Consider the following 72,089-nt stretch of genomic DNA (forward strand, 5'->3'; position numbering starts at 1 on the left):
GAGACTTGAGTGTGTGGAAGACAGGCTGGTGGTGGTGTACCACAGGAACTTTAGATGCAGTGACATAGAAAGATAGAGCAGCCAGTACAGGGTTAATAAACAGGGGGGATTTATTGTAACAGGGTCAATCTCCACGCAGGGAGTAACAGGGGAAATATGGGGACAACAAGGTGAGTAGAAGGTTACAGGCTATAACCGACAATCCACAGTTTGGTTAGATGTAGCAGAGTCAAAACGGTTGTAATCGGCAGTTTTAAACTTAGCTGACTCTTGTTCCCCGCAAGGCAGTTGCCGGCTGATGACGGTGTTGTTTTCTTCTGGCTTCCCCGCCTAAACAATGCTTCGTCCTCTGGCGGCAGCGAGCGGTTTCCGGTTTGACCCACTGAGCCCCTAGTCCATAACACTGCTCCTCACTTGCTGGGCTCCACGTCTTCTGGCAGCAGCGGGCGGTCTCCGGTTTGACCTGCTGAGCCCCTAGTCCATTACACTGCACCTCACTTGCTCGGCTCCATGGACCCTGAGTCTCTTCTCCCTCTAGTTGGGCTTGACCCCAACTCACAACTCCCTGCTTTCCCGCGCAAACCTCCTTTTTCTCCCTCTTCCTAGACATGCCCCCAGCTCCCCGGTCACCTGACCCCTGAGCTCTGGCTCTGGACACGCCCCCAGATTCCCAGTCACCTGACTCCTGTGCTCGCAGTCTGTCTCCCCCCTGCAACCAGAGGCACGGCCCCGGCAGTTCCGGATCCCTTGTTCTGAAAGTTCTTACACTCTGGTCTTCCCCCTTACACTCCCGCTCTCCTTTAACTCGCTATTCCACGAGCAAGAGTTCCTTCACCTAACATTCACATTCTTGGACTTCCTGGATGATACGTTGCCATATAAATTGATCTTGTTCGTAACGGTGAGGAGGCACTCCTGCTGTTGTCCGTTCTGACCGGCATAACTCAGTTTGACCGATGGGGGTGCAGGATCATTCGGATTCCCACTCTCCACCTGCCCGGTGGCTTTAACTGATGGTGTTCCCTCATCGCCTGCACTGGGGACTGCAGGTAATTGAGTGCTGGGGCTCGGAGGTAGAATCAACAATTCTTCTTCATCCACATCGTGGCTTGGGGCAACTGTGACAGGACCCACTCTAGAAGCAGGTGATCCTTCTTCATCCTCGTCATCTTTAGACAGACAGGGCCGCAGCATACTACGATGAACCACTCTGGTATTGGCTTCTTCAGCCCCCTTGGGTTGAACTTCATACACAAGTCCGTTCCCACCGCGTACTCAATTTGCCCCGGGGCCTCCTGTATCTAACCAACAACCGCTCCCTGGGCCTCAGAGCTGTCCCTCGGAGAGGCAATGTCTCATGATGTTTGAGCTCCTGAAACTCTTGTTGTACCAACCGTTGTAGGGTCTGCAGTCGATGCCGGTGTTCCCGGACCAAGGAAGACTGTGTCTAGTCCTCCTCGGGGTCCAGCTCTAATCTCTCACCCCTTTCGCATGAACAGTAAGGTATAAGGAGTGAACCCCGTCGTACTATTCACTCAGTTGTTGTAGACCCACACCAGCTCGGCCACAAACTCAGGCCATCATACCTTCCGATCTTCCTCCAACGTGCGGAGCATTTGGATCAGTGTCTGATTAAAGCGTTCACAGGCCCCATTTCCTTGAGGGTGGTAAGGAGTAGTCCCTGACTTCTCATTCCTGTACTACCAGTGCAGCTCTTCCATCACCCGGCCCCGGAAGCAGGCGCCTTAATCGGAATGGATCCTCTTTGGTAGCCGTACACCTGAATGAAGTCTCGGCAGATGGCCTGTGCAGCTGATTCGGTGGTCGGGTCTCTGGTCGGGGTAACCACCGCAAACTTTGTGAAGTGGTCTGTCATTACCAGGCAATGTTCATACCCGAGATGCGCCAGTCCAACAGTCAAATAGTCGATCATCAGCACCTCCAAGGGGGCAGAAGTCACAATGGTTTGTATGGGGACCCGCTGATCCGGGGGCTTAACCAGCTCACAGCTCCGACATCTTCGACAAATGTCTTCTATTGTTACTCGCAGTCGGGGGTGATACACCAGCCTCTGCAACCACTGAAATGTCTTCTCTGGTCCGAAGTGAGCCCCTCGTTCATGAGCCTCCTTAGCCACTACTCCGACCAACTTCTCTGGGATCACCATTTGCCAAGTGATCCCGAACTCTCACAGTAGCTGTACCTGTCGGTACAGCAGTCCGTCTCGCAAACAAAGTCGCTCCCATTGTCCCAGCATTTTCAGTGCCCCTGGGGACAGGGTACTCCTCTACTCTCGACTGGGGACCTGTCTCAAAACCACCCATTGACATAATTGGGCAACTTCTCTGTCAGTCTGTTGAAGTCGTCTCTTGGCTTCTCTAGCATTTGTTCTTCCGATGTCTCTCCGATCTTTCCCTGTGCCGCGACCAGCAGTCCCACGAATCATCGGAAGCTAGGGACCTCATCCACCTGCAAATCTTCATCGCAGTCATGATCAGGCCATTCATAAGTCACTCTGGAGAGGACGTCGGCATGAGTATTCTCTGCCTTAGACCGGTAGGCGATCTTATATCGGTACCTGGCCATGCGGGCCACCCATTGCTGCTCCAGGGCCCCCAATTTTGCTTTCTCCAGGTGAACCAGCGGGTTGTTATCTGTTCTCACCAGTACTTCGGACCTGGACAAATACTCTGCGAACTTTTCGGTCATTGCCCAAACTAGAGCAAGCAACTCTAATTTGAAAGAGCTATAGTTGTCTGGGTTCCTCTCATAGTCATGAAGGGATCGACTGGCATATGCAATCACGTGCTCTTTCTCCTCCTGTACTTAGGATAACACGGCTCCCAGACGATCTAGGCTCCCATCAGTGTGGAGTATGAATGGTTGGGAGAAATCCGCATAGGCAAGTATTGGGGCCTCGGTCAGGGCCACTTTTAGGGCACAGAAGGCCTCTTCCTGGCTGCTTCCCCATCGAAACACCTGATTCTTGTAGCCCGCTGGCACTCCATTAAGTAGCTCCAGCAATAGGCTGGCTATGTGGGTGAAGTTCTTCACGAATCTTCAGTAGTACCAGGCAAGTCCCAGGTAGGCCTGAACGTCCTTCACTGTCTTCAGGGTAGGCCACTCCTGTACGGCGGCCACCTTTTTCGGGGTGGGCCTGACTCCTTCACCGGACACAGTATGACCGAGATATTCGATCTGTTTGCGGAACAGGTGGTACTTCTAGGGCTTCACCTTTAGACCATGACTCTGTAGGCGACTCAGTACTTGCTCCAGTCGCTGGAGGTGCTCCTCGAAGGTGGCGGCATAGACAATTATGTCGTCAAGATAAATCAGTGTCGTCTCAAAGTTCAAATCGCCCAGACACCTCTCCATCAGACGCTGGAACGTCACAGGGGCATTAGTCAGGCCAAAGGGAATCCGATTGAACTTGAACAGTCCCATGAGTAATATGAACGCCGTCTTCGCACGGTCATGTTCGGCCACGGGCACTTGCCAATACCCGCTGGCCAGATCTAAGGAGGTTAAGTATCTTGCCTTCCCTAAGGCTGACAGGGAGTCTTCGATTTGGGATAGTGGTTAAGAGTCTCATACTGTACAGGCATTCAGTCGTCTATAGTCCACACAGAACCGCAGGGTCCCATCTTTCTTCTAGACCAGGACAATTGGGGCTTCCCATGGACTCTGACTCTCCCGCATCACACCATTCTGTAACATATGGGCTAGCATCTCCTTAACCTCTTTATACATCTGGGGCGGTATCTGCCGGTATCTCTCCCGCACTGGGGCAGTGCTCCCAGTGGGAATCTCGTGGGTAATGGCTTCGGTGCAACCAAAATCATCCTCATGGCGAGAAAAGACTTCCTGGTACAGCTCCAGTACCTCCTAAATCTGCTGCACCTGTCGAGGTGAAAGTCCCGTCAATTCAGCCCGCATTTGTTCTAGGATTCTTCGTCCCCCCTTCACACTAGCATGGTGGGATTCCAGCGGCAAGGTGACCGCCAGAGTCCAGGGGTCTCCTCGTACAGCGGACAGCTGTACCACATCAGGTCGCACCAATTTCTCTGGCATTCCCAGAATCTGGGCTATTTCCACCCTGGGAGGGAGTGTGAGAACACCTTTGCCCAGATTAACACACCGCACTATAACATTGCCACCTTGGACGGTGGCCAGTCTCTAAGCCACCAGGAGTCCGGAGGGTAGTTTGTCCATCAATGTTGGTTCTATCTGAACTTCGACCCCCTCAAGAGGTGTGCAGGCCCGAGCGGGTAACGTGAGTACAGTTTGTCCTGGTGGTAAGGTGAGAGCCGTAGCTGCTGGTACTATTATTTTCCCCAGGACCTTCCCTTCACTCTACATCTCCTGAGCATGGGTGGCTCGGATTAATTGTTGAAAAACCCTCCTTTGGGGGGCTCGTGGGTCCCACCGGTCTGGAGGAATCTCCTTCGGCTCACTAATCAGGATTTGCCCTATCTCTTTCAGCACATTCATTCCGAGGGTCACCGGGGGTCCACTTCCGGTTCCCCCTGCGACCAAAACGACCCCTTTTTTTTCCCACAACTTTTCCACACACTCGGATATTTATCCATACCACCCCTGCGGCCGGGATGGGTAATTGATTAGCTGCCATGAGTTAAATTACTGGTCCCCATTCAGGCCGCGCTATCTCTGGAAATCGCTGTTGAAAGTAGGCTTCTGTCATCGTAGTCACCTGGGATCCCATGTCAATCAGGCAGTGAACAGCCCGACCGCTTATTTCGGCCCAGACAGTTTGGCTGGTGGAAAGTAGGTCCTTGGTACTTCCTCTTTTTCTTTCCCCTTCCTTAGGCTCCGGGTTGTGTCCCCCAAACATGGAGCCCATTAGTTTAACGGCTCCTGCAACAGGGGCCGCCCTCGGCTAGCACAGCCCCTGGTGTAATATCCTGCACCTCCACAATTCCAGCAGGTTGTGTCTCTGTCTGTGTAGGGCTGCCCCACTCCTCTACGGAATTATCCTGCAGGGTGGGGCCTGAATTGAATTCTGTCCCTAACTGTGGCAATCGATCCGGTTATCTCTGGTGTCGGTGCAGGGGTCTTCTTCAGGCTGGACCATTCACACCACATCTCCTGTATCTCCTTTTGCATCTCTCGAGCCCATTCCGGTTCAGCTGCAGGCGGGGTGGGTACCTCTTTACTCCGGACCATCCCTGCGAAGTCACCCACATCTCCTGCTCTCTCACACGTGCCTCCACCTCCACTTCTAGGAAAGTCATATGTGGGTTAGCGCGCAAGCGCTCCCGCAAGACCTGCTTCAGTTGCACAGCCCTGAGTCCTGCCACAAATTGATCCCTTAATTTCATGTCAGGGGGGCCCATTCCCAAATTCCCCATGTTATCTTTTCTAGTGATATAGGCATGCACCCTCTGTAATGCATTAACATACTGCATCACAGTCTCCCTCTCCTGCTGCACTTGGTGAAACAGCCGTATCCTCAGCTCTCCTACATTGGTGGGATCCCCATGCATCTCCTCAAATATCCACACCACTTTTTCTACAGTATCCCGGTCAAGAGGGCAGTACATCACAGAGTGCCGGGCCTCGCCGTCCAGGGCCAGTAAGGCTATTTTGGCTTGCATTGCTGGAGTCATCGGATGCATACGTAACATACTCCTAACTCTCTCAACCCAGTCCCACAGCATGATATTGTCCCTGGTGAACTTTGGGAGATTGCTGAGCATGGCCCCCAGAGGCAAGCAAGATCTAGGGGCTCCCAGGATGGACTGATCTGCAGTGTCTGTGTCTAAAGACTGCATACTGCTGACTACGCCAAATGTAACACAGGTACTTTAGATGCAGTGACACAGAAACACAAAACAGCCAGTACAGGGTTAATAAACAGTGGGGGATTTACTGTAACAGGGTCAATCTCCATGCAGGGAGGGGATAACAAGGGGAGTAGAAGGTTACAGGCAATAACCAACAATCCACAGTTTGGCTAGATGTCTGTTACGCTCACGAACGGACTGACTGGCGTGAGCTTGATTAGTGATCCCACTGGACCATGAACCGAGGAGTGCCTGGAGGGCATAACTAAGTATCAACCTGGTCCAACCAAGGTCACACAGCAGCTCAGTCGACTCCGTGAAACAGGGAAAAACCGAGCAGAGAGACCAGGTGCTGGCGTGCAAACAGGTGGGCACAGGCAGGCACGGCTGACATGCAGAGAGGCGGGTACTGGCAGGTAGGATCATAGGCAGGATAGGGACCAGCACAGACTGGGACACAGGAACGGAGCCTCAGGTGCGGTAGACAAGCAGAGCGGAGCAAAACCCGCAGGCGCGGTAGGCAAGCAGGGCGGAGCAAAATCCGCAGGTGCGGTAGACAAGCAGAGCAAGGTAAAACCCGCAAGTGCGGTAGACAAGCGGAGCAGAGCAAAAACCCGCAAGTGCGGTAGATAAGCGGAGCAGAGCAAAACCCGCAGGTGCGGTGAATAAGAAGAGAAGAGCAAAGCCGCATTTGCGGTAAACAAGCAGAGCAAAGCAAAACCCACAGTTGCGGTGAACAAGCAGAGCAGAGCACAACCGCAGGTGCGGTAAACAAGCAGAGCGGGGCAAAACCCGCAGATGCGATGAACAAGCAGAGCAGAGCAAAACCTCAGGTGCGGTGAACAAGCAGAGCAGAGCAAAACTGCAGGTGTGGTAGACAAGCAGAGCAGAGCAAAACCCGCAGATGCGGTGAACAAGCAAAGCAGAGCAAAACCCGCAGATGCAATGAACAAGCAGAGCAGAGCAAAACCACAGGTGCGGTGAACAAGCAGAGCAAAGCAAAACCCGCAGATGCAGTGAACAAGCAGAGAAGAGTAAAACCGCAGGTGCGGTGAACAAGCAGAGCAGAGCAAAACCGCAGGTGCGGTAGACAAGCAGAGCAGAGCAAAACCCGCAGATGCGGTGAACAAGCAGAGAAAAGCAAAACCCGCAGATCCGGTGAACAAGCAGAGCAAAGCAAAACCCGCAGATGCAGTGAACAAGCAGAGCAGAGCAAAACCACAGGTGCGGTGAACAAGCAGAGCAAAGCAAAACCCGCAGATGCGGTGAACAAGCAGAGCAAAGCAAAACCGCAGGTGAGGTAAACAAGCAGAGCAAAGCAAAACCCACAGATACGGTAGACAGGACAGGGCTCTGTTCACATGGAACAGACTGGAAAACACAAGATGATAGCTGGAACACAGGAGTTAGATAAGGATGCAGGGAAGCAGAATGAGCAGAACCAGATGCACACAAGGTACTTGCAGTAGCGAGAGGACACAAAACTCACAAACAGGAGTACAGAGACAACGAGTTGGAGTTAGGTGCAGGTTCAGATACTGCAGGAAAAGGGGAAGGTACAGACATAGAGACAAACAGGTAACGGACTAGGACACTGTTCAGACAGGATCTGAACCAGGAACAAGATACAGGAATGAGCCTGGGAACTCAGCTCCATGGGTGGCGGAAACTGACTAGAAGTCACATGTACAGGTAACAGGCCTGGGTATACAGCCCCCAGGGTGGCAGAAACAGACTAGATACAGGACAGGACCTGGCAACTAAGTTGCAAGAAACACACAGATGGAAAGTGTTGCTCAGGCACCTCCTACTGGGTGGAGGGGGTTTAAGTATCCAGTGACTCAGAGCAATAGGCTGGGGACGCATTAGGACTGCGCACAATGTAGCTTTAAGAATCAAGAAGTAACAGTGCCGCCGCCCTAAGCCAGCAGACAAGAGACATACAAACAGCAGGTAGTGGAGCAAAGTGTGCAGCCTGGCCTGATAGGTAAGATTGCAGTCTTGCATGGTGAGAGGTGGTAAGCCATTCAAGCACGCCGCCATGGATGTTACAATGTAGCAAACGGTTGTAATCGGCAGTTTTACACTTAGCTGACTCTTGTTTCCCACAAGGCAGTTGCCGGCTGATTCCGGTGTAGTTTTCTTCTGGCTTCCCCGCCTAAACAATGCTCTGTCTTCTGGGCGGTCTCCGGTTTGACCAACTGAGCCCCTAGTCCATAACACTGCACCTCACTTGCCCGGCTCCACTGACCCTGCGTCTCTTCTCCCTCTAGTTGGGCTTGACCCCAACTCACAACTCCCTGCTTTCCAGCGCAAACCTCCTTTTTCTCCCTCTTCCTATACAAGCCCCCAGCTCCCCGGTCACCTGACCCCTGAGCTCTGGCTCTGGACACGCCCCCAGCTTCCCGGACACCTGACTCCTGTTCTTGCAATCTGTATTCCTGCTGCAACCAGAGGCACGGCCCCGGCAGTTCCGGATCCCTTATTCTGAAAGTACTTACACCCCGGTATTCCCCCTTACAGTGGTGGTAGCAAAGTGCCTGAAAGCATTATCCGCTATCCAACAAACAACCTTTTGACGCTGCTCTGGGTTCAATAGTGGTGTGCTGCGGTCCCCTAGGAATTGGGACAGAAAGGTTGAGCGAGAAAATATGGGTGTTTATTGTGGCACAATTTCAGCTTGCCCACAGCCTCTGCCTCTGCATACACCATCACCATCACGTCCAGTTCCCCGTCCCTTGCCATGAGCGCAATTATATGTGATCCATGCGACGGACAAACAACAATTTTAAATAGCTGGATTTTTAGCGCTGTAATGTGGAAAGTACCTGGCTGTATTCTGCAGTGCCAACAAGCAAATGGCACAGAACAACGGTGTTCTCTGGATTGCTTTTTAAGAAAATAATGAGGATTAAGATCCAAAAAAAATTATTCCTGGCCCCTGAGACCTTGGCCTATTTCTAGAAATATCTAACAGCAGCAGCAGACAAAACTGGAATGGAGACTCTTGTGCTATGTGCACTGCAGTCTGCTATATAACCTGCCTGCCTGCCTGCCTATATACACTGCCTGCCTGATATCTCTGCAGATGGAGTAGTCCACAGAAGGACTGTTTGTTGAGATGAATATATGCCTCTAATATAGTTTGATACACCTACACTAACTAGAAACAAGCAAATCTCTCCCTAGCTAAGCAGCACCTCTCCCTACACTGTCTGATTCCGGAGTGACTGTGACGAGCATGGCGGCGCCAGGACTGATATAGACCTGATGATGCTGTGCAGCCAGCCAATCATTGTAATGCCACAACTAACATGGCTAAGTAATTACAGTGAGGGGTAGTGAGGGGTAGGCAATTCCTGCATGTTCATTGGCTCTGTAAAGAGCGCCAAACATGCAGGGAGGGGACCTGAGCTCCTGCCGAGCAACCCCGAAAATACTCGGCGAATGCCGATAATATCGAGAGTTCAGTTGTCCATACCCCAGTCATTGGAACGCAAGCGCAAATACGCAGCCAACACCCACAGGCCACACTACTAAATTCCCACATTTTATGACTGCTTGCACTGAAAATGTTGCCTTTTAGACTCGTGAAGACGGATTTAATCCGCAACCTGATGGCGGCGGCAGTCCCTCGGTACTCGGTCCCTACCACTAGTTCTCCTGGTGTGCCGTCCCCGCATTACACAAGCACATGTCCCAAAACATTAGCCATGCCCTCAACAATGCGGTTACCAGGAAAGTCCACCTAAGCACGGACACGTGGACAAGTGCTTGTGGGCAAGGATGGTACATCTCACTGAGGGCACACTGGGTTAACATAGTGGAAGCCGGAACCCAGTCAGATCTTGGGATGGAACACGTCCTCCCGATGCCAAGGATTGCGGGCCCTAGGTCAATTAGGGTTGCCCCCATAGTCTACAGCTCCTGCACTTTATCCTCCTCAGCCTCCTCTTCCTCTTCAGCCTCCATCTCCAAAATGACCACATCAGTCACAAGCTGGAAGCACTGCAGCACTACCTTGGCCATGCGGCAACAGACTGTGCTGAAACTAATATGCTTAGGTGACAAATCGCACATTGCTGAAAAGTTGTGGACAGCTCTGAAAGAGCAGGCAGATCTGCGGCTCACACTGCTGAAGCTACAGTCAGGCATGGTCATGTTTGACAATGGCCGGAACCTTGTGGTGGCTCTGAGATGAGGCGAACACACACAGGTACCATGCCTTGCCCATGTGCTTAACCTCGTGGTTCAGCTGTTTCTCAAATCCTACCTGGAGCTGCCGAATCTGCTTGTTAAAGTACGCCGCCTGTGTGCCCATTTTAGAAAGTCAGCTACAGCTTCTGCCGCCCTTGCCATGTTTCAGCAGCGTTTGCAGCTTTCGGCTCACAGACTGGTGTGTGATGTCCCCATGCGTTGTAACTCTACACTGCAGATGTTGAGAAGTATTTGTTAGTAGAAGAGGGTAGTTGTTGGGTACCAGCATCAACAAGTCCGTCGATATTCAGTTCAGACTCCACACTTAAGACCTCAGGAGTGGACATGGATGTCAGAGATATGTACCATCCTCCACAACTTTGAGGACTTCACCAAGATGATGAGCAGCAATGACACCATAATCAGCGTCACTATCCGGCTTCTCTGTCTTCTGAAATTCTCTCTGCTCACAATCAAAAGGATGCATTGCAGGCGGAGCACGATGAGATGGAGCAAGGAACCATACAGAGTGAATTTTCTCAGCCCATCCCATCACACAAGCCATGAGGCGTGGGGTACTCTCACAAGGAGTGCAAAGTCTGGGAAGATGCTGAGGGAGTACCTTGCCGACCGTGCCAACATACTTCGTGATTCCTGTGTGCCTTATGATTATTGGGTATCCAAGCTGGATACTTGGAATGAACTGGCTCTCTAAGCCTTGAAGGTCCAGGCCTGCCCTGCCGCCACCATTTTATCAGAGCGGGTTTTTAGTGCCGCTGGTGGAATTATAACTGATGAGCGCATCCGCCTGTCAACTGAAAATGCTGACAGGCTAACTCTTATAAAAATGAACAAAGGATGAATTGGGCCAGACATCTCAACACCACCAAATGATAGCAGCGTATCATAAACTCAAATCCAGTGCCTTGTTTTGTGAGGTGTATTCCTGTGCACCTCTTCAAACTCACACATGGGCATATGCTTCCTGATTTTGGCTATTTGCTCTTGTCTTCCTCCTTCTCCTTATCCTCATCCTCCACCACCATATCACCAGGGTGACCGTGGTCCGTGATGCAACTCCCACATAATTTTTTTAAAGGGTGTTTATGATGGCTGTAAAATAATTTTTTATACCGATTGTTCATGTATACCCACCAGGGGGAAATGTTTGTCAGCCCATACACTTATTACATGGGCAATACAAGTATAAAAAAAGTTGATTAAAATGGCGGTGGATGAGGGACTTGTGAATTGGATAATTGACTACCTGTCGGATAGGCCACAGTTTGTTAGGTGGGGGACGGCTACATCAGATAGTGTACTGAGCAGTGTCGGAGCCCCGCAGGGAACAGTGCTGTCGCCATTCCTCTTTACATTGTACACAGCTGACTTTCAGTATAAATCAGACCGTTGTCACCTCCAGAAGTACTCGGATGACTCTGTGATAGTTGGCGGTATTGGGAAGGACCGGGATGAAGAGGAATATAGAAGGGTGGTTGCGGACTTTGTAGTATGGTGCCAGGCTAACCATCTAGAACTAAATGTTAAGAAAACCAGGGAGTTGGTGATGAGCTATGGAAGGTGCAAGAAGGTATGCCTACCTGTTACCATTGACGGTCAGGATGTGGAGATGGTGGACAGTTTCAAATATTTGGGGGTTTACCTGGATAGCAAGCTAGACTGGAAATGCCACATGGAGAAGGTCTACAAGAAGGGGATGAGTAGATTGTACTTCCTAAGGAAGTTAAGGTCTTTTAATGTGTGTGGCAAAATGCTTGAGGTGTTCTACCAATCCATTGTGGCTAGTGCCACCTTTGCGGCAATAATTTGCTGGGGTAACAGTGTGCGTGTTGCTGACGCCAACAAGCTCAACAAACTTATAAAGAAGGCTAGCGCGACGGTGGGCCTACAGCTTGGGACCTTTGAAGAGGTGGTAGAGGATAGGATTAAGAAGAAGTGCAGAGCTATAATGGGCAACAACACACACCCGCTTTATGAACTGTTTGCGGAACAGAAGAGCACATTCAGCAATCGCCTAATACAACTAAGGTGTAAAAAGGAAAAATACAGGAGATCGTTTGTTCCAACAGCTATGGGGGTGTTTAACAAATCATTCCAAATGTTATGTTATCATATATGTCATGTTCGAGATCTGTGTTCTGCTGCTGTGATACCGCAGTTTCCTCCGGGATAAATAAAGTATATCTTATCTTATCTTATCTTATAAGAGACCCGCTCCTTTCTAATGGGAACATTTTTTATGATGCCCTCCTCCATGTCTATTCCAAGGGGCATTGGAGTGCCTCCCAATTTTTGTCAGCCCTTGCATCCACTGCATAGGCAAACACAATGGGAGACCCACTTCCAAATAATGGGAACATTTTTTTTCAGGAGGCCCTCCTCTACGTCTCTTCCAAGGGGCATCGGAGTGCCTCTGAATTTTTGGCAACCCTTGCATTCATGGCATGAGGAAACATAATGTGAGATCCACTTCCTAATAATGGGAACATTGTTTTCAGGAGGCCCCCTGACCTCCCTGTCTCTTCCAAGGGGCATTGGAGTACCTCCAAATTTTTGGTATCATTTGCATTCACTGCATAGGCAAACACAATGGAATACCCACTTCCTAATAATGGAAACATTGTTTTCAGGAGGCCCTTTGATCTACCCATCTGTTCCAAGGGGCATTGGAGTACCTCCAAATTTTTGTCAACCCTTGCATTCACTGCATAGGCAAACAAATTGGGAGACCCACTTCCTAATAATGGGAACATTCTTTTCAGGAGGCCCTCCTCTAAGTCTCTTCAAAGGGGTTTTGGGGAGCGTCCAAATTTTGAGCAGCCCTGCCACTCACTGCATACACAATAACAGTATAGGAGATAAACTCTTAAGTAATGGGAACAATAAAACATAGCCGGCTGATGGCTCTCTAAGAATAGTGAGGGCCGACGACTGGCCCTTTAAGAATAGTAAAAGCCGCCTGATGGCCCTATAAAAATAGGCTTTGTGACTTTCAGAGTGGCTCCTTCATAAATGAAACACGATGTGATATCTCACACACCACATGGCCAGGTAAGGTTGTAAAATGTTAGAATCATAGAATCATAGAATGGTAGAGTTGGAAGGGACCTCCTGGGTCATCTGGTCCAACCCCCTGCTCAAAGCAGGATTCACTAGATCATCTCAGACAGATGTCTGTCCAGCCTCTGTTTGAAGAGGTTGGACAGACTGTTAAAATGACATTTCCCGGTGAATGCATTTGTCACGGTTGAAAGCAATGCAAAAGTGCAAAAAAGCATCAAAAGCGCTAAATGTGAACATAGCCCAAGGTGTGGAGGAGTATTTTTTGGGAGGTTATTTATTTTGCTTTATATACAAGTCATTACCCTAGAAAGGATTTTCCTTAACATATTTCCCAGGAAAATCGATTTTGGTTTTGTTTTTGTATGTTTTATTTTGAGTCCATAAAAGTGGTGTAATACCTCTGACAACGTTGTTGACAGAAGTGACCTGGGTGTCAGAAATGCTTCAAGGGGTCTGCCCTATGCTTTTCCCATGTCATTTGAGCACTTTTCCCATCCATTTGGGCAATTTTAGGCCCTCTGCAGACCACCGGGGGGGGCCGCCCGAAAAAAGCGTGAGTTTCCCATAGACTTAAATTGGACTCGATGCTCGGATGGAGCACCCAAGTATTCCAATGTGCTTGAATTGAACATCGAGCACCCGAGCATTTTAGTGCTCGCCCATCACTAATAATAGTGCATTAGAAGCCTATAGACAGGGGTTTTAGCCTTACAATCCTTGCTGCAGAAACCTAAAACAAGCAGTCCTTAAAAAGGCTACATCTATTCTGTTCTATTACCTATTAATACTGCTCTTAGCTGCATTTAGTGTAGGGATAATTGCTAGAAAAGGGCTAGTTTTGCATTAGAGATATCTGGTCAAGGGTTATTGCCTTGCTGCTGCAACCTAAAACCAAAACATCTTATCAGGCCCTATTATCTATTCTATTCTAGTACTTACTATCACCACTCTTAGCTGCAAACCTAATATAATATGCGCAAGGTGTGCACTAAGGGAAGAGGAAGTGGACATGTTGCTGCACACAGTCCGAAGCTGAGGCCCAGGTGAAACTGTGCCTGCTACGGAAGCACAAGAAACATACTCATCCATGAGATCTAGCTTCCTGCCCCACTTTGCAAGAGGGTGCGGGACAGCCACTCTTGAAACAGTGTGAACAGGTGGTCAGTTGGATGGCAGAAAATGCTTTCATTCTGTTTCTCAGCACCACCCTGTCTTCCACATGGTCCACCCTGACTAGCCAAGAGTCTGGACTACATAATCCTCTCCCTGATCCTCCTTCCTCCCACCATGGCGAGTTCCATGAGACGAGTGATCCCACACTTGGAAAGTCCGATGAGCTCTTCACATTTCCATTTATTGCTTCTTCTGGCCTCTCACTCTGCACAATTCAAGAGGGAAATGAGTAGCTTGCGCATAGTGATGCCCAAATATTTGCTCACCCACTGTAAAAGACGTTGGCAGGGAACTGCAATTACTGTCTCGAGATGTGGATGATGATGAGACACAGTTGCCAACAAGTCATGTTGTTAAGTCAACAAGTCAGGAGGAGGACCAGAGTGCAGAAATGAAAGACGAGGTGGTTGATGCTGAAGTTCCTGACCCAACCTGGGGAGGTGCCATGCAGAATAAGGCCAGCAGTGTAGAGGGGGGTGGATCTTCAGAACCGCAATAGGCAGGCAGAGACAGATGGGTGACTAGAGGGAAAAGGCGGCAATAATTCCCCAGAGCACTCACACATGGCAAGGTCCTAGGCTGAGGAAGAGAAGGAGGAATATGAGATGGTTGCCTGCACTACAGAGGGTACTAGTGACACCAGCTTCATCCCATTCTGGGGAAATCTTGCCTGTTGGGAGTCTGCACACATGACTGACTTTATGTTCTGCTGCCTTTTCCGTGACCCTCACATTATTCGCATTTTGGCCAACACTGATTATTGGTTGTTCCCCATTCTCAGCCCATGTTAATCTCATCTTCCTGCTGCAGAGAGGATGAGTAAAATGGTGCAATATCAGAAAGCCCTAGTTGAACAATTAATACAAAAATTCACAACTGACAACACTGGTGGCAGAGGTCATAGTTCCTTGGACAACCAAGGAGGAGAGACAAGAGAGACACATACCAGGTCCAACAGAGTCAGGGGAAGACTATCAAAGGTCTGGGACAGTTTCATTTGTTTTTCCCATCACCCAGGCCCTAATGCGAGGGGTACTCTTACAAGGAGGGAAACATTTGGGAAGATGGTGAAAGAGTACCTAGCTGACTGTACCAGACTGCTCAGTGATTCCTCTGCACCGTATAACTATTGGGTAGCCAAGCTGGACCCCAGGCATGAACTGTCCCTCTATACCTTGGAGGTGCTGGCCTGCCCTGCTGCTATCGTTTTTTCAACTGAAAATGCTGACAGGCTGACTCCTCAAAATGGCCTGGATTTTACCAGACTTCTCAACCCCATCGGATGACAGCTGCAGAATATAAAGCCAATTCTATTGTTCCTTATTTATTTACTTTATATCCATGCACCCCTTCTGACCCAAACAAGGGTACATGGTTCTTGTTTTCTTCTTTTTTGTGTCCTCCTCCACCATATCTTTAGGTTAATGATGTCACCCTCGCTCTTCATTTTTGCAAGGTGTGTATGATGCACTACTACATAATTTTTGCAGAATGTGTATGAGGCCTACCTCTACAATTCTCTTACATATAAGGTGGGGAAAATAAGTATATCATGCACTGCCAATTTTGCAAGCTTTCGCACCTACAAAGAATTGAGAGGTCTGTAATTTTTATGGTAGGTACATTTTAACTGTGAGAGACGGAATCTAAAATTGAAGCCAGAAAATCACATTGTATGATTTTAAATAATTTAATAGCATTTTATTGCATGGAATAAGAATTTGATCACCTACCAACCTGCAAGAATTCTCGCTTTCACAGACCTGCATATTGCATCATTCCCAAGAAGACTCATGGTTGTACTAGCTCAAAAGGGTGCTTTTACTCAATACTGAACAAAGGGTCTGAATACATATGACCATGTGATATTTCAGTTTTTCTTTTTTAATAAATTTGCAAAAATGTCTACATTTCATGTTTTTTTCAGTCAAGATGGGGAGCAGAGTGTACTTTAATGAGAAAAAAATTAACTTTTTAGAATTTACCAAATGGCTGCAATGAAACAAAGAGTGAAAATTTTAAAGGGGTCTGAATACTTTCCGTACCCACTGTATGCGCTGCAGTCTGCCACATACCCTGCCTGCCTGCCTAACTCCTGCTATCACCACTGAATATATGCAGCTGTATTAGTCCTCAGAAGGACTGTAAGTTCCGATGGATATGTAGATATGCTGTAGAATACCTATACTAACTATAAACAAGCAAATCTCTCCCTGACTCAGCAGCAGTTCTCCCTACTCTGCCTGTTTCTGGGGTAGACTGTGACGAGCCTAGCATCACCAGGTCTTAAATAGACCAGATGATGCTGTGCGGCCAGCCAATCACTGTAATGCCCTCAATCAGCATGGCTACGGTATTACAGTGCATGGCACGCAATCCCCCCATGTTCATTGGTTCTCTAAATGGCGCCAAATATGCATCGTGGGGACCCGAGCTCCAGGGTCTCCTTCGTGTGTGTCTAGCACTAGGGCTCCCAGACCAGCAGGCCTGCACATACTTTCAGTCAATTACATGTGTTACTATCCTAAATTTTTATAGCAATAGTAGTCTATGAAACTTATATTTGTGCCACCTGAGTGTGGCTGATTGGAAAAGCAGTTTGTGCTGTTACATGCGGTATCAAGGCTCCCAACACAGCAGGCCTTCACTGATCCCTCACCCACCTCATCTTAATTTGAAGTTAAATTCAAAGCTGTAAATGCTGGCCAAGACCCTAATACCTTATGCGTGGCCCATGACTGACTGCTGCTGAGCCATTATAAAATGTGTACTGTAAGTCAATTTATGTCTCTTTTCCTGGTGTCTGCCTCTAATTTGAGCTGCTTTGGCACCTTTTGGGACCCTTTGAAGATGTTGTTTATGCGTTTTGTTTTGCCTCTCATTGAATCCAATGGGGTTCGGATATGTTCGAAGAACTGTTCGACGAACTGTTCAGCGAACACCGGAAAGTTCGATGACCTGAAACAAATCGGTTCATTCATCTCTACTTATGAGATCATCAAGGTAAGGAGATAATAATTAACCCTGCAGCTTTTCACCTGAAACTTCCTCCATCTTTTAAGATACCCAATGTGTTTCATAAGTCTCTCCTCAAGTCATAAAATTTCCCTGTTTAACTCCTCCTCCTGTTGTAGTTAAAGGAAATTTGGAGTATGTGGTGCAGAGAATCTTGGATTCTCACATGGTGAGGGGGTCTGTGCAATATCTGGTGCACTGGAGGGGTTATGATCAAGAAGAGAGATACTGAGTTCTGGCGGGTAATGTAAATGCCAAAAATATTATCACAAAGTTTCATCTTCTGTAACTGAATAAACCTTATTCTATGGGATCAAAGGCCCCTCTTAAAAGGGGGGGTACTGTCACATCTTCACCAGGACCTGCTCTTGTGATGACTGCTTCTGTTACCAGGCGCGCCATATTCATTCTGCGGTTGACTCTGGAACCAGGAGCTCTGGATGTCACAGGCTCTGTCCAGGCACATAGAGTACAGACCAAAAGTTTGGACACATATTCTCATTTAAAGATTTTTCTGTATTTTCATGACTTTGAATATTGTACATTCAGATTGTAGGCATCAAAACTATGAATTAACACATGTGGAATTATATACTTAACAAAAAAAGTGTGAAACAACTGAAAATATGTCTTATATTCTAGGTTCTTCAAAGTAGACACCTTTTGCTTTGATGACTGCTTTGCACACTCTTGGCATTCTCTTGATGAGCTTGCCAAGATATTTGCTAGATATGTTAAATACCATTGTAGAGTGTTTGCCTGTCAACATTGGGGGATGAGCTATGGATACTCGAGCCCTGTGGATGAATGTCATCATCCCTTATCTTTGACCTGTGGATGCGTTCGTGAAAGGACAATTATGCACTACTTAAGTGGCATATGCTTCTATATCAGAGAGATTTTACAAATAGACAGCAAAGATAGATTCTTCAAGACAGCAACCAGGACACATGGCTCCATCAAGAGGAATACAGATCTGCTCCATTGTCTATCACTGAACTCTCAGAGACATTATGAAGAAATCCAGATAGGGACAATCAGTTCACTTGGCCACATACCTCACTGCTCTATTTCCAGCAGGCCAGTGGAAGGGTGAGACTCAGTAACTTGCACCATTTTGTGTATTTGCTTGGACTGTTCTATATGTTTATTGTCGGTATGGTAGTTCAATAAAGTATTGCCACATTGTTTTACCCTCACCCTGTATTGTCTGAGTAGTATTACACCCATGGAAGACCCCATATCCACAGTATGTTAGTATGCTTGAACTTATGGCCAGATTCAGACAGCAGTACTAAAACTTGGTCCATTCCCATCTGCAAATTGCGCACGTGACTGGCTCCATGTGAAGCTCTATGTGTATGTCCACAGGAGCTGTCTGTGATTGACAGACACACTGGTTACTATTCGGATCGGGATGTTGTTGAGAATGAGGCAGCAAACTTACCAAAAATACTGCCATCTGAATTGAACCTAAGCCATTTCATCAGACTTTGGTAGCTATGAATGCAGAGTTAGAATCCTGAAAGTTGTCATAGAATTAGTGAAAGATTTCCACTCAAAGTGTGAATTCAATTAGTTAGTGTAGATATTCAGTTCAAAATAACCATCAAAAATAGGCAAAACATGTGTTATGCTATCTATTTACAGTAGAGTACAATAAGAAAACCAGCAGAATGAATAGCACACTGCATGCAAAGTAGACAAGACCCTAATATACAAGTAGGTTGAACTACAATATAGTTAACAATTTAATACGAGAATGATGACCATCTGTGAAAAAAATGAACACCAACTTTTCCATGTCTTCTCCTGACGCTTGAGGAAATTATTAAATGGTGCTATTACTTTAAATCCATTTTTGTGCATTTACAGTACAGACCAAAAGTTTGGACACACCTCATTTAAAGATTTTTCTGTATTTTCATTACTATGAAAATTATACATTCACACTGAAGGTATCAAAACTATGAATTAACACACGTGGAATTATATACTTAACAAAAAAGTGTGAAACAACTGAAAATATGTCTTATATTATAGGTTCTTCAAAGTAGCCACCTTTTGCTTTGATGACTGCTTTGCACACTCTTGGCATTCTCTTGATGAGCTCATAGTTTTGATGCCTTGAGTGTGAATGTACAATTTTCAAAGTCCTGAAAATACAGAAAAATCTTTAAATGAGAAGGTGTGTCCAAACTTTTGGTCTGTACTGTATATATCAACAGTATCTATTTAGTGGTGATATTATAGTCATACAATCTCAGCATTAAAGCTTGAATTTCTATGAGGGTTTTGTCTGACCATGTAATAAAGTTAACAACAATTTGGGAAGGTACTGTATATGCAAATGAATTGACTTAATGAATACATAATGTAATCTTGTTGCAGGTTGAAAATAGACAGGAATACAAAGATTCATCCTTTAGGTTAGTATGCTAAGTTATGGAACGTCAATCAACCATTTCTTTCACAGGAAGGAATATATTTCAATTAAAAGGTCTTTAGTGTCAGTTTTGTAAATGAGATATTAAATTGAGGTTTTAATTTTAGCTATTTACATTTCCTATTCGACAGACTGGTTTTCGAAGGGATTAACTATTATGGAGAGACATTAAAAAGTAAGTATGAAAGTATAGAAAAGATAAATTACCTACTATGCTAGTAAAAATTCAAAATCTGATTGTTTTTGACATGCTGCTATTTAATGGTAAAATGTAACAAAATCAGATGTAAAAGAAGTGGTGCACTTTGGTGTTCCAATAATTGTGACATACCACATGACCACTATGACGTGCATGAGTTGTGTGGACTTAGTGCCTGATGGTACTCCCCACCTAGTATCTCAATTTCAATGGTGTCTGTATCCTCGGGATGCAAATACATTTGTATAAAAGGACGTAAAAGGGAGGCGTCAGCTTGTAAGCACTGCACGCGTTCTGTTGTCAAAGCTACTGTGGTCGATCTTAAAGGAAAACAAGCTGAAAACAAAAGAAATGTTTTAACATCTCAAGAATGGCTGAAAATTGTAAAAAGCAGTAAATTGCAGAACTACTTTTATTTACAAGCAATATCCAATTTTACTTATTTGTAAGGATGGGAATAACTTTTTAAATAAACATTTTTGGCATTCTAAAGTAAAAAGAATCTGTCACCCCCTGAGACCTATGAGACCTCTTGCTTTGTAATAGTTTTTTATTAAATTAGATTTGGCAAGCTTTGTGTCCAGGGGACGTGAAGAAATCCCTGCCTGTAACATGTAGTTTCCTGCCTGATCCCGCTCCTGTGCAACTTACCCTGTTGAGAAGGCGCAGGCCGTCTGTGTAGCCTTGTGGAGGAAGAAACTTGTGCGCAGGCGTTGGTTAGTACCTCTGCTTTTCCGGCGCCTGCACACAAGTTTCCTGCTGCACAAGTCTTCCACAGGAAGAAGAGCGCCTTCCGTACAGGGTAAATTGCGCAGGCGCAGGATCTGGCCGGGAATTGCATATCACAGGGCCCAGTGACGTGCAGGGGAGGGGGGGGATATGAAAAGTAAGCTAATAGGTGGGGATTTCTTCGCGTCCCCTGGACACGAAGCTTGCCAAAACTAATTTCATATAAAGCTATTACAAAGCAAGCAAACCTCTAATATGGGGCATACAGGTAAATATAAATTCACATTTCTATCACCTATATGCCCATATTAGAGGTCTGATAGGTCCCAGGGGGGTGACAGATTCACTTTAATAATTTACCATGGCTAGACTATTACAGGTGCATCTCACCAAATTAGTATGTCATCAAGAAGTTAATTTATTTCAGTTCTTCAATACAAAAAGTGAAAATTATATATTATATAAAGTCATTACAAACAGAGTGATCTATTTCAAGTGTTTATTTCTATTAATGTTGATGATTATGGCTTACAGCCAATGAAAACACAAAAGTCTTATCTTAGTAAATTAGAATACTTTATAACAACAGCTTGAAAAATGTTTTTAATATCCCAAATGTTGGCCTACTGTTCAGTATGTTCAGTAAATGCACTCAATACTTGGTCGGGGCTCCTTTTGCATCAATTACTGCATCAATGCAGCGTGTCATTGAGGTGATCAGCCTGTGGCACTGCTGAGGTGTTATGGAAGCCCAGGTTGCTTTGATAGCAGCCTTCAGCTCCTCTGCATTGTTGGGTCTGGTGTCTCTCATCTTCCTCTTGACAATACCCCATAGATTCTCTATGGGGTTAAGGTCAGGTGAGTTTGCTGGCCAATCAAGCACAGTGATACTGTTGTTTTTAAACCAGGTATTGGTACTTTTAGCAGTGTGGACAGGTGCCAAGTCCTGCTGGAGAATGAAATTTCCATCTCCAAAAAGCTTGTTAGTAGAGGGAAGCATGAAGTGCTCTAAAATTTCCTGGGAGATGGCTGCGCTGACTTTGGTCTTGATAAAACACAGTGAACCTACTCCAGCAGATGACATGGCTCCCCAAACCATCACTGATCGTGGAAACTTCACAATAGACCTCATGCAGCTTGGATTGTGTGCCTCTCCACTCTTCCTCCAGACTCTGGGACCTTGATTTCCAAAAGAAAATTGGAACTCTGGGACCTTGTGGAGTGTGTCAATGACTGCCTTCTGGACATCTGTCAAGTCAGCAGTCTTCCCCATGATTGTGGAGCCAACTGAAACAGACTAAGGGACCTTTTTAAATGCTTAGGAAGCCTTTACAGGTGTTTTTTGTTAAATATTTAAATTTACTGAGATAATGACATTTGTGTTTTCATTGGCTGTAAGCCATAATCATCAACATTAACAGAAATAAACACGTGAAATAGATCACTCTGTTTGTAATGACAGTATATAATATGAGTTTCACTTTTTGTATTGAACTGAAATACATTAACTTTTTGATGATATTCTAATTTAGTGAAATGCACCTGTATGTAACATTTTGTTCATATACTTTATTATACTGATGATGCAATATTAATTGCATAGAGTACTGAATGTTGTTAGGCACTAACTACATCTGTGCATGCAGCCAAGATGCACAAGAGTTTTTAAAAACATTTAATTGTGGACTTAACAAACTTTATGTGGTTGCCTATGTCTATTCTTCTAGAAAAAATATTGAGTCCGTTAATCAAAAACATCAAATCATTTTAGATTATCAATTTAAGTAAAAAAATGTATTATGTTTGATGCAAACAGTTTATAAATGTTGAAAAAATGGATCTAAGATTTTGATAAACAATTGTTGCATTTTGTATGCAATTAGTACTTTAATCACGGCTGTTCATACACAGTGGATATAAAGAGTCTACACACTCCTGTTGAGATGGCAGGTTTTCGTCATTTAACAAAATCATGCCAAAAAGAATACTTTCAGATCTTTCCCCCCTTTAATGATAATCATAATCTTTACAATTCAATTGCATCGACTTACTCAAATCCTTCTCTTTATGTAGTGCCAGACAGACCCAATGTGTCACGGGTGTGTCAGGTGTGACAAAAAGTCACTCTGGAGCCGGCTGTAGAAAATCACTGCGCTTGGCATTGCAGACACCTTCTTCATTCCCTTATCTCTGTAGTATAGTTATATCTTCTTCCTTTAGGACCCAGTAGCGACCTCCACCTTCTGCTGCTGATTGACACATCCTTGCTGCATAGATAAATAGTGTCAGTTTCTCCAGATAATCGCCGGTGATAGTTCTATATTCCTCTGTGTAGGCTTGGAGCACTAGCAGTCGACTAGTTTCTTCTCTGGTGCCCTTGGAGGACAGTTGGCTTTATTTCTCTGGTGCCTGCTCAAGCTAAGTGTATGCCCTTTGTTTATCTACCTTGTTGTCTTTAGTTTGTAGTGGGGCTTGACTAATGCTCACCCTGTCCCCTCCTTATCTAGGGTCTAGCTCTAGGGACATTCAAGGCTTAGGTTCCTGCTCAGCGATAGGTTTGGAACCTATATAGGAATGATAGGGTAGGCAGGGTGATATTAGATCTTCCTAAGATTCTCCACTCCACTTTTCCCTAGTGTTTGGGCTTCTTCCCCTCTTCCATTTGTGCTGCAATTAGTCTTTCCCTCACTCCGTGTGACACAATGATGTTGAGATTAGGGCTCTCTGGGGGGCCATAGAATTATTTCCAGAACTCCTTTTTCTTTTTCATGCTGAAGACATTTATTACTTACATTGTTTGTACGTTTTGGGTCATTGTCTTGGTGCAGGCAGGGCAGGCATTAGCGGGTGATAACTGGGCAATTGGGTCCCCGAGCATCTACAGCAGGAGTTACACTGATAATTATATTATCAGTGTAACTTTTAATGTGAAGACTGCTTCAGGACCTTTGGTGACATCACGATCATGTGACTGGTCATGTGACTATGATGTCACCACAGGTCCTGTTCTCTGCGGGAGTCGGCAAAATTGAAGAGGAAATGGACTGGTGGTAAGTAGAGATGAGCAAACTTGTTTGAAAAATGTTCACCAATTTCAAATTTGACAAGAACATTGCACATTCGGATTCGTGATCGAACACACGAGCATTTTTACTTAAAATCGGCAACATTTGGTAAAAGTGCGGAAAATGATTGTGTTTCCACTACAGTATTATTATCACATTGGCTATAATGATGAGCGAGCACTAAAATGCCCGGGCACTCGTTGCTCGGGTTGAGCAAATTGGAATGCTCGGGTGCTCGACCCAAGCAACAAGCCCAATGTAAGACTATAGGAAAGACGAGCATTTTTCCGGTGGCCCTCCTGGAGATCAGCAGGGGGCCTAAAAATTGCCCAAATCGATGGGAACAGTGCTGAAATGACATGAGAACAGCATGGGGAAGACCCCTGGAAGCACCTCTGACTCACAAGTCACTGCTGTGAACAATGTCAGAGTATTACGACACTTTTACGGGCTCACAATAAAACATACAAAAACAAAACCAAAATGTTTTTTTCTGGGAAAAATGTTAAGGAACATTCTTTCCAGGTTAATGACTTGTATATAAGGCAAAATAAATGAGCAAGATAGAAATGCTCCTACACACCTTGGGCTATGTTCACACATAGCGTTTTTGATGCGTTTTTGCATTGTTTTCAATGGTGAAAAATACATTTACCACTAAATGTCATTTTAACATTTTACTACCTTATCTGGCCATGTGGTGTGTGAGACATGATCAGACACATTCTGTTTCATTTATGAAGGAGGGACTCTGAAAGTCACAAAGCCTATTTTTATAGGGCCATCAGGCGACCCTTACTATTGTTATGGGCCAGCAGTCGGCATTCACTATTATTAGAGGGCTATCAGCTGGTTATGCATTGTTGTTCCCATTATTAAGGAGCAGGTCTCCTATACTGTTATAGCATATGCAGTGACTTCAAGGCCTGCCCAAAATTTTGAGAAAAAAACAATACCCCTTTGAAGAGATATAGAGGGCATGATTTTTAAAAAATGATTTCCCATTATTAAGGAGCGGGTCTCCAATAGTGTTATAGTTTATGCAGTAACTTTAAGGTCTGTCCAAAATTGGAAAAACCCCTATACACCTTTGAAGACACATAGAGGGTCTGATTTAAAAATAATAATTTCCCATTATTAACCCCTTAAGGACAGAGCAAATTATGTCCTTAATGACCAGGCCAATTTTTTACAATTCTGACCACTGTCACTTTATGAGGTAATAGCTCTGGAATGCTTCAACGGATTCCACTGATTCTGAGATTGTGTTTTCGTGACATTTTGTATTTCATTATAGTTGTAAAATTTCTTTGATCAGACTTGCGTTTACTTGTGAAAAAAATGAATATAAAATAAGAAAAGTGGAGAGAGGGGAGAGAGAGCAGAATCTAAGTGCAGTAGCAGGATTCAAATATACACTGCTCAGAAAAATAAAGGGAAAACTTAAACAACAGAATATAACTCCAAGTAAATCAAACTTCTGTGAAATCAAACTGTCCACTTAGGAAGCAACACTGTTTGACAATCAGTTTCACATGCTGTTTTGCAAATGGAATAGACAAAAGATGCAAATTATTGGCAATTATCAAGACACCCTCAATAAAGGAGTGGTTCTGCAGGTGGGCACCACAGACCCCATCTCAGTACCAATGCTTTCTGGCTGATGTTTTGGTCACTTTTGAATGTTGGTTGTGCTTTCACACTCGTGGTAGCATGAGACGGACTCTACAACCCACAGAAGTTACTCAAGTAGTGCAGCTCATCCAGGATGGCACATCAATGCGAGCTGTGGCAAGAAGGTTGGCTGTGTCTGTCAGCGTAGTGTCCAGAGGCTGAAGGCGCTTCCAGGAGACAGACCAGTACATCAGAAGACTTGGAGGGGGCTGTAGGAGGGCAACAACCCAGCAGCAGGACCGCTACCTCCACCATTGTGCAAGGAGGAACAGGAGGAGCACTGCCAGAGCCCTGCAAAATGACCTCCAGCAGGCCACAAATATGCATGTGTCTGCACAAACGGTTAGAAACCGACTCTATGAGGGTGGTATAAGGGCCCGCCGTCCACAGATGGGGGTTGTGCTCACAGCTCAACACCGTGCAGGATGCTTGGCATTTGCCACAGAAAATGAGGATTGGCAAATTCGCCACTGGCGCCCTGTGCTCTTCAAAGATGAAAGCAGGTTCACACTGAGCACATGTGACAGATGTGACAGAGTCTGGAGACGCTGTAGAGAGTGATCTGCTGCCTGCAACATCCTTCAGCATGACCGCTTTGGCAGTGGGTCAGTAATGGTGTGGGGTGGCATTTCTTTGGGGGGCCGCACAGCCCTCCATGTGCTCACCAGAGGTAGCCTGACTGCCATTAGGTACCGAGGTGAGATCATCAGACCCCTTGTGAGACCATATGCTGGTGCGGCTGGCCCTGGATTCCTCCAAATGCAGGACAATGCCAGACCTCATGTGGCTGGAGTGTGTCAGCGGTTCCTGCAAGATGAAGGCATTGAAGCTATGGACTGGCCCACCCGTTCTCCAGACCCGAATCCGATTGAGCACATCTGGGACATCATGTCTCGCTCCATCCACCAATGTCACGGTGCACCACAGACTGTCCAGGAGTTTGTGGAAGCTTTAGTCCAGGTCTGGGAGAAGATCCCACAGGAGACCATCCGCAACCTCATCAGGAGCATGCCCAGGCATTGTAGGGAGGTCATACAGGCACGTAGAGGCCACACACAATACTGAGCCTCATTTTGACTTGTTTTAAGGACATTACATCAAAGTTGGATCAGCCGGTTGTGTGTTTTTCTACTTTAATTTTGGTCGTGACTCCAAATGCAGGCCTCCATTGGTTAATAAATTGGATTTCCATTGATGATTTTTGTGTGATTTTGTTGTCAGCACATTGAACTTTGTAAAGAACAAAGTATTCAATGAAAATATTTCATTCATTCAGATCTAGGATGTGTTATATGAGTGTTCCATTTATTTTTTGAGCAGTGTATATTAACTAAGTGCTGATTGCACTCACCTTTTTGATGTCATTATAAACTTGTCTGTAGTTCCACTGGGTGGGTTAGTAGTGAATTCCCAGAACACAGTAGGCAGGATGCAAAGATATATTAAATAGCCAAATTTTATTAGCATACAACGCGTTTCGACTCTATATGAGCCTTCTTCACGTATTACATCTAAGCTACTATTGCTTTGTGCATTTTATATATAACGGAAGTCAGACTTCCTTTTTATATAAAATGCACAAAGCAATAGTAGCTTAGATGTAATACCTGAAGAAGGCTCATATAGAGTCGAAACGCGTTGTGAAATAAATGGAAATTTGGCAAAAATGTTAAAAATATTGCAGTTTTCAAACTTTTAATTTTCATGCCCTTAAATCAGAGAGAGATGTCACACAAAATAGTTAATAAATAACATTTCACACATGTCTACTTTACATCAGAACAATTTTTGAGCCAAATTTTTTTTTTGCTAGGAAGTTATAAGGGTTTAAAAAGGACGCTGGGATTTTCTCTTTTTGTATTTTCGTTTTTTGCTCCCCTTGTTCCCAAAGCCATAGCGTTTTTATTTTTTGGTCAATATGGCCATGTGAGGGCTTATTTTTTGCAGGACGAGTTGTACTTTTGAAAGATATTACTGGTTTTACCATATCATGTATGAAAAAGTGGGAAAAAAATTCCAAGTGCGGTGAAATTGCAAAAAAGTGCAATACCACAGATGGTTTTTTTTTATTTTTTTATCACGTTCACTGAATTCTAAAACTGAGCGGCCATTATTATTCTCCAGGTCATTACGAGTTCGTAGATACCAAACATGTATAGGTTCTTTTTTATTGAAGTGGTGAAAAAAAATTCCAAAGTTTGCTAAATAATAAAAAAAAAAACTGGTGCCATTTTTCAAGACCCATAGCGTCTCCATTTTTTGGGATCTGGGTCCGGGTGAGGGCTTATTTTTTGCCTGCCGATCTGAAGTTTTTATTGATAGCAGATATGGGTAGATCCGATGTTTTGATCGCCCGTTATTGCATTTTATTCCAATGTTGGGGCGACCAAAAAACGTAATTCTGGCGCTTAGAATTTTTTTCTCGATACGTTGTTTACCGATCGGATTTATTTCTTTTTTTATATTGATAGATCGGGCGATTCTGAACACGGTGGTATCAAATATATGTATGTGTTTTTTTGTTTTATTTTTATTTTGAATTGGGCGAAAGGGGTGTGATTTAAACTTTTAAATTTTTTACATTTTTTAAATATTTTTAAAATCATTTTATTTTACAATTTTTGCTTGCTTCTATAGTCTCCATAGGAGACTGGAAGCAGCAACCATCCGATCGCCTCTGCTTCATAGAGTTGATGAGTAGATCACCTCTATGTAGCAGAAATGCTCCTGTGCTATTTGCGCTGACCACTAGGTGGCGCTCATAGCGATTACTACATGACAACCACTGAAGTCTGCTGCAGACCCAGGGTTGTCATGCCCAACCATCAGTGACCCGTGATCATGTGACGCACTTACGGCATGGTGCTGTTAAATGCCGCTGTCAGAGATTGACAGAGGCATTTGACAAGTTAACAGCCGCGGGTGGATTGAGATTCCACCCGCAGCTGTTGTGGGCACATGTCAGCTGTATAAATCAGCTGACATGTGCCTGGTTCAGTGTGGGCTCAGCCCCAGGCTGTAAAGGGGTTAAAGTTGACCAACGATTTCTCATTTTTCCATCAAAATTTACAAAACCATTTTTTAGGGACCACATCAAATTTGAAGTGACTTTGAAGGATCTATATGACAGAAAATACCAAAAAGTGACAGCATTCCAAAAACTGCACTCCTCAAGGTGGTCTAAACCACATTCAAGAAGTTTATTAACCTTTCACGTGCTTCACAGAAACTGAAGCAACATGGAAGGAAAAAATGAACATTTAACATTTTTTAAAAATGTTTACTTCAGACCCAATTTTTTTATTTTCACAATGGTAATGAGAAAAAATGGATCATACAATTTGTTGTGCAGTTCCTCCTGAGTAAGTCGATACCCCATATGTGGGGAAAAACCACTGTTTGGGTGCACGGCAGGGTTCGGAAGGGAAAAAGTGCCATTTGACTTTTTGAATGTAAAATTTGCTTGAATAATTAGCGGACACCATGTCCCGTTTGGGGAGCCCCTGATGTGCTTAAACAGTAAAAAAAACCACACAATTGACACCATTTTGGAAACTAGACCCCTCAGGAAACTTATCTAGATGTGTGATGAACACCTTGAACGCGCAGGTGCTTCACATAAGTTTATATTATTGAGTGGTAAAAATAAAATGTTCACATTTTTCCCATAAAAATGTTTTTCAGCCCCCAATTTTTGCATTTACATAAGGGTACCAGGAGAAGTTGCCCATATAATTTATTGTGCAATTTCTCCTGGGTAAGCAGATGCCCCATATGTGGGGAAAAAACACTGTTTTCGCGCACAGCATGGTTCGGAAGGGAAGGAGCGCCATTTGACTTTTTGAATATAAAATTTGCTTGAATAATTAGCAGACGCCATGTCTTGTTTGGGGAGCCCCTGACATGCCACAAGTTACCCCATGTTGAAAATTAGACTCCTCAGGGAACTTACAGTACAGACCAAAAGTTTGGACACACCTTCTCATTTAAAGATTTTTCTGTATTTTCATAACTTTGAAAATTGTACATTCACACTGAAGGCATTAAAACTATGAAATAACACATGTGGAATTATATACTTAACAAAAAAGTGTGAAACAACTGAAAATATGTCTTATATTCAATTTTCTTCAAAGTAGCCACCTTTTGCTTTGATGACTGCTTCGCATACTCTTGGCATTCTCTTGATGAACTTCAAGAGGTAGTCACCGGAAATGGTCTTCCAACAATCTTGAAGGAGTTCCCAGAGATGCTTAGCACTTGTTGGCCCTTTTGCCTTCCCTCTGCGGTCAAGCTCACCCCAAACCATTTTGATTAGGTTCAGGTCTGGTGACTGTGGGGGCCAGGTCATCTGGCATAGCACCCCATCACTCTCCTTCTTGGTCAAATTGACCTTACACAGCCTGGAGGTGTGTTTGGGGTCATTGTCCTGTTGAAAAATAAATGGTGGTCCAACTAAACGCAAACCGGATGGAATAGCATGCCGCTGCAAGATGCTGTGTTAGCCATGCTGGTTCAGTATGCCTTCAATTTTGAATAAATCCCCAACAGTGTCACCAGCAAAGCACCCCCACACCATCACACCTCCTCCTCCATGCTTCATGGTGGGAACCAGGCAGGTAGAGTCCATCCGTTCATCTTTTCTGCGTCGCACAAGGACATGGTGGTTGGAACCAAAGATCTCAAATTTGGACTCATCAGACCAAAGCACAGATTTCCACTGGTCTAATGTCCATTCCCTGTGTTCTTTAGCCCAAACAAGTCTCTTCTGCTTGTTGCCTGTCCTTAGCAGTGGTTTCCTAGCAGCTATTTTACCATGAAGGCCTGCTGCACAAAGTCTCCTCTTAACAGATGTTGTAGAGATGTGTCTGCTGCTTGAACTCTGTGTGGCATTGACCTGGTCTCTAATCTGAGCTGCTGTTAACCTGTGATTTCTGAGGCTGGTGACTCGGAGAAACTTATCCTCAGAAGCAGAGGTGACTCTTGGTCTTCCTTTCCTGGGGCGGTCCTCATGTGAGCCAGTTTCTTTGTAGCGCTTGATGGTTTTTGCAACTGCACTTGGGGACACATTCTAAATTTTCCCAATTTTTCGGACTGACTGACCTTAATTTCTTAAAGTAATGATGGCCACTCGTTTTTCTTTACTTGGCTGATTTTTTCTTGCCATAATGCAAATTCTAACAGTCTATTCAGTAGGACTATCAGCTGCATATCCACTTGACTTCTGCACAACACAACTGATGGTCCCAACCCCATTTATAAGGCAAGAAATCCCATTTATTAAACCTGATAGGGCACACCTGTGAAGTGAAAACCATTTCCGGTGACTACCTCTTGAAGCTCATCAAGAGAATGCCAAGAGTGTGCAAAGCAGTCATCAAAGCAAAAGGTGGCTACTTGGAAGAACCTAGAATGTAAGACATATTTTCAGTTGTTTCACACTTTTTTGTTAAGTATATAATTCCACATGTGTTAATTAACAGTTTTGAAGCCTTCAGTGTGAATGTACAATTTTCAAAGTCATGAAAATACAGAAAAATCTTTAAATGAGAAGGTGTGTCCAAACTTTTGGTCTGTACTGTATATATATATATATATGTGTGGTGAACACCTTGAACTTCCCGGTGATTCACAGAAGTTTATAACATTCTGATGTGAAATTAAGAAATAATTTTTTTTCCACAAAAATGTACTTTTAGCTCCAATTTTTTTATTTTCTCAAGGTAACAGGAGAAAATGGACTCCAAAATTTGTTGTGCAATTGCTCCTAAGTACGGACATACCCTATATGTAGGGGAAAACTATTGTTTGGGCACATGGCGGGGCTTAGAAAGGAAGGAGTGATGTTTGGATCGAAGACTTTGCTGGAATGGTCTGCGGGTGTCATGTCACGTTTGGAGAGCCCCTGATGTGCCTGAACAGATGAAAATCCCGACAAGTTTTGGAAACTGCACCCCTCAAGGAGTTTATCCAGGGGCATTTTGAACCCACAGGTACAACACAGAAATTGTTATCATTAAGTCATCATACTGAAAAGTTTCATTTTTTTCACGAAAATGTAGTTTTAGCCCCAAATTTGTAATTTTTGCAATGGATAATAGAAGAAAACGTACCACATAATTTGTTATGCCATTTCTACCGAACACGATGATGCCCCACATGTCATCAGAAATTACTGTTAGGCCACACATCTTTGGCTTTTGGAGTATAGATTTTGGTAGAATAGTTTTTGGGCGACATTTGCGGAGACCCTAAGGTGCTAGAACAGCAGAAAAATCCCAAAAGTGTCCCCATTGTATAATTTTCACATCTCAATGAATTCATCTACTGCTGCAGGGACTATTATGTAACATCCACACCAGGCTTTATTCTGGAAAATTGCAAATATGCCAGTTTAGTGCCCATACATTGTGCCCCCATAAAGTGTAATGCCCCCATATATTGTAGCGCCCCCATACATTTTTCCCGGCGACAGACCCCGTAAATTAAGGCTCTCTCCCCGCTACAAAAATGCCAAACATGTGGCCGCTTACTGCGGTTTAGGCACAATGGGCTCAGAAAGAGGGGGCATTTGGATTTGGGAGCGCAAAATTCACTGGATTTTATTTGAGGGGGCCATATCGCTTTTCCAGAGTCTTTGTTCTACCAGTAACGTGGGAACCACTATAGTCCCAGTGACAGGTGACGAACCTAAGAGCGTGGGGTGGTTTTATGTGGGATAAATTAAGGGTTTTATTACATTTTGGTAAAATTTTGGGGCACATAATTTTCGATTGCTTCCAGAATAAGACTGGATCGCCAGTCTACGCCAAGCACTTACGACGGTATTTCCGTGTAAATCCCACAAAAATGCGATTCAGATGAAACCCCAAACAGAACCACCCACCATAATTAGGCAGATGGAGATACTTTGGAGTCCGTTTGACATCTGCTCTGGTGGTCTCCATCTTTTTAGGCATGCACAGATCTGTGGTCATCCACACTTGTGCGCTGATAAAAAGTCTAAAATGATGGTACGCCGCCGGAACAGAGACCAGTGCAAATGGACTCCATCGGACTCCTAAATGAGTGACTCCATCTGTTTTTTTTTTTGTCTGAATTGCGGTTTTGGTGAATTTACACAGAAACCCCAACGAAAGCGCTCAGTGGAGAGTGCAGGATGTGAGCTGAGCCTTATTCCAATTTTTTTAGAGGCAGAATGAAAAAATAGAAAGCAGTACCAGAATAGTTCTTATTTTTATTGTTTTGCGGTTCACCGTGCGGTATAAGTAACATAGTAACATAGTTTTTAAGGTTGAAGGAAGACTAAGTCCATCTAGTTCAACCCATAGCCTAACATGTTGATCCAGAGGAAGGCAAAAAAAAACACGTGACAAACACTAAGCTCCACATTAGGGAAAAAATTCCTTCCCGACTCCATACGACAATCAGACTAGTTCCCTGGATCAACGCCCTATCAAGGAATCTAGTATACTGTATATAACCTGTAATATTATACTTTTCACGAAAGGCATCCATGCCCTTCTTAAATTTTAAAAGTGAATCACTCATTACAACATCATGCGGCAGAGAGTTCCATAGTCTCACTGCTCTTACAGTAAAGAATCCCGTCTGTGATCATGATTAAACCTTCTTTCCCCCAGACGTAGAAGATGCCCACTTGTCCCCGTCTCTGGCCTCAGTGTAAAAAGATCAGTAGAAAGGTCTTTGTACTGTCCCCTCATATACTTGTACATAGTAATAAGATCACCCCTAAGCCTTCTTGTTTCCACAGTAAATAACCCCAAGTGTAATAACCTGTCTTGGTATTGCAGACCCCCCAGTCCTCTAATAACCTTGGTCGCTCTTCTCTGCACCCTCTCTAGTTCAGCTATGTCTTTCTTATACACCGGAGACCAAAACTGTACACAGTATTCTAAGTGTGGTCGCACTAATGACTTGTATAGAGGTAAAATTATGTTCTCCTCATGAGCATCTATGCCTCTTTTAATGCATCCCATTATTTTATTCGCCTTTGCAGCAGCTGCCTGACACTGGCCACTAAACGTAAGCTTGTCGTCCACCAATACACCCAGGTCTTTTTCAGTTACAGTTTTGCCCAGTGTTTTACAATTAAGCATATAATTATACATTTTATTTCCTCTGCCCAAGTGCATTACCTTACATTCATCCCCATTAAAGCTCATTTGCCATTCATCAGCCCAAGCTTCTAGTTTACATAGATCCTCCTGTAATAGAAAATTGTCCTCCTCTGTATTGATTACCCTGCAGAGTGTAGTGTCATCTGCAAATATTGAAATATTACTCTGTATGCCCCCTACAAGGTCATTAATAAATATGTTAAAAAGAAGGGGGCCCAATATTGACCCCTGTGGTACCCCACTGTTAACTGAGACCCAGTCTGAGTGTTTTCCATTAATAACCACCCTTTGTTTCCTATCACTGAGCCAATTCTTAACCCACATACATATATTTTCCTCCATCCCCATTGTTCTCATTTTATGTATCAACCTTTTGTGTGGAACCATATCAAAAGCTTTTGAAAAGTCCATATACACAACATCCACTGCATTTCCTTGGTCCAGTCCAGAACTTGCCTCCTCATAAAAACTGATCAGATTAGTTTGACAGGAATGGTCTCTCGTAAACCCATGTTGATATTGGGTCATGAGGTTATTCTTTTTCAGATACTCTATTATAGCATCTCTTAGGAAACCCTCCAGGATTTTACCCACAGTAGAGGTTAAGCTTACTGGCCTATAATTTCCAAGTTCAGTTTTTGTCCCCTTTTTGAATATTGACACCACATTTGCTATACGCCAGTCGTGTGGTACAGACCCTGTTATTATGGAATCTTTAAAGATTAAAAATAATGGTCTATCTTTGACGTTACTGAATTCCTGCAGTACTCACGGGTGTATCCCATCCGGGCCCGGGGATTTGTCAACTTTAGTGATTTTTAGACGCCGCCGTACTTCCTGCTGGGTTAAGCAAGTGACATTTAATGGAGAATTTTTGTTATCACTAATCATGTTTTCTGTCATGCGATTTTCTTGTGTAAATACGATTGAAAATAAATCATTTAGCATATTGGCTTTTTCCTCATCCACCATTTCACCCAGACTATTTTTAAGGGGGCCAACATTATCATTTTTTAGTTTTTTACTATTTATGTAGTTAAAGATTATTTTCGGGTTATTTTTACTTTTTCTGGCAATGATTCTCTCTGCCTCAATCTTTGCTGCCTTGATTTGTTTTTTACATAATTTATTTAATTCTCTATATTTATTTAATGCCTCATCACTACCTACTTGCTTTAGCTCTCTAAATTCTTTCTTTTTGTCACTTATTGCGCCCCTTACAGCTCTATTTAGCTATAGTGGTTTCCTCCTATTTCTAGCATGTTTATTCCCAAAGGGTATATATTGTACACAGGTCCTATTCAGGTTGTTAATAAATGTCTCCCATTTGCTTTGTGTAGCTTTATGTCTCAGGATATCATCCCAGTTTATTGCACTAAGATCATCGCTCATCCGTTGGAAATTTGCCTTCCTGAAGTTTAGTGTCCTTGTAACCCCTCTACTACACATCTTATTAAAGGTTACATGAAAACGTATTATTTTGTGATCACTATTATCCAAGTGACCCCCAACTCGTATATTTGATATGCGGTCTGGCCTATTGGTTAATATTAGGTCTAGCAGTGCCCCCCTTCTTGTTGGGTACTGAACCAGCTGTGAAAGGTAATTGTCTCTCATAGTTGTCAAAAACCTATTACCTTTGCTTGAACTACATGTTTCTGTCCCCCAATGTATTTCAGGGTAGTTGAAGTCTCCCATAATAATGACTTCTCCTTGAGTCACTGCTTCATCTATTTGCTTTATGAGGATATGGCGGATTTAACATCAACTGATCTTCACTGTCCTATTAAAGGAATAGAAGAATCCAAGTTATCTGTAAACAAACAGATTGTGAGGGAATATTTAGCTAACATAAATGAGTTCAATTCTCCAGGTCCAGATGAATTACACCCCAGAGTACTGAAGGAGATCATAGAAGAAATTTTAGAACCACTCTCCATAATCTTTGAAAATTCTTGGAGAACAGGAGAAGTCCCTGAAGACTGGAGAAGAGCAAATGTTGTTCCTATCTTCAAAAAGGGGAAGAAAGTGGACCCAGGGGACTATAGGCCGGTGAGTCTGACTTCTATACCTGGAAAGATCTTTGAACAAATTATTAAACAACATGTATGTAAGTACCTGGATAAGAACTAAGTGATTAACCAGAGTCAGCATGGGTTTGTAACTAACAAGTCATGTCAGACTAACTTAACTTCCTTCTATGACAGAATCACTGACTGAGTGGATCATGGAAATGCTGTAGATATAGTATATCTTGACTTTAGCAAAGCATTTGACAAAGTATCTTACACCATCCTTATTGAAAAAATGACCTAGTATGGAATGGACAAGGCAACTGTTAGGTGGATTCATAACTGGCTTAGTGATCGGACTTAAAGAGTGGTCGTAAATGGCTTCACATCCAGTTGGATGAATGTCTCAAGTGGGGAACCACAGGGCTCTGTCCTGGGACCTGTATTGTTCAACATCTTTATCAATGATTTAGATGAAGGAATTGAGGGTAAACTGTTTAAATTTGCTGATGACACAAAGCTAGGAGGGATAGCTAACACTAGAGAAGAGAGAGAGAAGATTCAAAAAGGCCTAAATAAACTGAAGCAGTGGGCAGTAACTAACAGAATGGTTTTTGACGGGGAAAAATGCAAAATACTACATCTGGGCAATAAAAATGAAAAAAGCATATACAGAATGGGAGGAATAGAGCTAAGCAACAGTACATGTGAAAAAGACTTAGGTATACTAATAGATCATAGACTGAACATGAGTCAACAGTGTGATGCAGCAGCAAAAAGGGCAAATACAATTCTGGGATGTATTAACAGAAGCATACAGTCTAGATCATGTGAAGTCATTATCAGACTTTACTCCTCTTTGGTCAGACCTCATCTGGAATACTGCGTCCAGTTTTGGGCACCACATTTTAAAAAAGACATCGACAAACTGGAGCAAGTTCAGAGAAGAGAGACCAGAATTGTGACCGGTCTGCAAACCATGTCCTATGAGGAACGGTTACAGGATTTGGGAATGTTTAGCTTGCAAAAAAGAAGACTGAGAGGAGACTTAATAGCTGTCTACAAATATCTCAAGGGCTGTCACATTGCAGAAGGATCATCTTTATTCTCATTTGCACAAGGAAAGACTAGAAGCAATGGGATGAACCTGAATGGGAGGAGACACAGATTAGATATTAGAAAAAACTTTTTGACAGTTAGGGTGATCAATGAGTGGAACAGGCTGCCAAGAGGTGGTGAGTTCCCCTTCAATGGACGTCTTCAAACAGAGGCTGGACAGACATCTGTCTGAGATAATTTAGTGAATCCTGCTTTGAGCAGGAGGTTGGACCAGATGACCCAGGAGGTCCCCTCCAACTCTATGATTCTATGATTCTATCCTTTGGGTTGGTGCGATTACATCGATAATAGATTTATATGTGTTTTTTAGGTTTTGCTGCTCCCACAGTAAAAATGCATTTTTTTATAAAAAGTAGTTATTTTCGTTGCCATATTCTGAGAGCTGTAAATTTTTTATTTTTTTGGCAAAGAGAGCTGTATGAGGGCTTATTTTTTGGGGGACAAGTTGCAGATTATTTTGGTACTATTTTGGGGCACATAGTAATTTTTGATTGCTTTCTATTCCGATTTTTCAGACACTGAAGGATTGAAAACCAGCAATTCAGTTATTGTTTTTATTTTTTATTTTTTGCGTCGTTTGCCATGCGGTAAAAGTGATAAGACCAATTTGTTCGTTGGGTCGTTACGATTACAGTGATACCTGATTTATATATTTTTTTTAAAGCTTTGCTATTTTTACAAGCTAAAAACAGTATTATACAAAAGAGAATTTGATTTTGCATTGTCACATTCTGAGAGGTGTAACTTTTATATTTTTTTGCCGAATGTGTTATATTATGGCATGTTTTTTGCATGATGGTTTGGCAGTTTTATTAAAATAATTGTTTTTTTTACGTAAGACTTTTTGATTGCTTTTATTCACTTTTTGGTGAGTCAGTATGATGAAAAAGCGTCACTTTTAGCGTGTTTTTATTTTTTTACAGCATTCACCAAACAGATGAAATAACGCGATAGTTTTATAGAGCGGGTCATTCCAGAAGCGGCAACACCAATTATGTGTATGTTTTTTGTTTACTTTTATTTCATCACAAACGCTGGGTTTTGAGCTGAAAAAAGGATTTTAGTGATTTTCTGCACTTTTGCATTTTTTTTTTCACTGTGGTACATGTGTGATTTTCACTTTTATTGCTGATCTCAAACACTGCAGTACTCCTGTACTTCAGTGCATGAAACCTGTCAGTGAGTCACTGAACTCAATGACTCTGCCTGTGAAATCCAGCTTATTGTTGGATCTCAGACAAAATAACGTGACGGTAAGAATGCATTACGGCTTATGCAGTGACTGAAATAGCAGCCCAATTTTTGGAAATACCCTAATACCAATTTGAAGACACATAGAGGAGGGCCTCAGTAAAAAATGTTCCCATTGTAAAGGAGTGGTTCTGCGATAAAGTTATGGCGTATGCAGAGAATGCAACGGCTGCCTAAATTTTGGAAAAACCCCAATACCAATTTGAAGGCACATAAAGGAGGGCCTCAGTAAAAAAAATATTCGAATTATATAGGAGAGGGTCTGCTATACAGTTTTTGTATATGCGGTGATTGCAACGGCTGCCTGAATTTTGGAAAACTCCAATATCACTTCAAAGAGACATAGAGGATGTCCTCAGTAAAAAAAATGTTCCTATTAATAAAGAGCAGTTCTGCTATACAGTTATTGCATATGCAATGACTGTCACAGCTGCCTAAATTTTGGAAAACCCCAATACCAATTTGAAGACACATAGAGGAGGGCCTCAGTAAAAAAATATTCCCATTATATAGGAGAGGGTCTGCTATACAGTTTTTGTGTATGCAGTGATTGCAACGGCTGCCTGAATTTTGGAAAACTCCAATACCACTTCAAAGAGACATAGAGGATGTACTCAGTAAAAAAAATGTTCCTATTAATAAAGAGCAGTTCTGCTATACAGTTATTGCATATGCAATGACTGCCACAGCTGCCTAAATTTTGGAAAACCCCAATAACAATTTGAAGACACATAGAGGAGGGCCTCAGTAAAAAAAATGTTCCCATTATAAAGGAGCGGGTCTCCTATACTGTTATTGCATATGCAGTGACTGCAAGGGCTGCCAAAAATTAGAATGCATTCCAATGCCCCTTTGAAGAGACATAGAGGAGGGCCTCAGTAAAAAAACAAATTCCCTTTATAAAGGAGGGGGTCTCCTATACTGCTACTGCATATGCAGTGACTGCAAGGCCTGACAAAAATTAAGATGCACTCCAATACCCCTTTAAAGACACATAGAGGAGGGCCTCAGTAAAAAAATGTTCCCATTATAAAGGAGTGGTTCTGCTATACAGTTATTGCGTATGCAGAGAATGCAACGGCTGCCTAAATTTTGGAAAAACCCAAATACCAATTTGAAGACACATAGAGGAGGGCCTCAGTTAAAAAAAAATTCCTCTTATAAAGGAGCGGGTCTCCTATACTGTTATTGCGTATGCAGCGACTGCAAGGGCTTCCAAAATTAGGACGCACTCCAGTACCCCTTTTAAAAACATAGAGGAGGATCTCGGTAAAAAAAAATGTTCCCATTATAAAAGAGTTGGTCTCCTATACTGCTACTGCATATACAGTGACTGCAAGGGCTGCCAAAAATTAGGATGCACTCCAATACCCCTTTAAAGAGACATAGAGGATGGCCTCAGTAAAAAAATGTTCCCATAATAAAGGAGAGGCTCTGCTATACAGTTATTGCGTATGCAGTGACTGCAACGGCTGCTTAAACTCTGGAAAACCCCAATACCAATTTGAAGAAACATGGATGAGGGCCTCAGTTAAAAAAATGTTATTGCCTATGACTGAAAAGGCTGCCCAAGTTTTGGAAAAACCCGAATACCAATTTGAACACACATAGAGAAGGGCCTCAGTAAAAAAATTTCCAATTGTAAAGGAGAGGGTCTGCTATACAGTTATTGTGTATGCAGTGACTGCAATGGCTGCCTAAATTTTGGAAAAAACTCAATACCAATTTGAAACACATAGAGGAGGGCCTCAGTAAAAAAAATGTTCCCATTATAAAGGAGCAAGTCACCTATACTGTTATTGTGTATGCAGTGACAGCAAGGGCTTTCAAAAATTAGGACGCACTCCAATACCACTTCAAAGAAACATAGAGGATGGCCTCAGTAAAAAAATATTTTCCCATTAATAAAGAACAGTTCTTCTATACAGCTATTGCATATGCAGTGACTGCAACGGCTGCCTAAATTTTGGAAAACCCCAATATCAATTTGAAGACACATAGAGGAGGGCCTCAGTAAAAAAAATGTTCCCATTTTAAAGGAGTAGTTCTGCTATACAGTTATTGCATATGCAGTGACTGAAAAGGCTGCCCAATTTTTGGAAAAACCCCAATACCAATTTGAAGACACATAGAGGAGGGCCTCAGTAATAAATGTTCCCATTATAAAGGAGCGGTTCAGCTATACTGTTATTGCGTATGCAGTGACTGCAAGGGCTTTCAAAAATTAGGACGCACTCCAGTACCACTTCAAAGAGACATAGAGGATGGCCTCAGTAAAAAAAAAATTCCCATTAATAAAGAGAAGTTCTGCTATACAGCTATTGCATATGCAGTGACTGCAACGGCTGCCTAAATTTTGGAAAACCCCAATACCAATTTGAAGACACAAAGAGGAGGGCCTCAGTAATAAATCTTCCCATTATAAAGGAGCGGTTCTGCTATACAGTTATTGCGTGTACAGAGACTGCAATGGCTGCCTAAATTTTGGAAAAACCCCAATACCAATTTAAAGACACATAGAGGCAGGAATCAGTAAAAAAAAGTTTCCATTGTAAAAAAGAGGGTCTGCTATACTGTTATTGCGTGTACAGTGACTGCATTGGCTTCCAAAAATTAGGACCCACTCGAAAACCCCTTTGAAGAGATATAGAGGAGGGCCTCAGTAAAAAAAAAATTCCCTTTATAAAGGAACGGGTCTCCTATACTGTTATTGCGTATGCAGTGACTGCAAGGTGTTAGAACCCTCCTGTTTGTTTTTTCCATCTTGTGTTTTGCGGTCACGTGACCATCTGTCTATATATTCCAGCTCCGCCCTTTTGGCTGTGCTGGACTTCATTGTTGTGTGAATGTTTTGCTAGCCAGGTGCTTCTGTGCCTTTCTCTGTCAGTTTGCTTGGTCCTTTTGGGACCTCTAGTACCTTTTTGTCAGTTTATCCTTTTGTGTTCTGCAACAACCTTCTCTGTTCAGGAGGTGTCCTATTTTTGTTCCAATCCTTATTTCTTTTAGGGACCCCTTCCATTATGCTATAGGTCTTCATTCAGACTAGCCTAGGACTTAGTCGGGTCTGTTCGCAAGGAACAGGCAGCTCGCTACATCGTAGGGATTCAGCTTAGCCTTACTGTAGGGATAGCTTATCCTTTCTTTTCTTAGTGCTTGATGCAGATCATAGCAGTAAGTCCAGCCCAAAAAAACTAAAAGGAAATAAATTCGGGGATCAGTATAGCTTCCGTCCAGGATTTGGCTCAATGCTTGCAGGGATTGTCTCTGGAGGTGTCTGAGCTCCAGCAACACATGAGTAGCTGTACTGGAGCGCACTTGGTGGAACCCAAGGTAGGACTGCCTGATGTTTTTTATGGTAAACAGCAAGACTTTTTTCCTGAAAAAATGCTTGTTTGTTATATTTTCGTTTGAGACCAAGGTCCTCTGGGAATGAATCACATTGGATTTATTGTGTCACTTCTGCGCAATGAACCACAAGGGTGGGCCTTTTCTCTCCAACCTAAGGATCCATGCTTAAAGTCGGTAGAAGAATTTTTTTCTGCCATAGGTCTATTATTTGACCATCATGATCGAATCTCATCTGCTGAGGCAGAACTCAGGCATTTGAATCAATGGTCAGGTGATGTTGAAAATTATTGCACACACTTTAGAAGATGGCCTCAGAAGTCAAATGGAATGATCCTGCTCTGAAATGTCTATTTCTTGCTGGTCTGAGTGAAAGGGTTAAGGATTTGCTAATTGCATTCCCCGCATCTGAGACTCTGCAGGATGCCATGCAATTAGCTGTTCGTGTGGATAGGAGGCTGAGATCTAGACAAAATAGGGTAAAGATTCCTGTAATGCCAGGTCCTAGTCCCCAGAAAATCTGCTCAGATGGGGGAGAACCGATGGAGGTTGGGGCAAGTTCGCTCCACTCTCAGGAAAGAGACCAGAGGGATTGCTTCTTTATTGTGGTAAAGCTGACTGTAGCGTCGGCGTCCCTGCCTCCTGCTAGGCAGGGACGCTGTTCCCCTCACCTCTCCACTCTGTGCCCGGCGTCTTCCTCCCGCTCTGCTGGCAGCACGCGCTGCTTCCCGGCCACGGTGCTTAGGGCGCGCGCGCTCCCCCTCTCTTAAAGGGGCCGCGCGCGCCGTCCTAAGGAGTCCCCGGCCAATGGCCGGAGGACTTCACCATATATAAGGCACCTCCTCCAAAATGGAGGTGCCCGAGCAATGTTGTTGCAAAGCCTTCACTCTGCTTCAGCCCTCAGGTCCTGTTTCCAGTTACCTGCCAGTCACCTGCCAGATTCCTGCCTGTTACCTGCCAGTCACCTGACAGATTCCTGCCTGTTACCTGCCAGTCACCTGCCAGATTCCTGCCTGTTACCTGCCAGTCACCTGCCAGATTCCTGCTTGATACCTGCCAGATATCCGTTTACCTGCTTGCAAGCCTGCGGTCCGACGGTCTGCCTTCCGACACCTGTCAGTCTGTCTATGGACCAGCCTGCCAGCTCACCTGGGAGCGCTCGTCTGCTACCTGCCTGCTAGCCTACCTGGAGGCTCCGCCGTCACTTGCCGTGACCACCTGCCTGTCCAGAGACTCTTGTCTGCTCACCTGGGAGCGCTCATCTGCTACCTGCCTGCTAGCCTACCTGGAGGCTCCGCCGTCACTTGCCGTGACCACCTGCCTGTCCAGAGACTCCTGTCTGATCACCTGGGAGCGCTCATCTGCTACCTGCCTGCTAGCCTACCTGGAGGCTCCGCCGTCACTTGCCGTGACCACCTGCCTGTCCAGTGACCCTCGCCTGCTAACCTAGGATAGCTCACCTGCTACCTGCCTGCTAGCCTACCTGGAGGCTCTGCCGTCACTAGCCGTGACCACCTGCCTGTCCAGAGACTGTCCCTGTCACTTGCCGTGAGTACCCGTCCTTCTACCCAGAGACTGTCCCTGTCACTTGCCGTGACTACCTGCCCTTCTACCCAGAGACTGTCCCTGTCACTTGCCGTGACTACCTGCCCTTCTACCCAGAGACTGTCCCTGTCACTTGCCGTGATTACCTGCCCGTCTTCCCTGGGAGCCACCCGCTTCCTTACAAGGACCGCCCACTTGTATAGTTGCTCAGAGGTTCCGCCTCCCAGACCCGTTACATTGACCATTTGATTAAGCATTGTGAGTACAGAAAAAAAGTACAGAAAAAAAAATGTCAGGTATGCCCGTATAGCTTGGTTCAACACTTAATGTGATTGATAAAGGGGTTTTGGAAAAACTTAAATTGACATCCAAACCTTTGTCATCACCTATTTCTGTGATTGCAATTGATAACACTCCCTTGAAATGTATTACTCACAAGGTTGCTGCATTTCCCCTCACTATCAACGGACTTCACCAAGAAATTTTGGACTTGGTTGTATTAAATAATTTACCCTCTCCGGTCGTTCTAGGATTACCTTAGTTAAAACTGCACATTTATTTGCTGGACTGGTCTACTAATATGATAAAGTCTTGGAGTCTGAAGTGCTATGATAAATGTTGTAATGTTTGCATTGCGGCTGTGGAAAAAGGGGAATTACCTGTACCTATTCAAGATTTTTGGAGGGTTTTTTCAGAGGAGGAGTCACAAGTTTTACCTCCTCATAGGGATTATGATTGCGCCATTGAGTTTGTTCCGGGAGCTACTCTTCCCAAGAGTTGCTTGTTTAATCTGACTATCCCTGAAAGAAAGGCCTTGGAGGAGTACATACAGACTAGCCTGGCTGCTGGTCACATTAGACCTTCTAAGTCGCCTGTGGCAGTTGGATTTTTCTTTGTTAAAAAAAAGGATGGGGGTTTACGTCGATCTCTGAATTTTCGTGAAATTAATAAGATTACCGAATGCAATTCCTACCCATTGCCGTTAGTTCCTGGCTTGTTTAACCAGTTAGTGGGGGCCAAGTGGTTCTCTAAGATTGATCTCCGGGGGGCATACAATTTGCTATGAGTGAAGGAGGGTGATGAATGGAAAACTGCTTTTAACACTCCGGTAGGTCATTTTGAGTATCTGGTGATGCCTTTTGGTCTTACCAATGCACCTGCATTTTTTCAGAACCTTATTAATGACATTCTGAGACCTTTGATTGGTAAGAATGTAGTGGTGTATTTAGATGACATTTTGATTTATTCGCCAGATCTGGAGTCCCATTGGCAGAGTGTATGTGAAGTCTTGTAGTTATTGAGTGATAATTCACTCTTTGCTAAGCAGAAGAAATGTGAGTTTGCTGTGCAGAAAATTAGTTTTTTGGGCTACATTGTCTCCAGCGAGGGCTTTGAGATGGACCCGGTGAAGGTTCAGGCAGTGCAGGAATGGCCTAGGCCTATTAGTTTGAAATTTATACAGAGATTTTTGGGTTTTTCCAATTATTACAGGAAATTCATTAAGAATTTTTCTGTAATTGTTAAGCCTCTAACCGATCTCACCAGGAAAGGTGTGAATACGGTCCTGTGGACTACTGAGGCCATTGAAGCATTTAAGTATCTCAAAGAGAGGTTCAGTTCTGCCCCTATCCTTATGCAGCCCGATGAGACCAAGCCTTTTTTGGTCCAGGTCGATATTTCAACGGTGGGGGTCGGAGCAGTTTTGTCTCAGGAGAACAGGGATGGAGTACATTCTTGTGCCTTCATTTCGAAAAAATTTCGGAAACTGAACTGAATTATGATGTTGGAAATCGGGAGTTGCTGGCTATTAAACTCGCGTTTGAACATTGGCGTCATTTTTGGAAGGCGCTAGATTTCCTATTCAGGTGTTCACAGATCATAAGAATTTGATCTATCTGGATGCTGCCAAGCACTTGAATGCCCATCAGGCTAGGTGGGCACATTTTTTTTCTTGGTTTCATTTTCCTGTTACCTATATCCCTGGTACTAAGAATGTTAAAGCCGTTGCTTTATCTCACAGCTTCTCTCCTACGGTCGGTGCAGAGGAGAAAGAGAGCTTTCACAGAAAGGAGTTGTGGTGGCGGCATTGGACTCTGTTTTGGAGAATGGGATTCTGAAAGCTCAAGATGATGCTCCATCTAACACTCCCCATGGGAGATTGTTCGGGCCTAGAACCTTTAGGGGAAATTTGTTTTTGGAGTGTCTTGAGTCTCGGTTGGCAGGTCATCCATGAATTTCTGAGACTAAGAGACTTATCAGTCGCAGTTTTTGGTTGCCTGGATGGCAGAAAGAAGTCATCAATTGGGTGCGTCAATGTACTGTGTGTGCTAGGTTAAAGGCTTCACATACTCCTGCTTAGCCCTCTGGAGGTTCCTAGTGCACCTTGGACGCATCTCACAATGGATTTTATTACTGAACTGCCTGTGTCCGAGGGTTTTACTGTCATGTGGGTGGTCGTGGACCGTTTTAGCAAGATGTGTCATTTGGTTCCATTCATTAAGTTGCCCTCCGCCAAGATACTCGCTAAGGCATTTGTTAAAGAGATTGTCAAGCTTCATGGTGTTCCCACGGATATTGTTTCTGATAGAGGACCTCAGTTTGTGGCTCTCTTTTGGCATACTTTTTGTGACAGATTGGGAGTCCATTTGTCATTTTCGTTTGGGTATCATCCTGAGTCTAATGGACAGACTGAAAGAAAGAACCAGGATGTAGAACAGTTTTTGCGTTGTTTTGTGGAGACAATCAAGAGGTTTGGTCTGAGTTTCTGCCTCTCGCAGATTTTGCTCTTAACAATCATGCATTCTCCTCAGCTGGGTGTTCTCCTTTTTTTTGTTGTATTGGGAGACATTTGTCTTTTGGTTTGTTCTCCAAATTGGGGTCGGCGGTGCCAGAGGAGGAGAATTTTTCAGGTAATTTGGAGAGAGTTTGGACTAATGTATGTTGCAACCTTCAAGAGGCTAACAAGAAGTCCAAGAAGTATTTTGACAGGAAACGTAAGGAGGTTTTGTTTACTGTGGGTGACATGGTTTGGTTGTCCCCAAGGAACTTGCGGTTGAGGATTTCCTCTAAATATCTGGGTCCTAAGTTTGTGGGTCCATTTAAAGTGCTTTTTCAGGTTGTTAACCCGTCTGCGGTTAGGTTGGATGTCCCTACTTCCTGGAAGATTAATCCTGTGTTCCATGTTTCCTTGTTGAAAAAGCCTGATGTATCAGATAGGGATGCCACTGTCACAGTTCCTCCTGAGGTGGAAGACGGCAAATATGAAATTTCTCGTATCTTGAATTCTAGATGGCATAGAGGGAGATTACAGTATCTCATCTCCTGGAAGGGTTTCGGTCCCAAAGATAACTCCTGGGTAAGGACGGATGATGTCTCTGCTCCTTGGCTTGTTAAAGCTTTCCACAAGAGGTTTCCGGATAGGCCTGGGCCTGGAGGATCCAGGGGAACCTCATAAAAGAGGGGGTACTGTTAGAACCCTCCTGTTTGTTTTTTCCATCTTGTATTTTGCGTTCACGTGACCATCTGCCTCTATATTCCAGCTCCGCCCTTTTGGCTTTGCTGGACTTGCAGATCATAACACAGGGGCTGCCAAAAATTAGGATGCACTCCAATACCCTTTTATAGAGACATAGAGGATGGCCTCAGTAAAAAAAAATATTCCCATTATCAAGGAGAGGTTCTGCTATACAGTTATTGTATTTGCAGTGACTGCAACGGCTGGCTACATTTTGGAAAAACCTCAATGCCAATTTGAAGACACATAGAGGAGGGCCTCAGTAAAAAAAATGGTCCCATTATAAAGGAGCAGGTCTCCTATACTGTTATTGCATATGCAGTGACAAAAAAGGTTGTCAATAATTAGGATGTACTCCAATACCCCATTAAAGAGACATAAAGGAGGGCCTCAGTAAAAAAAATGTTCCCAATATAAAGGAGCAGGTCTCCTATAGTGCTATTGCATATGCAGCGACTGCCAGGGCTGCCAAAATTTAGCATGCACTCCATTACCCCTTTAAAGAGATATTTAGGATGGCTTCAGTAAAAAAATGTTTCCATTATAAAGGAGTGGGTCTCCTATACTGCTATTGCGTATGTAGTGACTTCAAGGGCAGGCAAAAAATTGAACCCTCTCCAACACCCCTTTGAAGAGACGTAAAGGAGGTCCTCATTAAAAAATTGTTATCATTGTTAAGGAATGGGTCTCCTTTACTGGTAATGCCCATGCACTTAGTGCATGGGCTTAAAAACATTTACCCCTAGGGGGTAAAAATGAACAGAACATACTGCATAACATACAGAATGTTAGAGGTAGGCCTCTAAAAAAAATTCCTACGTGCATCATAAACATCATTACAAAAAAAAGATGTGGGTGTTGCATTACGGTCACCCTGGTGATATGATTGTGGAGAAGGAGGAGGACAACAGAAAATAGCCAAAATCAGGAAGTGTATACCAATGTCTGGGTGTGAAGAGATGCATGAGAATAGACTTCAAAAAAAAATTCACTGGATTTGACTTTATGTTCTGTTGCTATCATCCGGTGGTGTTGATAAGTCTGGCCCAATTCAGCCCTTGCTCATTTTTATAAGAGTCAGCCTGTCAGCATTTTCAGTTGACAGGCTGGTGCACCTATCAGTTATAATGCCCCCGGCGGCAGTTAAAACCCTCTCTGACAAAACGCTAGTTGCAGGGCAGGCCAGGAATTCCAAGTCGTAGAGAGTCAGTTTTTGCCACGTGTCCAGCTTGGATACCCAATAATTATAAGGCACAGAGGAATCACGGAGGATGTTGGTACAGTCAGCAAGGTAGTCCTTCAACATCTTCCAAAATGTTTCCCTCCCTGTTAGAGTACCCCGCGCATCAGAGCCTGGGCGCTGGGAGGGTCTGAGGAAACTGTCCCACACCTTTGACAGTGTTTCCCTGCCTCTGATGCATAGTATTTGTGTCTCCCTTACCTGTACTCCTTGGTTGTTCAAGGAACTGTGACCTCTGTCGCCAGCGTTTTCAGATGGGAATTTTTTTAATAATTCTGCAACAAGGGCCTTCTCGTACTGCAACATTTTACTAGACCTCTCCACTACTGGAATGAGAGATATAAAGTTCTCCTTGTAGCGTGGGTCTAGAAGTGTGACAAACCTGTAATTACTGTTGGCCAAAATGCGTACAATGCAAGAGTCACGGGAAAGACAGCGGAACATAAAGTCAGCCATGTGTGCCAGATTTCCACTAGCCAAGTCTTCTCTGTCCTGAACAAGAGGACAAATGTCCATGCTCTCCTCCTCCTCCTACTCATTCTCCCTTCCCTCAAGCCATCCACGCTGAACAGATGGTATGAACGTGGTGTGGGTAGTACCGTCTGTAGTGCCGGAAACCAACTCCTGTTCCTCCTCATCATCTTCCTCCTCCCCATTAGCACCCAATCTGCGTTGAAATGAGATGAGGCTGGGCTGTGTGGCATCACCCTGTATAGCTCCATGCTTCATCTCATCATGCTGCGCCTGCAATGCCTTCTCTTTAATTGTGAGAAGCAAGCATTTCAGAAGACAGTGAAGCAGGATGGTGATGCTAACTATGGCGTCATTGCCGCTCACCATCTTAGTGGAGTCCTCAAAGTTTTAGAGGATGACACAGATGTCTGACATTTATGCCCATTCCTCAGTTCTTATGTGGGTGGCTGACCTGAATGCCGATGGGTGTGTTGAAGCTTGTACTCAACAACTGCCCTCTGCTGCTCACAAATCCTTCCCAACATCTGCAAGGTTAAATTCCAACGCGTGGTGACATTAAATACCAGTCAGTGAGCTGGAAGCTGCAAGTGCTGCTGAAGCACGGCGAGGGCGGCAGAAGCTGTAGGTGACTTTCTAAAATGGACACATGCGGCATATTTTGACAAGCAGATTAAGCAGATCGGGGTAGGTTTTGAGAAATCGCTGAACCACTAGTTTGAGCACATGGGCCAGGTATTGCACGTGTGTGAGGTTGCCTAGCTTCAGAGATGCCACCAGGTTCCGGCCATTTTTACAAACAACCATGCCTGGCTGTAGGTTCAGCAGTGACAGCCACAGATCTTCCTGCTCTGCTAGAGCTGTCAACATCTCTTCAGAGGTGTGCAGTTTGTCCCCTAAGCATATTAGCTTCAGCAGTGCTTGTTGCCACTTGGCCGAGGCAGTGCTGCAGTGCTTCCAGCTTCTGACTGATGTGGTCATTTCGGAGATGGAATTTGAAGAGGCTGACAAGGAGTAGGAGGAGGTGCAGGAGCTGTAGAATTTGGGGGCAACCCTGATTGACCCAGGACCCGCAATCCTCGGCGTCGGGAGGAGGTGTTCCGTCCCAAGGTCCGACTGGGTCCCGGCTTCCACTATACTAACCCAGTGTGCCTTCAGTGAGATGTACCGTCCCTGCCCACAAGCACTTGTCAATGTGTCCGTGGTTAGGTGGACCTTCCCCGTAACTGCCATGATGTGGCAGAAAGTTTCCATCTCCACGAGCCTAAAAGGCAACATTTCAAATGCAAGCATTCGAGAAATGTGTGAGTTTAGTAGTGTGAACAGTGTGCAAATTGAAGTGGTCAGTGGGGCGCTAGAAATTGGATAAGGCGCTTAAGCCAATGTTTGTATGAATGAAAGCATGGTAAACACCCACCGCTCCGACGATCGTTTCGACACCTTTTTCAAGGAGCAAAGGTGTCAAAAAGGTGTCAAAACGATCGTCGGAGCGGTGGGTGTTTACCATGCTTTCATTCATACAAAAATTGGCTTAAGCGCCTTATCCAGTTTCTAGCGCCCCACTGACCACTTCAATTTGCACACTGTTCACTTTTCCCTTGGGAGTTGTGGCTGGAGGCTGCAGAGAACTGAATACAATTTCAGCTGCAGGACCTGTAGGACCTGCGATGATGTCATCACCCATGTGACCCCTCCCGGAATCACATGATTGGAAGCTCCATCTGCTAATCCAGAGGAGACACTGAAGGCATTGTGGCAGCGCTATCAGAGCCAGTAGCTGTTTAACCTGGGTTGTGCGGTCTGCACAACCCACTCAGGTGAGCAGACCACTGTATCTGCACGTATATTCTATTTCCATACAGGTTCACACAAGCACTGCGCTTTTCCACCCCACCCCCTTTTTTTGTCTTTCATGAGTTTAGTAGTGTGGCCTGTGGGGTGTTAGCTGCATATTTGCACCTGTGTTCCATTTACTGGGTAGGGACAATGGAACACTGCCATGGGAAAAGGACATGGACATGCTTGCTAATGGTGGCAGATGCAGGGCGGGAGGCATCTTCGCATGAGCCATGGACATGGGATTGGCGTGCACGCACGACATCAGAACTAGCAGCGGTGTCATCAGCAGACACTGTTTCTGGACCCTGGCCTTTAGCCCACCTAGTCGGCTGCTTTTCTGTTGTCTGCCTGAGCATGTTGGTAGTGGTCAGGCTGCTAGTTTTGCTACCCCTGCTGAAGCTGGCCTGGCAGATTGTTCAAATAACCTTTTTAGGGTTATCAGGACAGTTTATTAAAAAGAACCAGACATAGGAAGACCTCACAGTTGTACTGGCAACTTCATTCGTGTTGGTGTTTCAGGGAACAGTTGCCCACCTTGTGTCTGTGGCCATCACACTGCTTGTGCCTGCCTGTTGTGGTGCTACTTCTCCCTCCCCCTGTGTGCTGCTGTCCTCGCTCTACATGTCACCTTGCCAGGTTGGGTTAATGACTTCGTTGTCCACCACATCGTCTTCCACTTCCGCACCATGGTCCTCATCTTGACTTTTTGGCGATTATATCTCATCATCATCCACCTCTTGTGACAGTAATTGCACTTTCCCATCGTCACCTTCGTGTGACCGTGGCTGCTCAAATATTAGGGCATTGCTATGTGCGATGTTCTCTTACCCCACTTGAAGCTGGCCGGGCGAGAGGCCAGAATGGAAAAGTGAACAGCTCTTCAGAGTGTCCAAGTGTGGAATCAGTTGTCTCCGGGCACTTGGCATGATTGGAGAAAGGAGGATCAGGATGAGGAATATGTGGTTCTGGATCACGGCTACTGAGACTTGACCATGTGGAAGACAAAGTGCTGGTGGTGGCTAACTGACTGGAAGCATTATCTGCTATCCAAGCAACAACCTTTTCCCACTGCTCTGGCTTCAAGAATGGTGCTCCATGGCCCCCTCGTAATTGGGACAGGAAGGTAGTTTGACATGATGTGGGTGTTTCTTGAGGTCTCTCAGCAGGCACAGTTTCATCTTGCCCACGGCCTCGGCCTCTGCGTGCACCATCAGCATTACGTAAACTCCCCTGTCCCTTGGCACACGCCTTTACCATTTTAAATGGAGTTTAATTTTGGCACGCTCCACAAAATGTCTGAAGTATTACCGCAGTAATATGCAATGACGTGTGATGACCATGGTTTTAGGCTGTGGCCTTGTAGTATAGTATTGGTCAGCGACCAAGTGTGAATAGGTTCAATAAAACCCAGATGACAGACTTTAAATGCAGTGAAATATTTGGCACGCTCTAAAAAATGTCATGATTATTACGACAGTTATATCCGCGAAGTGTGACGACCACAGTTTTAGGTTGTGGCCTTGCAGTATAGTATTGGTCAGCAACCAAGTGTGAATAGGTTCAATAAATCACAGATGGCTAACTTTAAATGGAGTGGAATATTTGGCACGCTCAAAAAAATGTCACGATTATTACAACAGTAATATGCGATCACGTGTGATGTGATGTAAAAGTTTCTCTGCTTACACAGTACAGCAGTGTGAATAGAATAAAAAAAATCTTTCTGTATTCTGCTAGCAAGTAAATGGAGTACTGTATTGCTTTTTAAGCAAATAATCAGGATTAAGAGCAAAAAAAAAATAGCCCTGATATGCAGGGCTATGTAGATATATATTTTAACAAGAGGGAAACAGAGTCATCATGGTTTAAAAAGAAATGCATATTTTATTAAGACATTGATTAAAAAATATAACCCAAAAACAAAGTGAGGAGAAAGGTGGACAACGAAATATCCGATTTAGCCAAGCAAAGCCTGCCTCAGTGCTAGATACTCAATCAAATTGACATAACTTTACAGATAGAAAATAAATTTACCATGAAAGTAGAGAAACGCTGCACCCCAAATTCTTGACCAATAGAATAAAGATTATAAAAATATAGGTAATAGACCTAAAATTTTATAAGGTACAACATGATGTCAAGGTTGACAAGCTATTATTGAACCAACCATGTGGTGGCGCACTCTATAGTGCACTGCTAAAAAGCAGCCAGACCAGACTTGTCAAATAAGGTGCAGCGTGCATATTTACACTGGTATAAAGTTATGCAGGTAGGAGAACATCTACACACAACCCCCCCCCATTGTTGCCCCGCGGACTAAATGAGTCCCTTTCCTTCTTCTCTTTCTTATGACATTAAGATATCTATAGTTGATCCTATATCATACAATGACCCCCTCCTCTCTACCCTCACTGTGCCCGAGGGACATATATGTTTAGTTTGGGGTTTATTTTTGTTTTTAAATAATTTTTTATTTCTAATCTGTTTATATTTTTTTCAGTTTTCCTCTAGATAATGTACTAACTTCTCTCTTTGCACCTTACTGGATCAACTCTTATCCATTCAAAATGACTATGTGATGCAGATATCCCATATGAAATGAAGGATGGGATGATAAAACGATGGGAAAAAGATAAAGAAAAGGACCACTGATGGATAAATTGTCATGGATATTATACTAAATATGTACTCCCCTGTTAATCCCTTGTTGTGTTCTCTCCTTCTTTTTTATATGAAATCTGTAGGCGAGTACTGCTGCCCCGTGACGTGGCGCGCATGCGCCGGCCCTCCTGTTGTTGGGCGCGCCCCCAGCTGTCTATATGACGTCCGCGCACGATCGGGCACTTCCGCATTTTGTGCGGCGTGCTCGCGCGTGCGCGGTGGTTCCTGACGGCTTGGGGGCGTTGCCTGACGCGGGACTCGGTGGGAGCATGCGCCATCCTGGCGTCGCTGGGACACCTGTGCATGCCCCTATTACACGTGCGACCGGTCATGTGAGCGCTCACGTGACCGTCGCGAACAGTTTAAAAGGTCTCCTTTCCCCACCATTACTACCGCCCCTTGAGAAAGCGGCCCCAGTTGCCGCGAAACGCGCGTCGGGAGACGCACGTGGTTTTCTATCTGAAAAGCCTACTGACAGCCTGTTATCTTTGGTAAGACAACTATCTCCCTTATGCTAATCTAAGTGGTTTACTTCCCCTGGCATTAAGCCTAAGAGTAAGAAGAGGTTATTTTCCTCTCTTTTTTGGGGGGGGGGGTTGTGTGTAGATGTTCTCCTACCTGCATAACTTTATACCAGTGTAAATATGCACGCTGCACCTTATTTGACAAGTCTGGTCTGGCTGCTTTTTAGCAGTGCACTATAGAGTGCGCCACCACATGGTTGGTTCAATAATAGCTTGTCAACCTTGACATCATGTTGTACCTTATTAAATTTTAGGTCTATTACCTATATTTTTATAATCTTTTTTGTATTGGTCAAGAATTTGGGGTGCAGCTTTTCTCTACTTTCATGGTAAATTTCTTTTCTATCTGTAAAGTTATGTCAATTTGATTTAGTATCTAGCACTGAGGCAGGCTTTGCTTGGCTAAATCGGATATTTCGTTGTCCACCTTGCTCCTCACTTTGTTTTTGGGTTATATTTTTTAATCAATGTCTTAATATAATATGCATTCCTTTTTAAACCATGATGACTCTGTTTCCCTCTTGTTAAAATATGTTGCTTTTGAGTCGGTATAGGAGGGTGTTGGGGGTGACTCTGTTCCCCCACTTTCACCCACTTTCTAATATTTGGGCTATTTTGCAAATTATATTTATCTCTGTGGTACACACAGTCTATTTCAGGCCCGCCATGGACTTTCGAGCCCGGGATGGAACCTGGCTCCTACAACTTAATGATGCATGCAAGGAGGACAATGATAGTATTGCGGGGGGGGGGGGGGTTTCTGTGTGAATGAACATACCAATAAATTTAAGGATCTTATTAGGAAGAGAACACGGCTGTGGTGGAATGTGGCTTTCCTAAAAAAATATATTGAAAGGGGTCTTATACCCCGGGGCTTGAGAGTCCAGATCTTCCCATCCTTTAGTGTGGAGGATGACTCTATCAAGACCAGATGGGAGCAACATTCCAACACATGCTCAATTGGATATATGCATCTACTCATTGAGATGAATCAAAAATCTCTTACATTGATCGAGACAGAAATTGAGCAACTACAGATCATATTGAAGAAGGAGATGTCCAATGAGTCTTTAAAAAAATTCAACGAAGACATCAAAATTTTATCTCAGGAACTGGCTAACGAGGTCCAGTCATTTAAATCAAGGAAATTTTTGCGTGATTTACAAGACAAGCAATTACAGCGTATGTACAAATGGGGACACTCAAACAAACGGTCTCGTCCTCAACAGAGAGGAGGCTCTTTTTCTAGATCAAGATCAAAGTCTATGTCATCCACCGCATCTGTGGAGGACCCCCATGAAAAAACGCAACTTGTGGATGGTCAGAGTGTCCTGGGGCAAATCCCTAAAATGGTCCAGACTCGACAGACTAGCAAGAATAAAGGTCCATCACAACAATGGGTGAGTGGGTCCCAGGGGGATTTACAGGCTGTCAATCTGTCCTCCCACGTTCTCTCTGTAGAGCAGTTGGAGGTTCTGAGCAAGAAATTGTCTTTTTCTCCCACTAATGGTTTTAATTATTTCACAGCATTAAAGGACCTCCAACTCTTTGCACGTAAACTCATCCTCCACAAACTACACTCTAGGAGCACGGCGCCCTGTGAATCCTGGAGTGCGGCGGAGCAGGAGGCAATTTCAAATTTGGAGGAACTGTTACAGGAGCAAGGTTCTCCCCAACAAGGTGGGTTACCCCCATGTGCAAGACCTAAGTCTACGCGCTTTTCCCCCTTGTCCCTGTGTCCTGCTGTGGAATTCTTTTCTAAGCTTGTGTCTGAGGACTTTGGAAGGCTATCTACTTCTAGGAGATTTGATAATCTCACAGTATCACAACGGAAAGCAATTAGTACACTACAGTCCTATAGTGACATTGTAATTAAAGCAGCAGACAAGGGGGGAAATATCGTGATTTGGCCTTGCACAAAATATGAAAGGGAAGCATTCCAACAACTAAAGGATGCTAATACCTATTCTAAACTTCATTATAATCCCACCACCTCCTTCTCCGCCGCACTCCAGATGATTTTGGCCCATGCCTGTGAGGGTGGGGTTATAGACAAGAAAACTGTGGAGGCCCTGACTGTCCGGTTTCCAAAAACACCCACTTTCTACCTCTTACCAAAGATCCACAAGGACCCCACCGACCCGCCCGGACGTCCGATCGTGTCGGGTTTGGGTGGCTTATGCGAACCCATATGCAGATTTATTGACTTCTATTTGAAACCAATTGTCGAGACCTTAACCTCTTATATCAGGGACACGGCGGACGTCCTTACGCGAGTCGATGGTGTCTTTCTGGATGAAGGGGTACTGCTCGTCACAGCAGATGTAGAAAGCCTGTTCACCTGTATTGAGCACACCACTGGTCTGGAGGCGATCCGCCTTTTCCTCGGGGCGTCCGACCTGGTCGGCCTTTTGTGTGGACTGATCGTCGAGCTCCTGCAATTCGTCCTTACCCACAATTATTTTTTGTTTAAGGATGCAGTATATCTGCAGAAACGTGGCACAGCCATGGGGGCGGCCTGCGCGCCCTCGTACGCCAACCTTTTCCTAGGAGCATGGGAGAGGCATGTTTTTGGCGATGAGGGCACAGGGGCCACGGACCAAATTCTATGCTGGCTCCGTTACATTGATGATATTATGTTTTTTTGGTGAGGGACGGTGCAGCAGCTCGACGAATTTATGGTCCAATTAAACCAGAATACATGGGGCATTAGGCTGACATATAAATTTAACACCACAAAAATTGATTTCCTTGATGTTGAGCTGGAGGTTGATGATGGGAGGTGCCTCCAAACCGACATCTTTAGGAAATCTGTGTCGGTCAATGCCCTAATACATGCTGATACGGCACACCATCCCACAACCATAAGGGCCGTCCCTGTCGGGCAGTTCCTGAGGGCAAGGTGGATCTGTTCCTCTGACCTCAAATTTGAACGTCAGGCCGTGGATTTGAGGCACAGGTTCAGACAACGTGGGTACAGTAACAGGTGTATAAGGCATGGATATGATAGGGCTAGGCGAACTCCACGTAACAACTTATTATATTCTAACACCATTAAAGGTTTGGAAACCAGACAAGCAAAAATTCGGTATATCTCTAATTATAACCACGAGTGGGAGAATATGAGGAAGATCATGACCAAGCATTGGGACATCTTGGCAACCGATACCTCCCTGGGACCAATTCTTGGGGATTGTCCCCTTATGACCCCGAGACGGGCCAAAAATCTTAAAGACCTCCTAGTCTCGAGTCATTATGTTCCGATACGACCGAATCCTTTTGGTTCTCTTGGACCGACCCTCGGGACTTTTCCTTGCGGTCGTTGTCTTGCCTGCACCAATGTCGCGCGCTGCAACACGTTCACGTCCTCAGATGGCAATAAACATTTTAAAATAAGACACTATATTTCGTGTGGCACTAATAACGTCATCTATTATGCCATGTGCGATTGCCCTTTAATCTATATTGGACTTACAGCTAGGGAACTGAGAATACGTGTGTGTGAGCACGTGCGCGACATTGGTGCGGCCAGGACGGCGACCGATGTCAATGAACTCAAAAGCATTCCCAGGCACTTCAGGGCTGTTCATAATTGCGACCCTCGCTGTTTCAAAGTGCGGGGGATAGACGTGATACATTTGGGTGCGCGGGGTGGCAACGTCAGAAAGGTTTTGGCGCAGGTGGAAGCTAAGTGGATAGTGACACTTGGGACATTGTCATCCCGTGGACTAAATGAGTCCCTTTCCTTCTCCTCTTTCTTATGACATTAAGATATCTATAGTTGATCCTATATCATACAATGACCCCCTCCTCTCTACCCTCACTGTGCCCGAGGGACATATATGTTTAGTTTGGGGTTTATTTTTGTTTTTAAATAATTTTTTATTTTTAATCTGTTTATATTTTTTTCAGTTTTCCTCTAGATAATGTAATAACTTCTCTCTTTGCACCTTACTGGATCAACTCTTATCCATTCAAGATGACTATGTGATGCAGATGTCCCATATGAAATGAAGGATGGGATGATAAAACGATGGGAAAAATATAAAGAAAAGGACCACTGATGGATAAATTGTCATGGATATTATACTAAATATGTACTCCCCTGTTAATCCCTTGTTGTGTTCTCTCCTTCTTTTTATATGCAATCTGTAGGCGAGTACTGCTGCCCCGTGATGTGGCGCGCATGCGCCGGCCCTCCTGTTGTTGGGCGCGCCCCCAGCTGTCTATATGACGTCCGCGCACGATCGGGCACTTCCGCATTTTGTGCGGCGTGCCTGCGCGTGCGCGGTGGTTCCTGACGGCTTGGGGGCGTTGCCTGACGCGGGACTCGGTGGGCGCATGCGCCATCCTGGCGTCGCTGGGACACCAGTGCACGCCCCTATTACACGTGTGACCGGTCACGTGAGCGCTCACGTGACCATCGCGAACAGTTTAAAAGGTCTCCTTTCCCCACCATTACTACCGCCCCTTGAGAAAGCGGCCCCAGTTGCCGCGAAACGCGCGTCGGGGGACGTACGTGGTTTTCTATCTGAAAAGCCTACTGACAGCCTGTTATCTTTGGTAAGACAATTATCTCCCTTATGCTAATCTAAGTAGTTTACTTCCCCTGGCACTAAGCCTCAGAGTAAGAAGAGGTTATTTTCCTCTCTTTTTTTTGGGGGGGGGTTGTGTGTAGATGTTCTCCTACCTGCATAACTTTATACCAGTGTAACTATGCACGCTGCTCCTTATTTGACAAGTCTGGTCTGGCTGCTTTTTAGCAGTGCACTATAGAGTGCACCACCACATGGTTGGTTCAATAATAGCTTGTCAACCTTGACATCATGTTGTACCTTATTAAATTTTAGGTCTATCACCTATATTTTTATAATCTTTATTCCATTGGTCAAGAATTTGGGGTGCAGCGTTTCTCTACTTTCATGGTAAATTTCTTTTCTATCTGTAAAGTTATGTCAATTTGATTGAGTATCTAGCACTGAGGCAGGCTTTGCTTGGCTAAATCGGATATTTCATTGTCCACCTTGCTCCTCACTTTGTTTTTGGGTTATATTTTTTAATCAATGTCTTAATAAAATATGCATTCCTTTTTAAACAATGATGACTCTGTTTCCCTCTTGTTAAAATATGTTGCTTTTGAGTCGGTATAGGAGGGTGTTGGGGGGTGACTTTGTTCCCCCACTTACACCCACTTTCTAATATTTGGGCTATTTTGCTAAGTTGATATATACTGTAACAGCAGCAGCAGACAGAACGTGCACAGAACATGTAATGGACCCTATTGTGCTGTATACACTGCCACAAACCCTGCCTAACTCCAGTAATATATGAAGATGGATTAGTCCTCAGAAGAAATGTTAGTTCAGATGGATATATGTATTTATGTTGTGGAATACCTATACTAACTAATAAGCAAGCCAATCTCTCTCTCACTCAGCAGCAGCTCTCCCTACTCTGCCTGTTTCCGGGGTACTCTGTGATGAGTATAGGGTCACCAGGTCTTATATAGACCTGATGACGCTATGCGGCCAGCCAATCATTGTAATGCCACAACCAACATGGCTACGGCATTACAGTGAGTGGCAGGCAATCCCTCCATGTTCATTGGCTTTCTAAAGAGCGCCAAACATGTGTGGTGGGGACCCGAGCTTCTGCCCGAGCATCCCGGAAATACTTGAGGAGTGCCAAGCATCTCTGGCAGTGAGATGCTCAAGTGAGTACCGAGCATAGACCAGCATGCTCACTCGTTGCTAATGATATGTTTTATTATATTAATACTTTAGAATAGACACATAGGACATGTAAGGATAATATAAGCTGTAGATGCTTATTGTTACAGAGTTTTTTTTATATAATGCATTAGAGTGAATTCTGTATCATTTTGACTAGGATAGATATTGCTTGAGTACGGTTTCAAGTAGTCTGGCATTGGCCAGCTTTCAGTCACTAGTCATCATGCAATAATTCTGATTTATACATATCTTTATAACTATTTGATACCTTCAATGTTTAGTATTTATTATATTTTATACTGTATTTCTGGAATTCCAAGTGTTTGGAAAAAAAGTAAAACAGAATTCCAGTTTAATAACTTCTAGTTTAACTCTCTTAATTGTTTTTTTCTCTAAACTATTATTCATCATCACTAATTGCAGAGTTTCTTTATGAAAATTTCAGTATTTTTTTAAATGCTCCCAGAATGTGGCATTTTAAAAGAAAAAACTTATTTCTGAAACTGAAAATGTTACACATGGAAGAAATATTTCATGCAAATAACTGCTGAATGTCAATTAAATATACCTACATAGGAAGATGCCTTTTATAATATGAATCTTTTTTTTTTCTCTTGTAAAGTAAAATCTACTGAAAGCAGCATTTAGCACTAAGGTCATGAGTTTATAAGAATGACAAATTGCTATTCTGAAATACTTTATAAGGTCATGACCACTTTGAATTAAAAGCTTGTTCCATTTTTCACAACCATACCTCTAGGAAAGAAGTATTGAAATGATATGGTTTGGCCAGCATGTGATTATGCAGAAACAGTTTATATGGTGTTTACCTAATATTTCAGAAATTTCCTTTTGATAAGGCTTTTTTCAAATACTAGCTTCAGTGTCCATATTTGAAAAAAAAAGATAAGTACAGAGAGTAAAAAAAAAATGCTTTGGGCTTATGCTTTGACAGACAAATTTTATGCAGATATTCATAAAAAATAAGTTAAATGTACTATTTATGTTATGGAAATATTAAAAAAATCTGGCAATTATTGTAAATCGAAAATTATAAAACTGCTGCACAGTTTATTTAAGACTTTGTTTTTATAGATAATGCATAAAACTCACAAATAGTGTTGAGCCACCCCCGTAGTGTTCGAGTTCGGTTCGGTTCGTCGAACACCCGTGTGTTCGCCGAACTGTTCGTCGAACTGTTCGTCGAACACCTTCGAACACCGTTAAAACCAATGGCAGGCAAACAAAAACACATAGAAACACATAGAAAACACCTTCAAAGGTGTCCAAAAGCTGACAAACTGCTCAGAAGAAATAACTAACACATGGAAAAGTGACAAGTACATATAGTCATGCGAAAATAAAAGAGGTGGAGGAGTAAAAGGAGGGGGAGACACAGATATAGGCATGTCATGCCCTTCTAAAATCCAAAAAGTGAGAAGCCGACACGGCCAGTCCGTTCCTGCCCGTGCCACCTCAGTGTCGCCGGGTTTGTGCCAGAGCCGCGGTGGACCCTGACGGCCAGCCCCCCTCTCCTAATACTGGTGCCTGTCCGCTGGTGGGTCGAGCCCCCCGCGGTGGGGGGGGGAGTAACATCTGCAGAAGAAAGACCATCTTCCAGCCAAACTAACATGTCGACTTCTTTTCGTGGACTATGTGATACGATCCCTTTGTTACGGACACGCCCATCGCTGCAAATTCCAGATGAGGCACAAAAACAGCAGGTGCTTCAGCGGATATCAAGTGCTCCTTCAAGTGGGCTCTCCTCCACCTCAACTTCAACATCACAAATACTCCAGTCCTCAGAGGTGTCACCCCAATCGCACTTGCTTCCTCACAGCTCCCAAGTCTCCAGCTGCCCGTCTGAGTATGGGGTAACACAGATGGTTGAGTCTGCACAGCTGTTTACTCATACTATAGCCTGGGAAACGGAGGTCTGCTCCAGAGCTTCTGTTAATCCAGACGAGGAAATCATCTGCACTGATGCCCAGAATCTTTATAAGTCGGATCCAGGACCAGATGAAGAAGGTTCTGAGCATAATGTAGACCCTCGTTCCCAAACTGTAACTCCTGTTGGTGGAGACAATGATGAAGACGATGATGAGACTCAAATACCTGATTGGAGCGACAACTTGACTTTTCGGTCAGGGCAGGAATAGGTTGGCTTTGAGGACGACGGGTGTGATAACACACAGGGTGATGATGACAAGGTTGGAGATCCCACTTACTGTCAACCCACAGTCAGCCAGTCGATGAGGTCACCCGGGCCTTTGCCTGGCCTTTGGGATGTCGCGGTGGTCGGCTCCCTGGCCCGTACCCTGGGGTCACTCTTTAAAAGGGTGGATAATTGTTAATTTTATAAGAGTTTGTGACACCACCTGTGGTATCTGGTGAGAAGCACCAGCGCTGCAGCAGTCCACTGAGGCCCGTGATAAGGCAGCTCGATGGTATAGCTCCCCACAGGTGGAGCTAGGTCTCAGGGCAGCGTATGCAGGGGGAATGCAGGACAGGCGAGACCCAGCTGGGTCAGAGCAAGAACGGAAACGGACACGGTAGTCACTTCAGTACCTTTTACTGGAGGAAATTCAGGCACATCCTGGAGCACTGTAGGGTGAAGGGTGCATATCAGGATCCTCCCCAATGAGCGGGTGTAGGGCCTCCTGTTTCTTGCCTCTGCGCAGTAAGTTTCTGACCTGCCTGGAGCTAGGCCTAACTTTGTCTCTGTCCTGCGCTGGCTGACCTTGTGGTAGGGCCTTCTCTTGAAGTTCACGCTCCCAGTATGCGGGGCCTAAGCGTCTCCTGGCTCTGTTACGTATCAGCACCTTAGCGATCCTGGGACTTGTAGTTCTCCAGGGATTCCGGTTATGCCTTACAGGGTCATAGAGATCCCGGTAAGCTCGGATCCGGTGTCCGGTAAATGCTTCGGGGTGAGCTGGTTAAGCTCCTCTGCCCCTTATGTACTAACTCGCCACTCGCCTTCGGCCTACTCGGGCCCTCAATAGGCTATACACACTAACGGCAGCTTGCCGCGCTTCACCGATCTTATGACGCCGGCACACCTTAAGCTCTATCTGGGCTCCCTGAATCTAGCTAGCAGGAGCCTCGTGCTCCACTGCTGAACTATTAACTGAGTTCTCTAGACTAGACTGAGCTCCACTGCAGACTGACCTCTCTTAGGCTTCTCTACTGCAGGAACTCTTCAGAGGAACTGAACTGCCTAACTCCACCTTCCCTATTTATATCCCTAACGGGCTCCCTCTGCTGGTCTGAGGTGGAAGGTGGAGATGTGTGAATGTTTATGGGGGCCTCTTGTGGAGGATTCCATCAATACACTCATCTAGGATCTGTGATACCAAGTGCAGCGGGGCGTCACAGATGCTATTGACGACGAGGTTAGGTCGCGCCTTCCTGGACAGAGACGGAGTACTGGAAGCACGTCAACAACTGCATCCTCAACCACAACTCCGCCTCTGACCACAAGTCGTAGTGGCTCTTCAGGTCGCATGGGCTCTAAGCTTTGCATAGCCTGGGCATTTATTCAGATCGATAAGGATGACCCAACTCGTGTTATCTGTAATATTTGTCACCAAAAGCTAAGTAGAGGCCAAAAAATCCATAGTTTGAGTACTTCATGCATGTACCGTCACATGGATATGAAGCATAAGTTGCAGTGGGAAGCTCACTGTGCTACAATGCGGCCTAGCAGGCTGGGCCAACCACCGTCTGCCCCATCTTGTGCATCCGCGGCCTCTTCATCCTCTGTGACTGGGGGGACAGCAGTCACACATGTTTTTGGACGCAGACCTCCCCACCTCTTTACCTGCAACAGCCAGTGTGATTGGCAGGTCGTCAGTTCATTGGGAAGTGGAAACACCTGCTGGTGTTGAGAGCTCTCTGACATCGAGAGCACCACCTTTGGATCAAGGCAACCTAACATGTCCGCCTGCATCTTCCTCACAGACCGGCAGTTTGCCAGGGACACCCTACTCAACCCCGTCAAAGCACAACAGCCAGCCCTCGGTCCCTCAGATGTGGACAAGTAAAAGACCATTTCCTCCTAGCCATGAGAAAGCTAAGAGGTTGAATTTCACCATCTGCAAGCTGTTGGCTACAGAAATGCTGCCTTTCCGCCTGGAGGACACAGTGGATTTTTGAGACCTTATGTCCGTCGCAGTGCCCCAGTACCAGATGCCCAGTCGGCACTACTTCTCAAAGAAAGGTGTGCCTGCGCTCCACCAGCATGTCGCACACAACATCACCGCTTCTTTGAGAAACTCTGTGTGTGACAGGGTGCATTTCACCACAGACACTTGGACGCGTAGGCATGCACAGGGGCGTTACATGTCGCTGACAGGGCACTGGGTAACTATGGTGACAGCAGGACAAGGGGCTGCTGTACAAGTCTTGCCGTCCCCGCGAGTTGTACGTCAATCCTCTTTATCTAGAAGTTCCTCCACTGCTTCTGCCTCCTCAACCTCCTCTCGGTCCTCCACCTGCACCCAAAGCCTGTCTGGTAATGCCACCTGCTTTCTAACTGCGCACCTCCTTACTATGCTGGCAGCAGGGCTCAACGGCATCAGTGTTTACTTTGAAATGTCTGGGAAATGTGAGTCACACAGCTGAGGACTTGTGGTCAGCTCTGGAGACCCAGTTTCATGAATGGTTGTCTCCACTGGACCTGCAACCAGGGAAGGCCGTGTGCGACAATGCTGCAAACCTGGGTGCGGCCCTTCGCTGGGGCAATGTTACACACGTGCCTTGTATGTCTCACGTTTTGAACCTGGTTGTCCATAAATTTTTAGCCCACTATCCCGGACTAGATGGCCTTCTGCAGAGGGCACGGTCGCTGTGTGCTCACTTCCGCCGTTCGCATCCCGCAGCTCAACGACTTACATCTCTACAGAAGTCGTTGGGCCTGCCAGTTCACCGGCTGAAATACGATGTGCCGACACGGTGGAATTCAGCTCTGCACATGTTGCAGCGACTGTGGCAGCACCGACAAGCCCTGGTGCAATAGTTTCTGACGTATAGCCTGGGCCAACGAGATCCAGAGGTGGGGCAAATCACACAGCAGGAGTGGTCTCAGATCAGGGACCTATGAAGTTGATGCGCCCCCTGGGCCGTGGGGTACCCGGAGCCGGGCCTGTAGACGCTGGGGGTTGTAGTCACTGTGGCGGTGACCCGGTCCGTGACCCAGGGCGGTCAATCCAACGGTAATTTGTATGTATGGATTTTATAATGTCCGACTACGCCACCTGTGGAGTGCGGCCAAAGGGGCCGCCGCTGCGGAACAGTCCTCTGAAGCTGGTGGTTTTGCTGCAATGGTATTATTACTCACCACAGGAAGAGTGTAGCTTCAGGGCAGTGTGGGTGGATGATGGTGGTTGTAGTGCAGGGAGTCAGTAATGAACACAGAGTCTGTGTGATGCAGTCCCAAGATCTTTACTCACAGTTGTTGCAGTCCAGATTACAGGTACCAGAGCTATCTCACCCGTCGTGCTGTGCGTACTCAGTGAGGGGCTCAGTCCACCCCCAGATAGCTCCGGAGTACTTAGCAGGACCCCCTTCTGTGTGTCCTTTCTCTGGCCTTCTCCCTGCACCTCACACCCAGTGACACTTCTATCCGGTATCCTCGGTCCTTGGCGGGCGACTTGTGTTCCGTCCCCTGGGTCCTATGTGGCTACCTTCTTAGTGAGACTGGTGTGGACTTTTGCCTGCAGTACATGAAATGCTGCAGCCTCCGGTTTCTAGTTGAGCCTTGCTGTTTCTCCTCTAGTTGAGGGACCGGTTCCCCTTATCTGGCCTGACCCCTCTACCTCCTGGTAGCAGCAGGAGTACAGGTGGCCTTCTGCACGGCCCGTAGCCCTAGGGTCCCTTCGGTTCCTGGAGCCTTCCTGCTCCCACTCCTCTCTTCTCTCCTTCAGTCCTGGGCCTCCCAGGCTAGGCCCGCCTCCGGAGCAGAGCTCATGCCGAGCCTCTGCTCCTGTCACTTTTCCTCCTCTGACTGGCTTGCTCTTTCTAAGATGGCTTCCTATTTATACTCTCCCTGTCATGTGCTCCCCTAAGCTGCTCCCCTAAGCACCCACTACATAGGATCCTCCCACCATCTAGGGACCTGGGACTGTGCTCTCCCTTAGGAGCAATCTCGCCCTAACCCCACTGCGGGTATGTGTTGGATGCAGGTGTTAGGGTCCCGAGCCATACGCCTTCCTTACCTGAGGGTGAGATACCACACCTCTGGGTGAGATGCAGTAACTCTGTGGTGACTGCACCCTCAGGGGCGCCACACACCTTTCTGCACAGTTTTGAAATGGCGACGAAGATGTTTAGTGCTGACGACGATGCCATTATCAGCATAACTATTCCGGTGATTTACATGCTGGAGCACACATTAAACAGAATTCAGAGTCAGGTGGTCAGACAAGAGGAGGTGGAGGAAGTAGAGGAGGAGTCGTATGCGGAAGGGATAACATCTCCAAGGTCCAGACGGTTGGCAGCACCAAGGAGGCAGGCATGGGAGGGTGGGGGAGAGGGATTAAACAGGGCGCATGATAGCAGCCAAACTGTTGAGGAAGGTGCAGGAGCCGAGGAAGAAGTGGAGGATGAACTGGCGATGGGCATGGAAGACTCATCAGATGAGGGAGACCTTGATCACATTTCTGTTGTGAGAGGTTGGGGGGAGAGGGCAGAGGAAAGAAGCATGATTCTTACCTCGCTACCAACACAACAAGGACTTGGTCCTCCTGGATGCGCAAGACACATGAGTGCCTTCTTGCTGCACTACCTGCAACATGACCCTCAGATTGCAGAATTCGAAGTAATCTCGACTACTGGGTTGCCACACTCTTAGATCCCCGGTACAAAAGTAAATTTGCCGAAATAATTCCTGCCATAAAAAGGGATTGACGCATGCAGGAGTATCTGCAGACGCTGTTGCAGAATCTTACATGTGCTTTTCCACAAAACACCAGTGGTGCACGAAGTGAATCTCACAGTTCTAACTTGCCAACCGCGGGACTGTCGAGTCTTCATCACTCAAACTGTAACAGTAACACAGTATCTGCTCGTAACAGCAATTTTGTGAAATCGTTTCACCACTTTTTTAGACTATCCTTTGCAAGGCCACAGGAGACAAGAAGTCTGACACATAGTCAATGCCTAGAGGGGATGGTGCAGGAGTATCTCCAAGTGAACATCGAAGCCATGACTGTGTCACTGGACCCTTGCTCATTTTGGTATTCCAATCTGGAAAAATGGCCGGAGCTCGCCACTCACGCCTTGGAGATCTTGTCATGCCCTGCAGCCAGTGTTCTCTCTGAACGTGTGTTCAGCGCTGCTGATGGTGTGCTGACAGATAAGCGCACGCGGCTGTCCACTGAGAATGTAGACAGACTCACGTTCATAAAGATGAACAAATCATGGATTCGCAAGGACTTTTCTAATCCTGTGTTATCCTTGGGAGGCTAAAAGCTTGAGGATTTGGTAATATCACCTAAACCAACCGTTTTAAGCAACTGTGGGGCAATTGATGCCACTTAACCCTAGAACGCATGACCATAAAAATCTACACTTTCATATACCTGGGGCCTTTTAGGCCCGTGTGCAAATAACATTGAATAACTCAAACTCAAATGACAAACAACTATATACATGAAGAATACCTAGAGTTTCAAAATTCTAACTAAAGTAATCTTGCAGAAAATAGAAAACAATTAACAGGGCGGGCCTGCGAGGCCCCAGGTATGCGTTCTAGGGTTAAGTGGTGTCTGTGCCACAATTTTGGGAAAAAATGGAAACTATTTTTGGAGTCCCCTTGCTGTGTCTTACGTGACGTTGGCATCGTCAATTCCAGGTGGGTTGGGTCGCTCCCCCCCCCTTTTAACTGCAAGAAACTAAATACACTATGGCTTGGGGTAACACAGATGATTGAGTCTGAAGAGCTGTTTACTCAGAGGTCTGCTCCAAATCTTCAGTGTCTGCTAGTCAGCGTAGAATTTTTAACTGCATCTATCCTAGGCAATACTTTGGGCGTAGTAGCCCAGCTGCGAAGCAAGCTGCACCGCCTGTGTATCTAATAAGAATTTTTAAATGCATCTAGCCTAGGCAGACTGTGGGGACCCTCAACCAAACCCAGACGCTCAGCCCCCCTACCGCCCCCCTTTCCTTGACAATACAATAATGTAACTCTTACAACTGGATGGGTGAGGATCGGTCACAGCTTTATTAACTCTTTATACTCATTCCATTAGAAAGACATTTTATTTCTAAAATAATTCAGCTTGTTGCAGCATGCCCTGGGTCTCCACTCCGGCAACTTGGCCAACAAGTGTAACTCTCCAACATGTCCTTTCTATTTCCAGGCCATGGAGGATCCTGCGTACTCGTATGCAGGACTCTGACCCCCACCCATCACTCTTAACGCTTGTTCCACTCCGTCCTGGAGTCCTGACATGAATATGTCCAGTCCAATATCCATTAAGTGAACACCGTCGGGCCGTATGAGGCCTGCTTTATCTCCTTCCAGTTGTCGGTGTCGTACCACTACACCGTCTCTGTCTCTTCTAAATTTTGCCATCCGAATATTTATTACCCGCCTTGTCTGTTTGATGGCCGTGATGTCTCGCGCACCTTGCCATACCGCTATCGGCACAATCTCTGACCATACTATAGCTAGTTTTGTGAAAAATTCTCTGAAGTGCTCAGTGTCTAGTTTCATTATTGCCATTAGTTATGCGCTCTTGTGATGACCTAGGTTGTTTCCCCCGGCCTGTATAACTAAGATGACCAGACATCTTGCCTCTCTCCCTACCTTGATTACCTCCATTAGTACCTGTGGCCATAGCAGACCTCTAATATCTCTCCAGTTGAAATATGTGTTATGAAACTCTAATTTCCTCCCGCCTGGGCGGACTTTCGCCCTTTAATCTGCCCAATATATATACGAGTGGCCTGTCACCCACACTGTTGGCTTAGCGTCACCTGTAAAAGAAACAAACCACGTTAGGATAACAAGTCCGGTCTTATGTATCTTGCCAAACACATGGATCACCATCTCTCTATCCTCTGAACTTCCGTTTCTGACAGTCCTGCTCTTGCTGCTTCTGTGGCCGCGCCTATGCGGAATGAGTGTGTCCCGTAATCTTTGGGGTGGTTCCCTGCCGATGTTATGCATTTATTAAATATAGCTTGGAACTGGTATCTTGATAATGGCGTCCCATCAATGTGTGATAGGAACAAATTACTTTGTGATCTGATGGTTAGATATGGTTTTACTATTGTTACCCGACTCAGTGTACCGTTTGTGGGTTGTAGAAGTACCCAAGTGCCCCTGCCCGCTGGAACCATTTTCGATTTGTGTATGCGTAGACGTATTGCATTATTGCCTATGACTACGTCCTGGTGTAATAAGCCTCCACTGGTGCTAATTTTGGATTGAGGGACTAATTCTCTTATGCATAGCGCCCCGAAGAAGGCGATCACAAATGCAGTAGACAGTAGTGTTGCTTCAAATTGTGAGTGTCATGTTAATGGTGTTAGGGATATGATGTGAGAAATCAGTTTTAGTGACACGGGACGGGACGTCTACATTCCTGACTTGGCTGACCCCTTTTCCACCCTTTTATGGATTGTCTGATGATGAATCTTTGTCACATCTCCCCAATTCAGTAGTTGGAAGTGAAATGCTACTCCGGTCAGACACCGCTGCGCTGACGCCCCTGATATGCCCCTCATCATTAGCTGGTGGAGAAATTCTATGGTGACTTGTGATCTGGCTTGTTCTCATTGGTCAACCCGTCTGCCTGCTACTAGTCGTGTCCACTCTTCCCATGCCTTACCGTATGCTTGCCACGTCGACGGGGCAACTGACGCTCTGATTAATGGCATCAACTATTCGCCACTAGATCCCATAGGGAAGGTGGGCAACTGTTGTCCCGATGGGTGGGCATTGTGGAAGAGCTCTGTGAAAATCTGCCAATTGAATTGTTATAAAGCGTTAGCAGCAGCTTTAGACCCCTCAGCATAGTGGCTAGCGCGGACCCATACATTGTGTTTTAGGCACAGGAATACTAGCCTGCGTAGTAGGCCTAGCACTGGGAGAGACGATGATGCCATCTTATTAATGCAGTGCGCTAAGCTGGTGTTTTTTGTTATGAAGTGTATATTTTTGTAAGCCAGGAGCGCGCCCCATATTTCTATTGCTACCACTATTGGGAAGAAAAATTATTTAAAGGGCTAGATGCAGCGAAAAATTATTATTAATTGAAAAGCTGGTGGAGCTTGGTATAGATGGCCTAATACAATGAGACCCACACACTGCTAGAAGGCCAAATATTTTTTCAGAGTTAGATGCAGAAAAAAATTATATTCAGTTTGCAACCTGATGGAGGTCAATATAGATGGACTAATAGAACAAGTCCCACACACTGCTAGAAGGACAAATATTTTTTCAGAGGTAGATGCAGACAAAAAATTATTTTGAATTTGCAACCTGATGGAGGTCAGTAAAGATGACTAATAGAACAAGTCCACACACTGCCAGAAGGCCAAATATTTTTTCAGAGGTAGATGCAGAAAAAAATTATATTCAGTTTGCAACCTGATGGAGGTCTGTATAGATGGATTAATAGAACAAGTCCCACACACAGCTAGAAGCCCAATATTTTTTCAGAGGTAGATGCAGAAAAAAATATATTCAGTTTGCAACCTGATGGAGGTCTGTATAGATGGATTAATAGAACAAGTCCCACACACAGCTAGAAGCCCAAATATTTTTTCAGAGGTAGATGCAGAAAAAAATTATATTCAGTTTGCAACCTTATGGAGGTCAGTATAGATGGACTAATAGAACAAGTCCCACACACAGCTAGAAGCCCAAATATTTTTTCAGAGGTAGATGCAGAAAAAAATTATATTCAGTTTGCAACCTGATGGAGGTCTGTATAGATGGATTAATAGAACAAGTCCCACACACAGCTAGAAGCCCAATATTTTTTCAGAGGTAGATGCAGAAAAAAATATATTCAGTTTGCAACCTGATGGAGGTCTGTATAGATGGATTAATAGAACAAGTCCCACACACAGCTAGAAGCCCAAATATTTTTTCAGAGGTAGATGCAGAAAAAAATTATATTCAGTTTGCAACCTTATGGAGGTCAGTATAGATGGACTAATAGAACAAGTCCCACACACAGCTAGAAGCCCAAATATTTTTTCAGAGGTAGATGCAGAAAAAAATTATATTCAGTTTGCAACCTGATGGAGGTCTGTATAGATGGATTAATAGAACAAGTCCCACACACAGCTAGAAGCCCAATATTTTTTCAGAGGTAGATGCAGAAAAAAATATATTCAGTTTGCAACCTGAGGTTATGTTCGATAACTGTTCGTGCACCAAAATCATAACTGGATTTTTTCTCAGTAATGATGAAAATTAATGTTAATACGCAGTTTGAGTGTACAGCGGGGTGGGGATGGATCTCTGCAGGAATAATGAAGATCTCCATTTTTTTTTCTCTTTCCCGCATTTACAGTGGGGAGGTGCAATCTGTCAGCCTATCAGCAGCGCACACACGGAGCGAAGTGCTTTTTTTCACACAAGCAAGGGCATGTATCATTGGCAGTGTATGTCACATGTCCTTGCCCTATAAGACCAAGCCATTTTCCCCGTCGCCACCATTTTCTCACTGCTGCAGCTGCGTGTTAGACGGCACCGCTGTTGCTGTGTGTGCTATACCTTGTTAATTTCAAGCCAATTTTCGCACAAATCTACAGATAACTTGGGAGTAGGGAATAGTTGTGATTGCAGTCCTTTTAAGGACTAGGTTACAGCATTTCCTACGACTTTTATCAGGCAGGTCTGTGCTCTTAAATAGATAGATTGTGGGAGTAAAGACTAATTGTAATTGGAGTCCTTTTCAGGACTAGGTTACATCAGTTCCTATCAGTTTTTGCCAGGCAGGTCTGTGCCAGTGCTGTGCAAGTTTTTTTCACAGCATTTGGCTGAATCTAGCGAAGCTAATCCTTTTTGGCCTATTGCAGAGTGTGTTAGTCAGTGGAGTAGCCTATCTGTGTTGCAAGATATACCACCTGTGTATAGAATACCAATTTTTTTACTGCACCTAGTGAAGTAAAATCTTTTGGGCATAGCATCATTCTATTAGTCCATCTATACTGACCTCCATCAGGTTGCAAATTGAATATAATTTTTTTCTGCATCTAGCTCTGAAAAAATATTGGGCTTCTAGCTGTGTGTGGGACTTGTTCTATTAATCCATCTATACAGACCTCCATCAGGTTGCAAACTGAATATAATTTTTTGTCTGCATCTACCTCTGAAAAAATATTTGGGCTTCTAGCTTTGTGTGGGACTTGTTCTATTACTCCATCTATACTGACCTCCATCAGGTTGCAAATTGAATAAAAAATTTTTCTGCATCTAGCTCTGAAAAAATATTGGGCTTCTAGCGGTGTGTGGGACTTGTTGTATTAGTCCATCTATACTGACCTCCATCAGGTTGCAAACTGAATATATTTTTTTCTGCATCTACCTCTGAAAAAATATTGGGCTTCTAGCTGTGTGTGGCACTTGTTCTATTAATCCATCTATACAGACCACCATCAGGTTGCAAACTGAATATAATTTTTTTCTGCATCTAGCTCTGAAAAAATATTTGGTCTTCTAGCAGTGTGTGGGACTTTCTCTATTAGTCCATCTATACTGACCTCCATCAGGTTGCAAATTAAAAATAATTTTTATCTGCATCTAGCTCTGAAAAAATATTTGGGCTTCTAGCTGTGTGTGGGACTTGTTCTATTACTCCATCTATACTGACCTCCATCAGGTTTCAAATTGAATATAATTTTTTTCTGCATCTAGCTCTGAAAAAATATTGGGCTTCTAGCTGTGTGTGGGACTTGTTGTATTAGTCCATCTATACTGACCTCCATCAGGTTGCAAACTGAATATAATTTTTTTCTGCATCTAGCTCTGAAAAAATATTTGGCCTTCTAGCAGTGTGTGGGACTTTCTCTATTAGTCCATCTATACTGACCTCCATCAGGTTGCAAACTGAATATCATATTGTTCTGCATCTAGCTCTGAAAAAATATTTGGTCTTCTAGCAGTGTGTGGGACTTTCTCTATTAGTCCATCTATACTGACCTCCATCAGGTTGCAAACTGAATATAATTTTTTTCTGCATCTAGCTCTGAAAAAATATTTGGCCTTCTAGCAGTGTATGGGACTTTCTCTATTAGTCCATCTATACTGACCTCCATCAGGTTGCAAATTAAAAATAATTTTTATCTG

The sequence above is a fragment of the Phyllobates terribilis genome, unplaced genomic scaffold (assembly GCF_046119375.1).
Source record: "Phyllobates terribilis strain yellow unplaced genomic scaffold, ASM4611937v1 Scaffold_2__4_contigs__length_985480577, whole genome shotgun sequence".
NCBI lineage: Eukaryota > Metazoa > Chordata > Amphibia > Anura > Dendrobatidae > Phyllobates > Phyllobates terribilis.